Source organism: Gracilinanus agilis, chromosome 3, assembly GCF_016433145.1.
Source record: "Gracilinanus agilis isolate LMUSP501 chromosome 3, AgileGrace, whole genome shotgun sequence".
Classification (NCBI taxonomy): Eukaryota; Metazoa; Chordata; class Mammalia; order Didelphimorphia; family Didelphidae; genus Gracilinanus; species Gracilinanus agilis.
In genome coordinates, this window is record NC_058132.1 from 146,965,514 (window position 1) to 147,037,602 (window position 72,089).

Sequence of the window (72,089 nt, forward strand, 5' to 3'; positions counted from 1 at the left end):
CACTGATCCTCCCTTCTGTCTCTTAGCCAATACCATATCTTTTTGATGACCACTACGTTATAGTATAGTATAATATCTGTTACTGCTAGACCAACTTCCTTCACATTTTTTTTCATTATTTCCCTTGATATTCTTGATCTTTTGTTCTTCCAAATGAAATTCATTATACTTTTTTCTAATTCTATAAAAAAGTTTCTTGGTAGTTTGATAGCTATGGCACTAAATAAGTAAATTAATTTGGGTAGAATAGTCATTTTTATTATGTTAGCTTCTCCTACCCATGAGCAATCAATGTTTTCCTAATTGTTTAGATCTAGTTTTAATTGTTTGGAAAGTGTTTTGTAGTTGTGTTCATATAATTCCTGTGTTTGTTTTGGTAGATAGACAGTTGTTGATTATTTCCACTAGCTTTTTAGTTGATTCTCTAGGATTTTTTAAGTAGATCATCATATCATCTGCAAAGAGTGATAGCCTGGTCTCCTCATTACCTCTTTTAATGCCTTTGATTTCTTTTTCTTCTCTAATCACTACTGCTAGTGTTTCTAGTACAATGTTAAATAGTAGAGGTGATAATGGGCATCCTTGTTTCACACCTGATCATATTGGGAAGGCTTCTAATTTATCCCCATTGCATGTGATGCTTGTTGATGGGTTTAGATATATAATGTTTATTATTTTTAGGCTAAAACCTCAAGAGAAAAAAAGAGAGGGGACAAAAAGGAGTGTTTTCACTGAGCTGTCCAGCAGTAGAGTTCCCCTGCTCTGTCCTGATGTTAGATCTGGTTTTCTTTCCTGTCAAAGCGCTTTGTTCGCTATCTCGGTGTGGAGAAGTGCATAGATCTGAGGTTTTGTTCTGTCTAAGCCACCATCTTCCCAGTGTTTTTGCTGTGTTTCTCTGCCTTTTCTCCTCTAGCCATTGCATCTGTGTCCAACTCCTTGAGTCTGGTGCCAGCAAGGCCCTCTCTTCAAGCTGATGTGTTTGCCCATCCAGAGATTTCAGGGTCCACTGGAGAATCCACACAGCCCGTGGGGGAGGGGTCCTGAGATTCCCCTTCTATAGCCTCAGACCCAACAGTTCAAGAATTCAAGCATTTTCCCTGGTGTACCTCTTGAGCTGTCCAGCAGTAGAATCCCCACACTCTGTCCTGTTGTTGGATTTGGTTTTCTTTCTTCTAGAAGAGCTTTGTTTTCTATCTCAGTGTTAAAAGGGTGTGGAGGTCTTTAGATTTGCTCTGTCTATGCCACCATCTTTCCAGAATCCTCTCTTCATTTTTTAAAGGAGGAAACTGAGGCCTAGGAAAATTAAGTTACATTCCTAAGATACTACAAATATTGACAGGCAAAAAGTGATATTGATATAACCGATCTATACTTCCAAATTGAAGCATCTCTTGTTTCAGAAGGTATTTCTCTCTCTCTCTCTCTCTCTCTCTCTCTCTCTCTCTCTCTCTCTCTCTCTCTCTCTCTCTCTCTGTGTGTGTGTGTGTGTGTGTGTGTGTGTGTTTGTGTGTCTGTTTATATATATATATATACATAAATCTCTCTCTTCATCTCTCTGTCTCTGTTTCTCTCTCTTTCTCTATCTCTCTCTCTGTCTCTGTGTATATGTATCTGTTTCTCTCTGTGTGTCTCTCTGTCTCTCTCTGTCCCCCCCACACACACACACATCTCCATACAGTATGTATATTCACACTCACAGTTCTGTATTTAAATAGTGACTCAAGTACACTCTTAAAATAGTAGATCTAGAGTTAATGACATATAAAAGATTTGAAATATAATCTTTGACATATAAAATTAATGCTTCCCACATAATTATATAACTGGAGGAGAAATCTTAAGCAAATAAAATATCAGATAATACAAGAGAAAATTGACAGTTACAAATGAATAAAATTAAAGACTCTGTACATAAAAACAAAATCAATGAAACCAAAACAATAATAAAAACTGTTAGTTGGAGGGAGCATTTCCACAACTGATAAAAGTCTGATGTCTAAAACATGAGGAAATTATACAAATTGACAAGAAAAAAAGTCATACCCTAGTAGATACTTAGTCAAAGGATATGAATAGATTGTTTTCAAAATTATAAATGCAAATTACCAAGAGCCATGTGGAATAATTCTCCAAATCATTAATGATAAAAGCAATGCAAATCTAAACAATTTTGAGGTTTCGTTTCACATCTAAAAGATTGGCCAAGATTACAAATGGCAAAAATGTTTCATGTTTATAGATCTATTAGAAGATAGTCCCATAAATCCACTATTTGTAGAGCTATATATTGATCTTACAGCCATGGAAAATAGTACTAAAAAGTAACATACATATATATATTACACACACACACACACACACACACACACACACACACACACACACACTCTTGTCTTATCCAAAATGCCACTAGATTTATCCCACATAAGGTCAAAGACAGAGGGAAATTTCACATATATCCAAAGATGTTTATAGCAATCCTTTTTATGGTCACAAATAATTAAAAACAAAGAGAGTGCCTATCAACTAAAGAATGGCTAAATAGATTTAGGTACATGATATCATGGAATATCACTGGATAGTCCACAAGAAACAACAAATGTAAAGAATTCAAAAGAAACAGGAAACTTTGCATGAAACAGTACAGAGCAAAGGGAACAGGAGAATCATTTAAACTGAAATGACTTGCTGGAGAGAGTGCTGGTCCTGGAGTCAGGAAGACCCTTCCTGACTTCAAATTCAGTCTCACGCTTACTGGCTATGTTACCCAAGACAAGTCACTTAATCCTGTTTGCCTCAGTTCTTCATCTATAAAATGAACTAGACAAGGAAATAGCCAACCACTCAAGAATCTTTATCAAGAAAATTCTACACCAGGTCATGAAGAGTCAGACGTGACTGAAAAACAACTGAACAACAAATAATGTAGAGGAAAAAACTACTCTGAAAGACATCATATATGTATATATGTATATATATATATGTATGTATATAGATGCATGTGTGTTTATTTATACACATGCATATGTGTTTATACACATGTGTATGTTTGTATATGTTTATATTTATGTGTGTATTTGTATGTATATATAGTATATATATGGGGGGTATGAGTATGTGTGTATGTGTTTTCACTGGAATGTAACATAAAAAATATTTATATCTCTAGCACATAGGAGAATGTCTAACATATACTTAATTCATGTTTGTTGATTCATATGAATTGATGTTTTAAAAAGAACTAAATATTTTTTTATTTTTAAAACTTTAGACAGTTTGAATCTAAAAAATGAGGCAGGGGTTGTGTGGCATATTGGACTACATTTACATCAATGTTTCATTCTGTATTACTTTCATATCTGGTTTGGGCAAAATTCTCTACCATCACCAAATGAAGTACTTTGCTAAACCAAGGCATCTGGTTGTCTTTGGAGTCAAATCATGGATGATAAGAAAAGGTGAACTAGCTAAAAATCAAGAATGACAGACAACATATGGAAAGCAAAAACAATAAATATATATGTGTGATATTCCCACAATTTAAAAAGAAAAAGAGTTACTCCAGTCCATTAGATTGATATTCTTTGGAAGATTTTTGGGAAAGCATAGATAAGAGACAATAGCATGAGAAAGTATGTCTGGGTTGCATCTTCTCCAGTGAAAGAAGTACCCACACCATTGAAATCAAAGCTCTACTGAATTATCAAAGTTGGGTCAAATTGCATGACAAGTGGCATACACTATATCATTCTCACTATGACATGAAAGATTGACAAACCAGATGTTATTCTCACCCTCTGATATTACCATGCTAAAGCAATCTTTTATACCTTGGAAATACATTACATTTTAAACTCAGATTGCATTATTCTAAGAATGATAATGAAAATTTCCATTCATTTTAGCAGATTATCACATGCTTAGATTTACTTACTTGCTCCAAATAATACTGAAATTGTAAGGTCTTTGTATTTTGAAAATAGCAGTAATTCTTTGAGCTATGTTATTTCAAAAAATTCCTTCTGCAACACCAGAAACCAGAAACACAGAAATTACAAGTTGGAAAGGACATTAGGAACCATACATGAAGGAATCCTGGCTGTAACAGAGAAAAAAAGCAATCATCTATCCTTTGCTTGAACACTTCCAACAAAGCTGAATCCATTGCTTCCTGAACCAAACCATTCTGTTTTGTGAAGGCTCTGTTAGGAAGTTTTTCCTGAAGCCAATCCCAAATTTCCCTTTTTGCAACTTCTATTCTTCGTTCTTGATTTCTGCCAAAGAAAACTTTAATCCTTCTTCCCTTCAAATTCTTGGAGGTAGATATCATGTCTCTCCTTAGTCTTCTCTTCTCCAGGCTAAAAATGCTCAGATTCTTTTATTGGCTTCATATTTAATAGACTCAAGATTCTTCACCATAATAGTTGCCTTCCTCTGCATATTTGTAGGTGGTCAATGCCCTTCTTAAAATATGGTTCCTAAAACTGAAAAAAAATTCCCCAGATGAGGCTAAGTGCAGTACCATTTTTGTCATTCAAATATTTTTCAGTCTCTTCTGACCCCATTTGGGGTTTTCTTGGCAAAAATAATGAAGCAGTTGTCATTTCTTTCCCCGGGACAGTTTATACATGAGGAACTGAGGTAAACAAGTAAAACTAAGATAAGATATTGCAGAGAACCATATCTTTGAACAGCAATGAAAACATGAGGAACTGAGGTGGAAAGTGTCTTAAGCCAGAGTCACACCACTGGTAAGTGTCTGATGCCACATTGAACTCAAGAAAGTAAGTCTCCCCAACTCCAAGACTGGTGCTTTATCCACTGTGACTCCTAATAGTGCTAGCAACTGTTCTTTTTTTATGGAAGTTATGCTTTCTAATGAAGTACATTACATTAACTTTTTTGGCTGCTACGTCACATTTCTTAGTCATATTAACCTTGAAATCACTAAAATGTCCCAGCTCATTCTCACAACTGCTGTGTATCCATGCCTTCCCATCTTATATTTGTAGAGTCAATTTTTTGTATCCAAGTTCCATAACTTTGCATTCAGCCCTTTCGCATTTCATCCTGTGAGATTCAGTCCAATGCTCTATGTTGTTGATATCCTTTTTTATCCTAATTCTATCATCTAGTGTGTTATTGTCCCTTCCCTATTCACATCATCTGTAAATCTGATGAGCATTTCAATTTATAACTTTATCAAAATAATTGCTTTTAAAATGTTAAACAACACAGGACAAAATACAGGTCCCTGGGCACTTCCACTGGAGACCTCCTGCTTTGTTGCTATTGAACCATTAATAATCACTCTGAGTCTGGCTGTACAACCTATTCTTAATCAATTGGTTTGCATTATAATCTAATCCCTTTTCTCCATCATCTGCCTTAGAAAAATCTCTAAGGATGAAACAGAAAATACCCAAGCAAATTATTTTTAAAAATCAATCCTTTAACTGAAAATTTTATTTTTATGAACTATTAGTATGAAAATGTTTCACTGAGCCTGGGTAGAGAGTTATTTGGGAAATTCTTGATCTAATAGTAGGAAAAGCCTGAGAAAAGGATAAGGCTATCAGAACACTCTGGATTAGCCTGACAGCATTATGTCATGTAGCATCACAAGATATGTAACTGATGATAGGATGTGGCATAGAACCATATTTCTTTGAATAGCAATAAAAAAATCTAATGATCAACCAGTGCCTTTCTTCAGGGCCAGTTTAATATTCAGTTGTTAATGGGTGAAATTTAAAAATCATACAATATTAGCAAGGAAAAGACCTTAGATGCCATATTTTCTAGTGCTTTCTGCCTCAGTTTCCAGAGATAGGGCTTAAACAGGTTAAATGACTTCCACAAAGTGAGACAGAAAACTAATGGCAAGAATAGTTGGGTTCCAAATGTGAATAAACTGCTTGTGAAAACCTCTTCCTTACTGATACAAAACAGTATGTCTTCCAGGAAAGATGATTTTTTACAGTTTAGAGAACTGCAACAACTATGAACTTTTCAAATTCCATTCCTCATGATGGGATCGGAATGGACCTTTAGAAATTTATTACAAATACCAAAGACAGAAAGGGTGAGCTACATATCTCAGAAGGGGAAAAAAGATCTGCTGAGAATAAGCTACAATCAACACATCATTTAAGATAAATTAGTATCTGTACTCCTTAAAACACAGACAGTACTTTTTTTTATTTTGTTTTGGGGTATTTTTTGATTTATAGACAGTCAAGAATTTGTTGCTAAGTTCTCCTTTAGTAATAAAATATTTGGATATTGTTATTTTGAATTGTTTTAGACAGTCCATCACTGAAAGTTCTCACCTCTTCTAAAAGACATTTAGCTATTTCCCATTTCATGCATGTCAGAAGCAATCATCTCCAGAAGACTTTTGAACTATAAACAATGAGAGTTTTAAACCTTTAACATCAGGAAAAACATCAGTATGCAACACACCCTAAAAGATATCCATTTAAACTTTCATGTGCCTTCCATAATTCTCCCTGCTACTGCTGGCCTGGTTATCTAGGGTAAGTGTAGTGTTTAAACAAGGGTGTGAGGTACTGGGTCAAGGAGAGTCAGGATGGGTTAATGTTTGTAAAACACTTTGAACCAGACAAGAACTACACTGGTTCTATTGTGCTAACATAAAAAGTGTTTTATTTATGAGTAGGAGGTCAAAGAATAATAAATTAAATTTGAATGCTGAGTATATGCTGTGGGGAGGGAGAGGGTGAAAAGGAGGAGAAGAGAAGAGGAAATTAAGGGAAAGAGCCTCATTAATTATAATTTTAATTATTTAAAATTTAAAAAGAAAATAAATAAAACTGATATACAGTACCCTTCTGATGTTAAAGGGCTCAGATCAGTACCAAGGTCTTATTGACCCATCATCTTCTATATTAGCTAAACGCCAAGTTGGGAATGCTGAAAATCAAAGGAGAATTGATGAAATTGAAAGCAAAAAAACCATTGAATGAATAAATAAAATGGGAGCTGTTTTATGAGAAAACTTATTTGATCACTCTATGTCAATATCATTTGCTGTATCCATATCATATACCCTGAACTATTAGTATCCCTTGATACTCTGTCCTTAGCCTCCTCCCTCCTCTGTCCATGTACTCTCCTTTGGTGACATCATCATCAACTTCCATTGGTTTAACTCTCATGTCTATGCATATGACTCACAGATCTCTATATCCATCCTGAGTCTTTCTCTTTTGTGCTCCAATGCCATATTACCAACTGTCTTCTTTGCATTTCAAATTGAATTCTTGAAGATATCTCAAATTTAACATGTCTAAAACTTAATGAACTCATTATCTTCCTGACAAATACAAGCTTCTTCCAAACATTCCTATTCACAACAAATTCTTCCAAATTCCAGTGTTTATAACCTCTGTGTTATCATGAATTTCTCACTTACCTTCATCCTCCATATTTGTCAATGGCCAAATCTTACCATTTCTGCCTCCACATCTCTTACATCAATATATTTTTACTTACATAGCTACCATCTTAGTTCAGGTCTTTATCTCTAATAACAGGGCTATAGAAATGGTCTCCTAATTGGCCTCTCTCCTACAAGTCTTTGCAAACCGTCCTCCATATAGCAATTGGTTTCTCCCCTTCAGTACAGATCTGACTGTCACTCTCCTGCTCCATAAATTCCAGTGGCTCCCCATGTCTTCCAAGATTAAATATAAACCCCTCTGTTTGGCTTTTCAAGCCCTTTACAACTTGACTTCAACCTTTTTTTTAAGATTCATTATACATTCCTTCCCACTCTCCACAGTCCAGCCAAACAGAACTTCTTTTTGTTTCTTATTCATGGAACTACATGTCTTATCTCCTTTCCTTTTAACTGGCCATCTCCCCCGCCCTTTCTTGGAATATTTTCTTTCATCAACTTCACATCATAGAATCCCTCTCTTATTTCAAGAAGCAGTTCAAGCATCATCTTTTACAGACTGTCTTTCTTGATCCCCCTGACTGCTAGTGAGGAGAAGAATCTCCCTAATTACTTTACATTTTCATACTTTTCATGCGTTTTGTATTTATTCTTTCTGTACATACTTTGGGTATGGATATATTGTCTCCCTCAATAGAATGTAAGGTCCTTGAGAGCAGGTGCTATTTCATTTTTTAAAAAATTCTTTTTATTCCCAGAATTTGGCACATGTAAGACTCAGTAAATGCCTTTAAGTTCATTCATTCATACATTCATTCCCTAATCTACTGTACTAGTACAGCCATCCTACTACAAAAAGGAAACAAAGCAGTTTAACTTGACCTACATTTAATGAAGTCAGGCTGGCTTTTTTTGTAATGACTTCTGCCTTTCCTAAATAGTTACAAACATTTGGAAGATTGTTGGGTCTGTTTTTTACCTATGGGATCTTGAATAGACCACTCAACTTCTCTTGGCCACATGTCAGGCTCAGTGTCTCTTCTGATTTTCAACCCAATAGTCTGTCAATAAATACTTAATTTTATCAGTGTAGACACTCCTTCACCCTGTGGAGATTGCAATGCCCCATATTTCTCCTTCTTCTTCATGTCTTTCCTTCCACAGAAGATTCACACAACATGCTAGAGGTCTGCCCCTGGTTCTTTTCATATTTTATAGGTACCAATGTAGTGTTCAGGCTGTCCATGTGTTATCTCTCTTTCCTGATATATGACTGGTCTACCTCCTTTCCCAGGCATACATTCTGTATATTGTTGTCTTTCATGACACATAGTTGGATAGGCCACCCATTCAGTTAGTTCATCAGTGCATTTATCTGGGACAGGCACTACAGATAAACAAAGAATTGGGCCCAGAATTGAATAGGAAAGGAAACCAGGTCATTTTACTTAGGGAATTGTATTTTTCCATGATACCAAGGTAATTGGGGCAAAAAATAAATATCTTTGTATTACCAAGTTTCTCCTGATAATGCTAGATGACTATAATACATGAAAATTACAAGAAAATGTTAATAATGCAGATTAAACTTAAATATGTGTTGTGCATACATTTTTTAAAGCTGGTTGTTAGATATTTACCAATATATCTCTGGGCCAAGGGATTTGAGATTACTGTAAAAGTGAAGAACAGAGTTAGGGCTAGTAAGGCAGAAAGAAAGATAAATGGATAAAAAGTTTTATTGGCCAAAAATTTGGATCCAAAGAGATTATTGGTCTGAAAGTTCCAAAGTTTGATCTTTTTAAACACTGTTCACACAAAGATTCCAGCTGTTTCTCTTTTTTTTAAAGAACAATTATTTTCTCCATTACTTTCTTAAGTTTAGGCAATCAGTAAAACAATAAATCAATCCCTGATTTGTACTATTTGCCAACTTCTGAGACGCATGTGCTCATACCAAAAATTTAATTATCAACTCTTGCAAGCCAATATGAAGAAGCACACCTCTGTTTCTACTCCTCAGTCCTCTCCAAGGTGATTACCTCTATAACGACTATACTTTCCTCATATTTCTAACTTGACCCCTTAGAGAATAAGTTCACTCCCCACTCTGGGGTATACTAATATATTATAAATGTAGATTGGGTGATGATTATAAATGTAGATTGGGTGATGATGGTAGTTGTTTTTCATACTCAAAGAGAACCAAAATGGTATCTCACTCTGACTTGGTCAATGTATGGTATATACAACTGTGGTTCATCAGACCAATAAAAGCTCAGAAGGTTCTACCACAGGTCAGAAACAAATAATCCATATGAACATTTGGGATGAAGATGTCTTTAAAGTTGTATGTCTCATGTTTCTTTTGAGCTAATGCAATTCTATTTTGCTGATACAGCACAGCACCTTTCTTTCATGTGAGCATGCCATGCAGGACTATCCTGTGTCAATGTCCCCTGTGTCTCAAAATTGATTCAAAAGTTCTTCAGAGAGACCTTTAATCTTCCCTTGTTTCACTTCTTCTAATATACATATGAGTACTTTCCCTGTGTGAGTCTTCTGTAAAATTGTCTTTTAGGTAAACTTGCATTTCGGCATTCAAACAAGATGGCCAACCCATTGGAGTTGTACTCCCTTTAGTAGAGTTTGAATGCTTGGCAATTCAGCTTGAGAGAGGATCTCCTTGTCTAGTACCTTATCTTGCCAGGTGATATTCAGAATCTTCCTAAGACAGTTCAAATGGAAGCAATTCAATATCCTGGCATCATGTTGGCATATTGTCCATCACAGGAATATAATAATGAGATCACCACAATAGCATAACAACAGTTTGGTAGGCAGCCTAATATCTCTTCTCTTCCACACTTTCCTTCAGAACCTCCTAAACAGTGGACTAGCACTGGAAATGTATGTGTCAGCATCTTGATCTATGTGTACATCCCTGGAAAAGTATACTGCCAAAGTAACTGAACTTATCCACAGCATTCAAAATTTCTCCATTGGCTGCAATGCTTTCACATATGGATGATGTGTTGATAGTTTGTGAAAAAAAGCTCTTTTCTTGGTATTAATTGTCAGAACAAAATTAGGACATATGAAGGTATCTCCCACAGAATAGACAGACAGACAGACAGACAGACAGACAGACAGATAGATAGATATATAGATAGAAAGATAGATGGATGGATAGATGATAGACAGACAGATAGATAGATAGATAGATAGATAGATAGATAGATAGATAGATAGATAGATAGATAGATAGATAGATAGATAAACCTCCCTCACTACATATATATATATACATATATACATATATTTAAAAGCCTTACTTTCCACCTTAAAATTGATACTAAGTACCAGTTCCAAGGAAGAAGAGTAGCAAGAGCTAAGCAATTGAGGTTAAGTGATTTATCCAGGTAAAATAGCTAGGAAGTGCCTGAGACCAAATTTGATCCTGTGACCTTCTATTTCTAGGCCTGGTTCTAAATCTCCTGAGCCATCTAGCTGCCTCTACACCATACATATCTTGTATGTACTTAGTTGTTTCCATGTTGTTTTCCCCTCTCCTAATTAGAATGTGAGCTTCTTGAAGTCTTGGAGTATTTGTGCTTTCTTTCAATCTCCAGAGCATTGCTCAGTGTCTGGCATATAAATAGATACTCAATAAGTGATTGTTAATGATAATGATGATAAAAAATCAATCTCTAGAAAACTAAATTTGAGGAAATTAAAGGGTTATAGGTTTGTTTTTCTTTGTTATGTTGTCAGAAAACAAGTAAACCCTAATATTTATGACTTTCTGCTAACATAGTGTTGTGTGCAGATGCAAAGCATGGAATCCCTGCAAAGGTACAGGGATAGCCTCACCCTTTGGGATTCCATGCTTTGCATCTGCACACAACAATAGTGACATGTCTACTAATCTTCACTTGTCTCTGGTGCTCTTATATAGAATCATGACCCTGATCTGAGAGGGGAAAATGACATACAATAATACTACTTCAACTTCATTAATATTAGTCCATCCATAAAATCATAGAACAATGAGAAACTGGTTGTGACCTTAGAGATCATCTATTCCAATTCCTTCCTGTGACAGATGAGGAAATTAAGGCCCATGGCATCTAAGTGAATATGTCCAAGGTCATGTAGCTAACTAATGGCAGTGCTAGAACTAGATCCCAGCTCTTCCATATCTAGTCCATTGGTCATATTTTAAAGCACAATGCTTTCTTCATAATGCAGATTATTTTGGTGTCCTTCACCACATCTGAAGTTTGATAAGTGAGTACAAAAGTTGACAATCATAAAATTATTTTGAAATGAAGCTTTTATAAATCATAGAATTTAAATATATTTTTACCCTCTAGCAACTGGTATCAGTTATTGTGCTTCCAAATGGTCCTATTATTTAAACTCTGGGAAACAGAAAGTAGAGTATTTGGGGTAAAAAAAATAAATTAAACTAAAGACCTACATTCTGGAATTCCTTGTCTTCTCTGGCCTACAAAGCCCTATGAATGGCTCCACATAATGTAGAGCCCTTATTTTTGAAGGACCCAAAATGATTTGGCAATGTAAAAAAAAACATGGTTTTGTGTTATCTATTTTAATATGTTTGCTAGATGAATACCATCATCGTCAATTGTTTAAAACATTTTAAATAATGTTATACAATACTGTTTTTGAGCATAGGATGAATTGAGATGAGTTGAGATTGAATAAACTCTCCACCTTTCAGTTCAACAAACATTAGGTTTGCTGCCATATGCACAGCAATATATTACACCTGGGTATGAAAGCTGGGTGTTGGCAGGGGGTTGGTGGGGGAGAGGGGGAAGAAGATGCAGTTACATAAGATATATTATAAAACTATGAATTAGTATTATAGCACTGTGTGTCAGTAATATCCTTGTGTGATATAGCTTTCTAATTAAACAAACAATTTGGGACACTAAAGCAAAGTATATGGTTACTTTTAGACATGGTGGCTATGCAAGGGAAAGCCCCAATCCTCAGAGAGCTTTTATTCAAATGAAATTTAACATTAGACACATAAGTTTTTACTTTGCATCTGGAATGCCTACCATATGTAATATAGCCAGACTCCACATTTGACTTATGGGCACATCTATTTACATCCCCAATATTTAAATATTTTCTGGACCTACCAAGTATTCTATGTTCTCAGTGTAGGTTACTTTCATTTTTACTCATCTGAAACTAAGAAAGTTTGACTCTGAAAGTACATTTCTCTTCTTATAGAATAGAAAATCAGAGATTTACTTCAGAGTTGGGACCAACCATCAGGGACTTGAGAAAAGAATCACTGGTTAGAAAGGTTTTGTTCAAAGTGGCAATGCTATACTATACTCAAACTTAAGAGTAAATGAACAGGATTTAAATAAATGCACTCTGACATATATTTAGCATGACAAGACAGTTTGTTCAGTCATGGAGATGAATTGTTGGCCTGTCAACATGCTAGAACCCACCTCTAGTTCTTTCTTTATTCCTTTGCCTAATAAGTCTTTTGTTTCTTGTGGAATGGTCCAGAGTGCAATGAATGGAGAACTCACTAATATAATAAGTCAGTAAGTCAATAAGTATTTCTTACCTCTCTACTATGTGTCAGATACTGTGTTAAGCACTAGGGTTATAAAATGATTGAAATGACAATCCTTGACCTCAAAAAGATCACAATATAATGGGGAGCACATTCAGTCCTGTGGTATAGCCAAGCCAATCTCTTCCCTGTCCACTGAATATTTGTTATATATAACCTCAATTCCAAGGCTTTTCTTGCAATAATCCCTACTTATCCATCTTTTCCAAATCCACTTGTCCAAATAATATCCATTCTTCATTTTTAGAACATCCTTAAGTTTTCATCCCCAGAATATGCTCAGAAAACATTTCTACATTAGTACATTAAAATCCCACATTTATATGCTCACAATTTGTATTTTTTCAGACTAATACAGTCAGTTCTAAGAGCAATTCTCCCAAAAATATGATGACAGGGAAAGATTGAGTGAAGAAATTTGTTTAAACTGAGCTGAACAGGAAGGGAGAGGAGAAAATGATGCCCTACTAGTAGAGACTGGCAGTCCCCTTTCCCACCTACTTGGACAAGACTGAATGGCCCAAGTTGTGTTCTATGAAGAAAACTTCCACTTCATACTTGTATAGTTCAAAATATCAATTGCCAATCAATTATACCTATGCAGTATCAAGGATTTGAGATAAGTCAGAAGAGTCTGCCATTAAAAAATTTCATTTAGGGGCCTCTAGTGACTATGGCACAGAAAATCAACAGAGTAAAATAATATTCCATAGTAGTTGGCACCAAGAACTCTAAGTGTCCTCAGCAGTTATAGAAAGCAAAAGAAATATTCCTATGATACATCAGAGTCCTTTATGTTTCTTTCAGACAATTGATAACTGCATATTAAAAAATTTAGATTGGTGTCTCATGTAGATAAAATAACTATAAGAATGATTCTATACTCCCTACCTTATCAAAAATAATGAAGTGTTCTTTGATAATATTAAGAAATGCTTCAAGAAGATAAAAAATAAGGGGGAAAAGATCCTAAGGGGAAAAATCCAAATTAATGTCAACCAATGGCCTCCCAGAGTATGTTAGTACATGCATAACAACAGAATCTCAAAAAGTGTATGCATGGCCACTTTTAAGTTTAATATAAATTATTAACATTTTCTCCTCTTTCCTTAATCTAGAAAATTGACAAAAGAATAAATCAAGCTCTGACTTGTATCATTTGTTGATTCCCAAAGCGAAATCCCCCCACTGAATTTTTAATAATCAGCTCTCACAAGCTTGTATGAGCAGATTCCAATAAATATCTGTGTATCTCCCCAAAAGAGGAGAAGGATCAGCTATGTAAGCATTAGCCTTTTGAAAATAAAGCATATTCCATCATCCATGAAACAATGAGGAGGATTCATAAATAGTATCAGGAACAAAGGAACCTATTACTGGCCACAGAAAGAAGTAATCAGAATAGCAGAATCTTGGATTTGAAAGAGACCTAAGAAGATATTTCATTTAATCTATACTTAAATTTTAAAAACTCTTCTATAACATACCTTGCAAGTGTCCATCAGACCTTTCTTGATGACTTCAAGTAAGAGGGAACTCACTTCCTCCCAAGACAACCCATTCCACTTATAGATAGCTTATAGAAAATTAAAGAAATGGAAAATATTGAGTTTAGAGAAAAGAAGATTGGGAGAAAGATAGGACAAAGTCATTTCCTTCAAGATTTTAAAAGTGGTATGTAATTAAGTCACAAATGGATCCCTTTTTAAGACGCTGATGTGTTGGATTATCATGAGATCAAGCTGTTGATCAGCTCTTAGACTTAAAACTATAGGAAAGAAAACAAAAAAAAGAAAGAAAAAGAGAAAGGTAAAACTGAATAGAGAAACTCTGTTTTTCAGCAAAAAAAAGTTCTATAGGAGAAAGAAGTACCTTATGCTGCTTAGATGGTAGAATTGGTAGTAATGTTTATACAAAAGCATATTTAGGCTTTATGGAAGATATAACAGAGATTCCTAGGACTGTCCAAACTTATTATAAGTAACTTCCTCTGATGCATTACTTCTCAATAAATAATACCGCCATGCAGAAATTAGGAAGCAGTGCTAGAAATAAATTCTCAGCAGGAAACTGAAGATATTATGGTTACTGATAGTGTTTTCATAAATGCTCTGTTTGAAAGTACACACCTTAGAAACAAAATGAGAATATGACAAATGAACAAATATCTAAGAAGATGATGCTTAAGAACAAAATGTAGAGCTGGACAATGGCTTTAAGATATTGGAAAGAGTGTTTCTTTGCTAGAGAGAGAATCTATAAGGAGAGCCAAGAATAATATATTTGCCAGGGACTTAGAAATCTTATCAAGGGAACTTCAAATTATATATGGGGGTGGGGGGTGAGAATTCTAATTATATTACTAGTCTGCTGTGTGCCCTAGAGGGTAGCATGTAAAAAGTAGGAAGAATTACAGGAGGCACAACAGGCAATAAGCAGGAAATAATAGCCAGGAAAAGACTTAGAAAATATATTCATAACCTTAGGGGTCCTTACACTACTGTATTTTTAGGTAATAAGCAAAAATAATGTAGAGATCTTAATGTAAAGAGATAGCTATAACTTCATAAGCATCTCTGAGTCTTGGGATCTTGATGATGACTAAGCTAGGGAAGAATATCGCCAATTCAAAAGGAATGGATTGATAAGAGGTGATGGGGTAACATTAGAGAGGAATAAGATCTATTCCTCTGTAGAAATCCATGAAATTGAGGGAAAGTAATCATGGAAGGCATACAAATAAGGAGTAAAGAATGGAAAAAGAGAAGTGACATTAAGGTGGGAGGCAGCATATAGTTGTCAAGGGTAACTTTAATTATTCAGGCATCTGCTGGAAACCTCAGACCTCTGCCACAAGTAGATCAGCTGATTAGTCCCTGACTTCTTTTGATGATAAGACTAGGTCCCAGAAGATAAAAAGATAAAATGAGCAGAATTCAGGATCCAAACTCATTTTTTCCATTAAGGAGAACCTGGTTGCTGAAGCAGATGTGGTGATAACCTATAGAGTTAGTGACCGAATCATCTAGTCCATGACAGATTTGGAATTCACTTATCAGTAGTAATGTATCTCCTAGCCTTTGGAAGCATTTATTTCAGACAGCTTAGCAAACAATAAATAAGATATCAGCATATATTTTAAAAGAAATGCTGAATTTACAGAATGAAAGTCTGATTACTCAAAAACAAAAATTCTAATGAAAATATTTCTGTTATTAAATAAGGAATACCTCGTTTTCAAAGACATTCAGAGATGGCAATAAGGACAGGTGATTTGTGAGAGAGAAAAATTTTTTTAATTTTTATAGTAGTAGAAAAAGTATCAGAAAATAATAAAATCCACAATTATTGTATTTTATAATGATAAATAACTGTTAAAGTTTTTTAAAAGCTAAGTTGGGGATAAACAGAAAATCAAGAAAAGGGTACAACTCTTGTTCTAGTTGCATAATGATTAACATGATAGAAACATTAATAATGAATATTGAAATAACTTTAAATTATTAAAAGTACTACAGATACCGATGTATTCATTTGAGTTTCCTAATACTATTTTGAAGTGGATATTGAAGGCATTATTTTTTCCACTTTACAGAGAAGTAAATTGAGGTTCAAAGAGATTGATTAAGTAACCTGTCTGGAGTTGTATAGATAATGTCAAAGGCAAGATTTTAACCCAGTCCTTAGTATTCAATCAATTATGAAACATTTTCTCAGGTATACACAAACCTTATTTGTGTTTCTGCCTTTTCTACCAAAGAATATAATCTTAAAACAAAACATTGGATAAAAAATAGTTAACATGGAATTAAAAAAAATCCAAAACAAGCAAGCAAAAGGCTTTTAAGAATACACCAAGCTACCTTGAAAGAGTTAGTCACCATCCCAAACCAAACTACATATTCCAATGCAATGAAAGGACTTTCAAGCTTTATTAATGAGTCACTTTCTTTCAATGATCTTGGAAAACCCATTCCAAAATACACTATGGAAATAAAAGAGAACAAAAAAATGGAGAATCATTCACTTCTCACAATTGGCTGCCCCATTGTAATATAAATCTCAATATTACCTGAATTAATTGATTGAGTGCTCTGCCAATCAAACAACTAAGGGGTTACTTTAAGACTTAAAGATAACAATAAGAAAATTCATTTAGAGGAACAGAAAGTCTAGAATATCAAGGGAAATAATAAAGAAAAGTATGAATAAATGGAAGTCAGGCATATCAGGCTTCAAATTAAAGTAATTAAAAGTAGTCATGAAAATGATTTCAAATGAGTTCAAAACAATACAGAAAGAAATAAATGAGTTAAAAACAATACAGAAAGAAATAAAACAGCAAAATAAACTAAATAAGCAAGAAATAGAAGCAAGTGAAAATGGTCACCATATACCTCGGGTTGAAGTCCATTACTCTCTAGCCAAAATTCTAACTGAAGAACAGATTTTGAATGCCATTAGGCTGCTCTCATGTGGCAAAGTGCCTGGTGCTGACTCCATCCCAGAAAAGATGTATAAAGCAGGAAGTCTACTGTTCATATAAAACCTGACTGAAATCTTCTAGGTTATATGGTAAATGGAGGTTATCTTCCTAGAGATCAAGGATGCCTTCATTGTCTATCTCTATAAAAGAAAAGGAAATGGGTTGTCCTGTGACAATCCTAGGGGAAGAATCTCTCTCTTAGACACTACTGGCAAGACTCTTCCCAGAGTCCTCATTAATAAGCTGATCCTTCAGGAGGCAGCTGGGTGGCTCAGTGGATTGAGAGCCAGGCCTAGAGACGGGAGGTCCTGGGTTCAAATCTGGCCTCAGACATTTCCTAGCTGCATGACCCTGGGCAAGTCACTTAACCCCTATTTCCTAGCCCTTACCACTCTTCGGCCTTGGAGCCAATACTCCAAGACAGAAGGTAAGGGTTTAAAAAAAATAAGCTGATCCTTCACCTGAAAGATGGTTATCTGCCAGAGAGTCAGTGTGGCTTCTGAAAGAGCCAAAAAAAATCTATACAGTGTTTGCTGCCTAACAACTCCAGAAGAAATGGCAGAAGCTGAACAGAGGTCTGTATACAGTGTCCATCAATCCGATGAAGGCCTTTGATGCTGTCAGTCATGAGAGCTTGGGGAGGATCATGGCAAAATTTGGTTGTGCTGGGCAAGTCATTTAACCTTTCAAAGCCCCAGGTTCTTCATCTATAAAAAGGTTTCAAAATTAGAACCAGTTCATAGGATGTTGTAAGAATAAAATAAAATAATTTGTATGGAAAGCTCTTTGTGAACATTAAAGTGCGATGTAAATGTTATTTATCATTATTATCAATTTGGAAAAAATTGAAGAATTTGTGCCTCTTGAATGAATGAAATATTACTGTATTATAAAAAAAATGGATACAAAAAACCTTAAAGACGTGTAGGAAGGTACATAAATTCAGGGTAAATAAATAAATAATAGCTAAAAGTAATATATACTACAACAGGGTACTACCATATGTATATATAATATCTGATACTACTATATATAAAATATATACTACAACAGTGACTACAACTGTGTAAATGGAAATAACAAGAACAAAAAATTTTAACTATACAGTTATATAGTATAAATTTAGTCTTGAAAAAGGAGAGAAAATTCTTTGAAAAATTGGATAACTATATTTCTATAACACTGAATATGATGACAGACTCAGATGATGTGTCCATTGGTTTTACCATACTACTGTTTTATATCTTTCTTTTAAATACTTTGTCACAAAAAATAATGCACTAAGTAGGAAAGTTGTAGGGATGTATTCAGAAATGGAATAATGTCAAAGCAAAAGGTATCTATAGCTCTTTTCAAAGAAAAGAAAAGAAAACTATTTCAGAAGAAAGAGGACACAAGTAATTTGGTGTCCTAGGTCAGGCTTCCTGTGGCAAGTAGAAATGAAATTGAACTATGAATTTTTGAAAAGAGGATAATAAGCTAGAAAGTATCCAGAACACAATAGTCAGGATGGTAAACTCTTTAATCCAGGCCATATGAGGATCATTTTATGAAAATGGGGGTCTTTTGCCAGAAGAAGGAAAATTCAAGAATATAATAGCTTTCTTCAAATATTTGAAATGCTTGTATGTGGAGAGGCAAAGCATTTAGTCTTAATGTCATGATTAGGACTCAATGATTAGAACTCACCAAAATGGAAACAACTCTTTGAAGATGAAGGAAATTCTCAATCACTGGAAGTCTTCAAAGGGTAGGTAACAACCTATTGAATCTATTGCATCAGGGATTCTTTGAAGCTATGAGTTGGACTTGGTGGCCTGTGATGGTTCTTCCCACTCTCAAATGCTATTCTTCTGTGAAGAAATCCAGAGAACTTAAGAGGAGGAATGGAAAAGAGAGGCATGGGGGAAGGGGAATACTATGCAATAGCAAAGAGATCAAAGAGAAAATTCCATGTTCAAGAAAAAATAAGGGGATTGGTTAAGTTGAAATGTAAAATGTATATTAATACAGAAGAAGCAACATTAGAAGCATATTGTGTGGAATTAAGTTAAAGATAGTCTTGAAAGTAAAGGAAAGATACAGTTGGAAAAAGTTATTAACAAGTTTCTCTGATAAGAGTGTCATTTGCAATATATATATATATATATATTAAAGGGAAATAAGGAACCAATTCAATTTTATAAGAACAAGAAGAAATTTGCAATAGGGGAAAGGACAAAATAGGAACATGTAGTTTTCAAAGAAAGAAATTCAAGCTCATATGAAAAAAATTCTTCAAATTACCAATAATTAGAGAAATGCAAATTAAAGCAACTGGATTTTCCTCTCAAAACCATCAAATTATCAATAATGAACAAAAAAGAAACATGACAAGTATTGATAGTACTATAAGTATAAGTTCACACGTACCATTGGAGAAACTGCAAATTGGTCCACTCATTCTGGAAAGAAATTGAGAACTATGTCCAAAATGGTACCAAATTTTGCATACTCTGTGACTCAGTAATATCATTCCTAGATCCATACCTCAAAGGCATCAAAGAAAGAGGAAAGGAAACTCCTAAGTCCAAAATTATTCATAGCACTTCTTTTTGATATAGTTGAGAACCAGAAACCAAGAAACTGCCAATAAATTTGACAACTGATGAATAAAGGTATATTAATGTAATGAATCATTGTGTCACTGTAAAAATGGCAAAAAGGATATTTTTAGAAAAAAGGTAGATAGACTTGAATGAACTAATGCAAATTAAAGTGAACAGAACCAGAAGAACAATTTATACATAGCCAACATAGTCAATATGGACTTTTGCTTTACCATTGATGCTAATTATAAAAGTTTGTTTTTACTTTTTTTCCAAGGGAGTGACACATTCTAGAAGGGAAAATCATGAAAATGAAAAGAACAAAAGAAGACCACTGATTTTTTATAAATGTCCAGAAAAGTATAGAATTAAGATCAGAAAAAAAAACAGTACAGCATTAAAAATCATATACTGAATTTATATTTTAACTTTTTAAAACTATACATGATAGAGATTCATGGTATCATATATAATCGACTTTTCTGTTCTATTATGTCAGGAAAAATACTCATTTTTACTTGGTTTTTATTAAGTTCAATTTTTAAATAACAGGAAATCATTCATTTATTATTTACCTCCACCATGATTTCAGGAAAAATGTTTGTAATTAAATCAAAATATATTATTTAAAATGTATTTCACATCTATGTAAGCTGTTTTCTACAGATTTCTATGTTTTCAATATTTGTTTAAACAACAAAAAAAGAAAACATATAACAAAATGTTAATTTTTATGAGCTTTAAATAGACTTTGATCTTTCAAAGAGATTTTTTATCTGTGTGCTTTAAGGGGATTCTTTGCTTGCCAATCACCAAAGATGTAAGGGGAATTTTAAGAGATTGCTTGTTAAAATGTGGTCATCAAAACAATATGGTACTGGCTAAGAGACAGAAGGGAGGATCAGTGGAATAGACTTGGGGTAAGTGGTGTCAGCAAGACAGTGTATGATAAACCCAAAGAGCCCAACTTTTGGGACAAAAATCCTCTATTTGACAAAAACTGCTGGGAAAATTGGAAAACAATATGGGAGAGATTAGGTTTAGATCAACATCTCATTCCCTACACCCACATAAATTCAGAATGGGTGAATGACTTGAATATAAAGAAGGAAATTATAAACAAATTAAGTGAACATAGAATAGTATACTTCTCAGATCTCTGGGAAAGGAAAGATTTTAAAACCAAGCAAAAGTTAGAAAAAATTACAAAATATAAAATAAATAATTTTGATTATATTAAATTAGAAAGTTTTTTTACAAAAACAGTGCAACCAAAATCAGAAGGGAAACAACAAACTGGGAAAAAATCTTTATAACCAAAAACTCTGACAAAGGCCTAATTATTCAAATATACAAGGAGTTAAATCAATTGTACAAAAAATCAAGCCATTCCCCAATCTATAAATGGGCAACAAACATGAATAAGCAATTTTCAGATAAAGAAACCAAAACTATCAATAAGCACATTAGAAAGAGTTTTAAATCTCTAATAATTAGAGAAATGCAAATCAAAACAACTCTGAGGTATCACCTCACACCTAGCAGATTGGCTAAAATGACAGCAGGGTAGAGTAATCAATGTTGGAGGGAATGTGGCAAAATTGGGATATTAATGCATTGCTGGTGGAGTTGTGAATTGATCCAAACATTCTGGATGGCAATTTGGAACTATGCCCAAAGAGCACTAAAAGATTGGCTGCCCCTTGATCCAGCCATAGCATTGCTGAGTTTGTGCCCCAAAGAGATCTTAGGGGGAAAGACTTGTACAAAAGTATTTATAGCTGGGCTCTTTGTGGTGGCAAAAAAAACTGGAAAACAAGGGTATGCCCTTCAATTGGGGAATGACTGAACAAATTGTGGTATCTGTTGGTGATGGAATACTATTGTGCTCAAAGGAATAAAGAACTGGAGGAATTCCATGTGCACTACAATGACCTCCAGGAATTGATGCAAAGTGTAATCAGCAGAACAAGGAGAACAGTGTACACAGAGACTGATACACTGTGATACAATTGAATGTAATGGACTTCTGTAGTAGCAGTAATGCAATGACCCAGGACAATTCTGAGGGATTTATGGAAAAGAACACTACCCACATTCAGAGGAAGAACTGCAGGAGTGGAAACACAGAAGAAAATCAACTGCTTGAAAACATGGGTTGATGCAGATGTGATTTGGATGTAGACTCTTAATGATCTCCCTAGTATAACTATCAATAATATGGAAATAAGTCTTGATCAATAACACATGTTAAATCAGGGGAAATGTGCATCGGCTATGGGGGGGGAGGGAGGAGATTGGGGGGTGAAGGGGAAAGTAAGAACATGAATCATGTAACCATGATAACTTTTCTAAAAAATAAAAATTATTTTAAAAAAAGAATCATAAAATATCAATTATGGCCAGGAACTAAGAGTTTATCAAGTCCAACCTACACCTGAACATTCATCCAATCCATGACATTCATGAAAAGTGCTGTTGCCTAGCCTCTATTTGGAGGTCTCTGCTGAAAAGAATCCCACTCCCTCTAAAAACAGTGCATTTCATTTTTGGATAGCTTCACTCTTAGAATAGTTTTTTTTCCCTTATATCAAACTGAAATCTGACTCTGTAGCTTCATCTCCTTACTGATAGTTTTTTTCCCTTTATCCTAGAGTCTGACAGAACAAAACTAATCTCTCTCCTATATGACAACATTTCAAATAAGTGGGGGAAAAAAACAATGGGTCCCTCATAAAACCTTTATTCAGAGATAATTATCACTAATATTCCTTTATCCCAATCTCAAGTTTCTTCTCCATCCTAACTAAGCTCCTCAGATGCTCTCAAATTTTTAAATATCCTTCCTGAAAGGTGCAGCCATATTCCTAAAATACACTAGATATGTTCCAATCATAACATAGTAGAGTAGATGAGACTATCACTTTTCTAGTTATGGACATTGTGCCTCTCTGTGTATAGCCCAAGATCACACTAGCTTTCTTGGCTGCCATATTATACTTTAAGATCACATTGAGTTTGTCATCCATTAAAATCTCCAAATCTTTTTCACATAAACCTTTACTTAGTCATCCTTCCCCCATATTATGCTTATAGAATTGATTGTTTGAACTTATGCATACATTTATTCCCCTTATATTCCATATGGTTAATATTAGCCTTGTATCAGCTCTCTGGATCACTAACCCCACACAGATTAGCTGAAAACTTCTGTAGTCATCAACCACTCTTATAATAGAACACAGGATAAAAAAATGAAGTTCTATTTACAATTAAGAGAAACAGATAGAACTAGCATCTGACTTGGTAGGGTAAAAATAACCCACAATGAGTTGTTTTACACCTAAGAGACCCATAGAGTCTCTATGCTTTATAATTGTACCCTTGGTAGAGCTCTATCCAGAAGTAATTGAGGTTTATTTCTCTAGTTGGCTTCTCCTTTTCATAGCTACTCTGTGCTAAGTTCTATGTTTTCTATAGTTATCACCTCCCATTATCGGAATTACTGCCACCGCTCCCTGTAGTTATTTCTGGTTGCCTTCTCCTTCCACAAATACGCTATGGTTCCCTCATTGTATAGCCAGTAAAAGTCCTCTCCTAGCCAGAAGCACCAGTTTCCTACTACTCAATTGCCATCATCGCTCTTCTGCCACTAGTTCTCCTTACTACCCACCTTGGCTAGGGGGTTCCTCTGTTCTCTGGCAGATGACACTGAACACACTTCAGCCTTCAGTCCTCTTTCTGTTCACTTATCTGCAATTTGGCAGGTCATCAGTTTTCCTGTAGATGTCACTCATCACTTTTTTTTAAAAAACCCTTGTACTTCGGTGTATTGTCTCATAGGTGGAAGAGTGGTAAGGGTGGGCAATGGGGGTCAAGTGACTTGCCCAGGGTCACACAGCTGGGAANTGGCAGGTCATCAGTTTTCCTGTAGATGTCACTCATCACTTTTTTTTTAAAAACCCTTGTACTTCGGTGTATTGTCTCATAGGTGGAAGAGTGGTAAGGGTGGGCAATGGGGGTCAAGTGACTTGCCCAGGGTCACACAGCTGGGAAGTGGCTGAGGCCGGGTTTGAACCTAGGACCTCCTGTCTCTAGGCCTGACTCTCACTCCACTGAGCTACCCAGCTGCCCCCACTCATCACTTTTTCTAGGGGATCAGTTCTTTAACACAATTCTTTGGAGACAAATTTCTAAGAATGTTTTTACACTTCAAAAAAATTCTCCATTATTTTTAAGCTTTCTTTTATATTCATTTCTAATAGCTCCAATGCCATTTCTTCTTGAACTCCACAAGTATCTGTTTACAATCCCATTCAGCTTATTTTGTCCACTCATGCTCTCTCTCTCTATCAATCTCTCTCTCTCTATCAATCTCTCTCTCTATCAATCTCTCTCTCTATCAATCTCTCTCTTTCTCTCTCTCTCTCTCTCTCTCTCTCAATCTATCTATCTCTCTCCCCCCCCATAGAATCGAGGCATTGCATTTTCCACTTATATCTGCATTTCCCAGTGGGCCCAAAGATCAGGAGAACAAATTCACTCTTTTTCTAATTGCTTTCATGTTTCCCAAGAGATTTGGGCCAAGTTATTCAAGTTACCTAGAACTCATTACTGAAATATCAAGGAGAGGGAAGAACAGTATCAGGACATCCTAGAATGGATAGCCAGATCTTGGGGGAAAAGAAATGATTTATAGTACCTGCCACACACTATTTGGTCCTTTATTCTATCATGTCAATAGACTGTCATTTTAGCCTTTCAAGAAATATCAAGAAATTGATGATTAATAACTAATATTGATCAAGGAATGTCATGGAAACAAGATATAGAGCAATGTAAATTTCAACTATTCTGATATTTTGAAATCTCATTCTACTAAAAGCAACACCTGATACTTTTTATATAACTTGCTAACAATTACATCTTTTAAATGGTAAAAGAAATAGAAAAGTAAAATTTTCCCTGGTAAGCACCTGTGCTTTCATTGTATAGGGGCTACCAATGAGACTACTTCCTCTACCAGTACAGATCAGCATGTGCTCAGCAAACTATAGTCTTAGAGAGTAACATGGTGCAATGATAGATTTTATGACTTCTCCAGGGTTGAATATAGTATTGCTTATACAAGAAACTAAAAAATGAAATCAAGTCATCCTGACTTTAAGGTTAACTCTCCCCTATATTGTCCTGCCTCTAGACCAACTTAATTCTGAATACAAAGGTACTAAATGTGTAAGTGGGGGGGGGGGGAGAAGTATTAGGAGAAAATTGCTGTCATCCATGGGATAACCAAATTTAGGAATGTTGGGTGCAGGCATGACACTGTAGGATTATAGGAATTAGAACTACAATGAATCTTCTGGATCATTTATTCTAATCCTTTCCTTCTGAAGCTCTGAAAACTCAATTTAGTTTAAATGACTTGCCCAAAGTCACACCAACAATAAATAGCAAAACTGACACTGACACTAAGCCTGAATCCAATGTCAAACTGTTGGATGTTAGTCAAACCAGTACACTGGTCTCAGGAAATAAGATTTCAAACCCCTTATAGAAAGGCAAATATGATCCTGTAGCAAAAACTGTAAATAGTAAAACTATTTGTAAAATGTAAGAAGATTTCAGAAATAAAATGTAGATGTGACAGTCATGAATGATTCCAATGAAAAAGAAAAGTGAAGGCATATAAGGAAGTTATCTTAGCATTCTAATGAGTACAGACTTAAAAGGGACATTTATCAAAGATTGAATTAGGGTAACATAACCAAGGAAGCATGTATGATAGTGATATTGACTTATAAGACTATTCCATGATGACAAGGCTTACGGAAATCATCTTAAAGTAAATCTTCAAAATTGTTTTAAAACTATATTCAAGGAATAAGAAGAATAAGGTCTAAATGGGCCGCATGCTAGGAACAGCTAGGGCAGTATTAGAGAAGAACAGATAAAGTGTAAAATTATTCAACTTTATTCTGTTTCCATCTTCTTGGTCAATAACAATGACTACCAGACAAGAAAAAGTAGCATAAGCTTGATGAAGGTGACATTTCAGCTAAAAATAGGTAAAGAAATATTGTTAACAAATGAGTTTGAATTTTCAGGATAGGTAAGGTATGCTTCACAGTCATAATATTTTTAATAATAATAATTCACATATGCATAGGACTTTACTATTTATTGTTGAGCTCAAAACAATCTTTTCAAGTAGGTAGGACAAGTAATATCACCCCAATTTAAAATGAGGAACCTGAGAATCAGTGAGTTGAAATAATTTTCGGACTATTGCACAGGTACACTGAATCATGTCTCAAACCCAGGTTTTTTGAAATCAAGTCCTGGTCTCAGGGCACAACTGCTTCTTCACAATACAGAATGACACCATGTTTATCACTTCTCTCTGAAAAGTCATTGAGAATGATTGAATTACAAAATACCAGAAGCAAGTTAGATTTTTTTAAGGGGGCAGGAAGTAGATTAAACAAGCTTACAAATAATTTGCAGATTTTACATTTTTTCTACAGGTTTACGAATTAGTGAGAACTGACATCAATTCCTGGTAAGATTCTCAGACAGATTTTTTTAATGATTTGTGAGTATCTAGAAAAAGAAACATCAAATACAAGGAAGTGAAATGGACCTCCTAAGTATGTCATACCAGAGTAATTTTTTTCTTTACTAGAGTGATAAGTTAGGAGAAAACTTATAAACTTATTTTATCAAAATTTCATCAAGGTAGTTGATGAAGACTTCATATGATCCTTGTGGGCAACAGGAAGAAATGTGGGCTGTATGGTAGTCAACTTCAAAATGAGTTAAACAATTCTGTCCAGTGTTGAGTAATGAATCAGTTATCAACTAGGGGAACCTTTTGTCTTTATTCTGCAACAATGGTAAAATTATTGACTTCTATGAAGCAAATAAGATAATAAGGCAAATTGAAAATAAGGCAGACTGATTAAATATGGAGATGATAAAATGGTACGTTATAATAACTAACAATGGATGAGAATCAAGATCCAAAAAGATCTGAACAGGTTGGAATTTGGGGCTGAATCTAATATGATTTAACTTAATAGGGGAAATGTAAAGTACTATACTTATGATCTAAATATCAAATGCAAAGGATAGAGGACACATAGTTTGATAGTCATTCATAAGAAAAGGATATAGTGTTTTTTCATTGGCTGCAAATGCAATATGAATAAACAATGTTAAGTAAATGAAAAAAAAGCATTTTAAGGCTATATTAAATCAAGACCAAGAAAATTATTACCTCTTCACTGAACTGACCACATATGGGTATTAGGTTAAGTTCTAAGGAACAAATTTTAAGAAAGATTTTGCCCAGAGACGGATGGCCAGGATGGTGAAGGAATTCAAATCTTTATTAAATATAATAAATAAAAGAAGTAGGAATATTTATACTTGAGATAAGTCTTGCTTAGAAAATATATGGGAAGAACTAAAACTACCTCCAATTATTTGAAGAGCTATCATTAGGGAAAGGAATTTAATTTGATCTCTACAGCTCTTATTGGCAGAATTAAGATCAGATATACAAGGAAACACATTTTACAAAAAAAAAAGACTAATTAGCACTTAAGTGTAATATATATGTACCATATGTGTGTATATATATACATATATATCCATGTGTATGTTTCTTTCTCTTTCTTTTTCTCTCCATATGTATATATATATATATATATATATATATATATATATACCTATTGATCGATCAATAGATAGATAGATAGATAGATAGATAGATAGATACATAGATAGATACATAGATAGATACATAGATAGATACATAGATAGATAGATAGATAGATAGATAGATAGATAGATAGATAGATAGATAGATAGATAGATAGATAGATCTACTTAGATAAATATGGTATCTCATACGTATTTGGTCTATTCTCTTCAACAAGATTATAATCTCCTTAAAGGAAGGAAATATCCTACATTTCTTTTGGGTGCCTATAGCACCTTGTACTGGGCATATAATATGTACTTAATAAATCTTTTAAACTGATTTCATCCGAGTTTATTACTTAATAGTAACCAAAGACACTAAAACCAAGCCATATTTACCAGGGTTTTTTGAAGTTTCTCATTCATATACTTTCTCTGAACAGTGAGACAAGTCACTTCTCTCTCGTCCTCAGTTTCCTCGCCTGTAAAATGAGGAAATTGGACTGAATGCAAGATCATTTCCAGCTCTAAATTCATGCTCCAATGATCTTATGTTATGAAGGTATAAAATGGGTGTCCTTGAGATTTAAGGACTTATCTTGAAAGTGAAAAATGAGTCCTTGGTTTATGGATGTAAAACTTCAGGTAGTTTTTTTTTCCACTAAATTCCTGTGGGACATTAAAGGTTTGGAGGTTGTCCAGTTTAAGCATAGGCTAACATCTATCACATATTACCCAAGTTCACTTCCACTATTATGCTAATATAAAATGTTCCTCAATTATCTTGGCTGATTTAGATTTATTGCTACATTTAATTCAAAAGAAAATAATCAAATGGAAGAATGCCTTTTCTTCTCTCTTAGGAGAACACTGGCATCCTTGAAATAGAGGTATTAATGATGAAGAAATCCTCCCTTAACAGAGAGAAGAGAGCTGTCCTCAGGACAGATAGGATTTTTCAAAATTTAGTTTCTTTTCAGATGTAAAGACAGAGTGAAACTATAAAGCCCACATTATCTAATCATATGGAAGTGGAAATCTGGGGCTTCTTTTCATATATTAGTATTCATGTTTTAGACTCAGCATTTGGTCAGAAATGGAGATGGTTCTTTGTAACAGTATTATATGGGTTTCATTTGGCTGATCCTTGTTAGTTATTCATGGGCAATCAAAACTTCATTTAAACTGCAAATTAATAATAGCAAAACTCAATAAACATGTATATTTTTAAATAAAACTGCTTGCCCAAAGGTAAAATTAGATGTTGCCCCAAGCCAGAATGATTTTCCTAGTCTTTTCCCAACCTAAGTATAAAAATGATCCTAATTAATGTGAAGATATTGGGCACAGTGAAAGTTTCACATAAAATGCTATAGTGTCTCATAGTTCATGTTCTCAATTATGTTCCCCTCCTCAAGAGTCTTCTGACCCTAACAATTTAGAAATCCATCAGTCATCTTTTGAATGTCATTACAAACCACATGTTATTTTCAGTCAAGGTGTCAAGGTGCTACACAGGGCACAAGTGTTTTCTGGGCACTGTTGATAGTAAGTGACAGTGTCCAGCTTCTTCTCTAAATCCTGACAACTATGCAACAAGAAATAAAAAACATACCAATGATTTACCGATTCAGTTCTATCATGTTGGGCTCTGTGTTTCTTTAAGAAAGGTGCAAGTATATGTGTGAGAGTCTTGAAATACTGCCGTTACCATGGCAATTATCTCTGTTTAGAGAGTGGTATGGAGTAAAGTCCCATGTAAATAAGTGGCTGTAAAAGAGTGGAAGTTAAGCATGCCCCTTCACTGGATAAAATCATGAGTGTGCTCAGTTTAGCAACTCCCCCCAAAAAACTATGTAAAACAATATGAATAATTAAAATGTTTACATAGAATATTCCTAAGTACTATAATGTTTGTAAAGAGGGGTTAATTTTTTTCTATTTTTTTTCCTCCTCCTACCAGTTAAAAATACATCTCAAGGTTGAAGTGGAGATTTAATTATTCTGTCCTCTGAGAAAGAGGAATTTCTAATGAGAGGCCATGGCCCAAAGCCTTATTTGGTGTCTTCATGTTCTTCTGCCAAGTCATTTTTTGATTCCTATTCAAAATCTCTTGTGATTAACTTTATATCTTTTTAAAAAGTACGAAAGGATGGCTCCATGATCTCCGAGTGCATATAAACCAGAGATTCTTGAACTTTTTGAATCCTGGGCCCTTTTGGTAGTCTAGTGATGAATAAAGGACCCCTTCACAGAATTATGTTTTGAAAAAATATTCAATTTCAGGTAGAGGTTTGTTAAAATAAAGTAGTCAATTTTCTTATCCAAGTTCAAAGACCTCCAGGAAAACCTTCTATAATATCTCCAATAACTTAAACTTCCATTTGAAAATCTTCAATATAATATGCAATTCCTTAGCTCCTGAGGCAATCCATTCTACTTTGGATCTACTCTGATTCTTGAGAAATTCTGCCTTCCGTCCAACTAAAATTCTCCTGTCTGTAATATCACCAAATTGTTACTAGTTCTTCCCTTTAAAAAGCATTATCTTTCTTCTACCAGCTAGCTTTTCTGATGCTTTACATCAATTATCATGTCCCCTTATGCCTTCTCTTCTCCAGACAAAATATCCCCAGTTCCTTCTACCAGTCCTCATGGTATCACCACCAGTTACCTCATCATCTTGGTTAACTTCCTTGTCATAGTCTCTAGACTAAAAATGTGCATCTAGACTCTAAAATGTAATGCCCACAATTGAACGCAATACTTGATGTGGAAGCTAACCAGAGAAGCTTTTCATTAACACTTTCACTTCCCTCATTCTAGCTACTATCCTTTCATCTGGAGAGCCAATAAACTAACCAACCAATTACTATAATATCACACAATAATGGCTTGTCCTTAGGAGACTCTCCTCTATGTATGGAGAAGTACAGGGGTAGAAGTTCCTTCCACCAATACAGAATGAACAATGTGTAATGTGTATTCTAAAAGAGTCCTCTGGAGGCACTGAGAGATTTAAAAACTTGCCTGTGGTCACACAGCTAATATATATCAGAAAAAAAGAATTTGAACCCCAAGACTTTCTGAATTTAACTCTACCTGATAGAGTGAGCACTCTACCAACAAGTCTTTCTCCTCCCCACTATCCTATTCTCAGCTGTCAAAATGATCTTCATCAAGCAGAGATCTGACCATATCACCCTCCCCACCACTCAATAAACTCCAGTGACTCCCTTTCAGCTAGGTGGCACAGTGGATAGAGTGCAGCGACTAGAGTCAGGAAGACTAATCTATTGTCCTCCGACATGTATACTATCTGTGTGATCCTGGGCAAGCCACTTAACCTAACTTGCCTTGGATTCCTCATTTGTAAAATGAACTGAAGAAGGAAATGGCAAACTATTTCAACATCTTTGCCAAGAAAATCCCAAGTGGGTCATAAAGAGTTGGATACAACTAAAACAACAATAACAGTTCCCTTTCTCCTCCTGGATCAAATAATATCCTGTTTGGAATTCAAAGCCCTTCCAAACCTTCACACACATACACATATACACACACATTCTAGTTTTCTTATACTTACTTACATACACCTTCCTTCCACATTGTGATACACTAGCGCCAGTGTCCTTGCTGTTATTCTAAGATACTCTATATCAACTCCAGGTACTTTCTTTGGCTGCCCTCAATGCCTGGAATATCCTCCCTCCTCAACTCTGCCTTTTGATTCCCTGACTTCCTTCAGGTTTCAATTAAAAACTCACCTTCTATAGGAAGCCCTTCTTGATTCTTCTTAATGATAGTGCCTTCTTTCTATTGCTTCTCACTGATTTCTCCTGTCTACATCCTGTTTATACATTGCTGTTTGCATGTTGTCTTTGAGGGCATGGACCGTTTGTTGCCTTTTGTTGTAGTAGCCCCAGCACTTAGTATTGTGCCTAGCAGAGTAAGTCCTTAATATATGTATATTAATGATTGACTGACACTTTGTAGATGTTCATAAGTACATTTTAGGTTGACTGGATGACCCAAACCATCATATGGCTGTTCACAGGTTTGAGAAACATTAAAAGATACAGAAATATCAGAACTGTGGAAAACGTTATAAGCAGATTACTAATTTAATAATGCAACTGAGCAGCCTGACACAATTAGAGTTGGTCTTGCTATGCCATAACTAAGTTTTACCATATTATGGCAACAGAAATCCTCTTCATTCCCATTATTATTCCTCAAAGCAAAAACTCAACTAACCAGCATTCACCAATCAATACTTCCTGGGTTTTTCAAACCCAATTGCCAGTTAAAACCAAGTACTTCAAGTAGATGCCCTGGAGTAAACTGAGGAATAATTTTTTTCTATTTCTAATCTCTCTTCATAAAATGTAATCATATCTCTTCCCCAATATTTTTGTATGAGGTAGTACTGACTTACACAAATAGTTTGGAGAGTCATTCATAAATATTTTTCTGTTTGAAATAGCAAAAATTCAATAGACACTGAACATTGAACTCCTCCAAAAAAAGAAGTGGAAAAGAACTACAAAAAATGACCCTTTTCAACCAGGAAAGCAAATTCTGATTCATGTGGCTTGGGGTGAAGAGAAATCAGAGTTGACCCTAATGAGAATCAAGTGATGAACTTAAAGGAAATTAAATGTACTTCGCTTGTGACTGGTCCTAATGAGATACTATCATATATTGTGGAACTCTGACTGTTTTTATAAGCAAACAATTGTGTCTCCTTAGCCTAATATTATGGGAAACACAGAAAGGAGGTGAAGATACCAAGGAGATGCTGGCAGATTTGAGTTGGGTCAATGCCCATTTTGTAAACCATGTGGAATTTTCCTGGGTCTAATTTGGTTTTGGAAAACATAGCAAGGCTAAACTAGTCATATACTCATTATTAGCTTAATAATATGGATCTTTCCCTCTCACCTTTTTTGTAGGTGTCATAAATTTTGTTATGGATTCTACACACATAGATCATATTTTCATGCTTTTAGAAATGTATTTTATGTATTTACTGATTTATGCCATTCACACATTCCAAGCATGTGAATTACAGGACAAGGTTCATTAACTTGGAATGCAGTTTCTGAATCACAGCAATACAATGAGGAAGACTCTGTTCCTCCCTGCCACCCCCCACCCAACACACACACATCATCTACTCACTCACTACAGGCAGATCTAGAGGAGAGCGCTTTTAGATGTAATCAAGGCTCAATTCTGAAGAGTGTTTCTCCTAAAGCACTTAGAAAACCTGGTTTCTTGTAGTTTCACTAAAAAAAGGACAAATTTCCATCTGTCTCATTTTTCAGGCATTTCAGTCATGTCTGATTCTTCATGACCCCATTTGAGGTTTTCATGGCAAAGATACTGGATTGATTTGTCATTTGTTTCTCCAGTTAATTTTAAAGATGAGGAAATTGAGGCAAGAGTGAAGTGACTTGTCCAGAGTCATACCATTAGTGAGCATCTGAGATTGCATTTTAACTCAGATCTTCCTAACTCCAAGCCAATTGCTCTATCTACTGTACCACCGAGATGTCCTCTGTCTCATTAAGTAGAACAATATTCCAGTAAAGATTATATTGATAAATGAGATGAAAACACAAATTGCATGTTTAATAGAAAGACCATGGGATAGAAAGTCAAAAGATACAAGCTGGCATATTGTCTCTGTCATTTACTACCTTCATGACCATAAGGAAATTCTTAGAATCACAAATGTAGATCTAAAATTTTACAGGTAAGGAAACTATGATGGATGGATGTTCGTTGAGTTGCCCCTGATCACAGGCAATAAGTAAACATCAGAGAATGGGATCTGAATCCAGGTACTAAGACTTTCTCACCATACTAAGATAGGGTTCAAGCCCATAACCTTGTAGTTGCCCTCTCATTAATTATCCCTCTCTTTAATGCAATGCCCTATCCATTGCACTACAAAGTCACCTAAAATGTTTTTTAGATTAGCATTTTGCCACTTCATGAAGCCTCCCAGCCCCATGATCACATCAGGCTCTTAAATTCTAAAGCATCCACTTATTGCGATCATTTGTTACAAGCTACTCCCTCCCATAAGACTGCAAGCTCTCTCAATGACAGAAACCTCAGAACAATATGCCTTTGTATCCCACTACCCCACATATGGCAGGAACTCAGTATATTTGGTGGTGATAACAATGATGTTGTTTCTTTACCTCAGTTCCTCATCTTTAAGGAAGATTGACTAGATGATAACTAAGCTTCCTCCTGGCTCCAAAATCCTAGTCTGATTAATTCAATAAAAATTTAAGTGCCTATCACATGCCAGACCATATGTTAATCGTATTAGCTTGCATTTGTATAGCACTTTATTACATATATTATTTCATGTTCTCCTCACGCCAACCCTGTTAGGTAAGTATTCTTATTGTTCCCATTTTACCAGTGTGGGCTAAGAGAAGTTAAGTAATTTGCCTAGGATCATATAATTAGTGGGTGTCTGAAGTAGAAATTCAAATCTTCCTAAATCCAAGTCCAACATTCTCTCCAGTGCATCCAAACATATAAAGACATAAATAGTTCCTGCCTTATAAGGGCTAACAGTTTATGACGTCTTCTATGATGATTTAAAAAAATAATTTAAAGCAATACTTGCATGGCTTTTAGGGACACCAAAGAATCTGAATTTTATCCATAATGTCTAAGCAAGTTTTTCCCCAGAGGACAACATATGAAGCACTCTTGTATAAGTCAAGAATGATGTTCTGAAGGAATGAATTTCCTTTAGTATTTTATTCACTTTGGCTAATTCAGGCTAAGACTCTAACTCTTGATTGTTAGGAATCTCCATCTTAGAGAAACATGTCCTTATATATTAATCAAATATCACTTGTTAAGTTTACATGCCACCAAGGTTCAATACTCTGCTATGGCATCTTTTATAAATATTTATTTTAAGGGTCAAAAAAAATTTTCTAAGCTCATACTACATTTGGTAGTGGTTTTATTTCATTTACTTCAAATAGTCCTGCCAACTGTGGAAGACATCATGGTGCTTTTGTTGTGTTGCTATCTTATAGCATTTCAGAATTAAAGCAGACACATTCATGTAAAGATGAAGGTTTTCTGGTAAATACAATCTCACTAGAATCAAAGCATATGTAAGGCTCAGCCTGAATTGAAGAGAAAGACATTTTTTAAAGTAAAGAAATCATTTTCCTGTTTTCATCTTGGTGAAAGAATAAGATTGCAGCATATGGTACAGAGTGGGTGGCTATGCTAAACAGAGTGTATGCACTCAACCTAAAATGTTTTATTGATTTCTTTATGTGAGATATGAGACCAAGAGCTAAAAACAATGGATAACTTCCTCCTCAATCAGTAGACAGTAAAAGATAAAAGGAAAATCTTCTAGTGCCTTTACTCAAACAAGTGTTTCTGAAAGGTACAAACTCTATTTCTCTAACCCCTGGTCTTCTCTCATACTGTCCCACACACAGTATTTTCTTATGACAAAGATGAAGCACTGCCTTCACGGTGAATTTAGAACACAAGCTCCTTGAGGGCAGGGATCGTATTTTTCCTTTCTTTACATACCTGCTACTTAAATATCTGCCACATATTGTGTGTTGATTGGTTGATCGAGTGATGATTTGATGGATATGACAGTAAAAGCAGTATCTAGGGACCTGGTTTCAAACTCCAGCTCCTCTACCTACTCCCTATGTGATCTGGGGCAAATTATTTAAATTTCGTGATCCTTAGTTTCCTCATTTAGTAAAGGGAGGTAGATGACCTCTAAAGTATGTTTCATGTTCTAAATCCTGTGAAAACATGGCTCATGACTAGATAGAATTTTTATTTCCCCCAATCTATAAAGTAGCATATGGGCTCCATGTGAGTCAGTCGATACTATGTATATGGGACAAGTCGTGCGTGAGTCAGATGGTCCAGATGTTTCTGTTTTCAGTAGGATGAAGTTAGGTATTATAGGAGATGCACTGATCCTTTCAGACCACAAGGGTGAGTAGCACATAATCGCCTGAACGAGTTAGCCCATCAATCAATAGATCAATAAGCCCTTTTTAAGCACAAATGGATGGGTCCTGACTTCAGGTATCTTCTATTCTTGGTCTATATTCTGAGTCACAATATCCTTCTTTACTGCAGAGAAAGAATAAAATCTAGAAAAAAGGAAAGACAAAAAGATTTAAAAGCAGTTCAACTACCCTTTAGCTTTTACTAAGATTCTGCATCATAACTTTTAAGCAGTGGTTTTACATTTTAAAATCAATCTACGTCCAGACATTCTTGTCTTCCTGCAATTAAAATACTAAAGTAATAAGATGCACAAAATCCTGTTTCTAACTAAAAAAAGGAAAAAAGTCATTGTTAAGAATGTTTATGTCAACTGTATTTCCAGATGTTTGATATGGACAAAAATGAGCAATCAGAACAGCCACAAAAAGTATATTTATTGTAAACAAATAGTGAAGAAACAGTCTTGAATTTGACCAAACTGCATAGAGACTATTATCAGGCTTTGGAGAAAAACTACAGCTTCCCAAAGACAGATTTTCCTACAATCAACCAGCCCATTGGAATATAGCAGGAAGGCATCTTAAAGGCCATCAAGTTCATTCTCTTTGTTTTGCAAATTAGGAAACTGAGGCACAAAAAGCTCAAGTGACTAGACCAGGGTCAAACAGCTCATAAAGATCTGAAAAGTCTTCTTGACTCCCACCCAGTTCAGTACCCTATCAACTCTGCCATACTAACCTTTGTCCAATTGGCTGGAACAAAGCCAAAAGTAGTATCTAGTCCACCTTTGTCAGAATGCATTTAAACCTCTGGGATTCATTCTGAATATCACATCTTAAGAAGAATATTGACAAACTGAATTACATATGTGTGTGTGTGTATGTGTGTGTGTGTGTGTGTCTATTTTGTGGAGGAAGCTAGCAGTATGGTGAATAGTCTCTAAACCACATATTAAAAATAATAGAAGGAAATGGAGATAGAAGATAAAGCGTAGTAGGAACATAGATAAGTATTTTTAAATATCTGAAAAAATATTACCTGGAAGATGAACTAGATTTTTCTCCATAGCTTCAAAGCACAAAATTGCAACCAACTGATAGTAGTTATAAGGGTCAGATTCCACATCATTCAAACAAAAACTTTCTAAAAAGTAGATCTGAAAAGAAGTTTTTGAGCAGAACTAGAGCAAGACTTCTGAATGCCACATACCAAGCTCGAAAATAGTACGTATCTTCCATCACTGTTTACCAGAGGATTTGAAACTTGGATGCAACATATTTCAAGTCAACAAGTATTATTAAGTGACTTATATTTCAGGAGCTATTCTAAGTGCTAGAGATACAGATAAAAGCTAAAAGAAAGATAATTCCTGTCTTCAAGGAACTTATACTCTAACAGGGTTAAACAGTACATGAAAGAAAGTGGTGACTTGTATCTTGATTTCTCACAAAATATTTATGTACCAGGAAGAGAGGAAATTTATGATATTAAAATATGTGAATTTATTTTATTACAATATATTAAAGTACCTACTCTGGATCCCAGCTCTGTCTCTATGGTAATGAGTTCCCCATCAGGATAATAGGATTAGAGATATCATAGGAATAGTTCCAACATTGGTGCAAAACAGATATCTGTAAGATTCCTTCCAATTTTAAGTGTCTATGATTCTAATAGGGTTTGATTGTATACAGGCTAATGTTTAGATGTTTCTTCCCCAGATAAGTTTTATTGCAAGGGGAAGAACCTCATGAATTAGTTAGCTGGTGTGTGTACACTTGCCCCATACTATTTTGGCAGCACAGTGGTAACTGGTGGATATGATACAAACAAAAGGTTCACCATTCGAAAAGATTTATACATTGAGGACACAAATACATTTGAGAGTATAAAAATACCATAGTAATGTAAGTATCCTGTTCAGATGGATTTGAATCAAAGATCCACCAGAAAGTATGCATTTGGCTTTAATAACATCAAGGCTTTTTTAATCCCTAGACAAATGGTATTTGGCATGTGAAAATTATGGTGTTTTATTACTTCTGGAACTGCAGGGCTGTAGAGGACTTCGGTCCATCATCTCCTGTGCCCATCTTCTAATTACTGGAGTTCAGTCATTTAAATGGCAAGCTTATGATTGGCCTCTTGTAAGTGAAAGAGGATTCTTGCTTACAATTTTTAAGAAAAAGTTGTTTCTCACTTGAAGACTCTAGTTATGACATTACCTTGAACCACACGTAAAAGATAAGGTTTCTATTCATTCCCCCTGAACACACCCTCTTCTTAGGACATGTTAAGCCTGAGGAAGAATACCATAGTAAACATGATTTTCTGTTTAAACTTGTTCCAAGACTTTTTTTTAAACAATTGTTTTGGGGGATTTTTGTTATTATGAACATGAACAGGAAGATCTCAAATTGTCAGATTACCTCCTCTGCATGTTTGGAGAAATTCAGATCTCCTATGGGTGGTCCAGCATAATGCCACAGATTAATAATTTGAACCAGGAAGCATGGGTAATATCCAGACAAAGAGAGAGACCAAAGCATAAGAGTGAACCCTTATGTGAAGCAGCATGGATGTCACACCCAATTTCACAGAAAAATTGCCAAGTCTCTGATAACTTTTCATGTTCATTTCAACTTCAATAAATAATCATTAAGTGCCTACAAAGTGTAAAGTGCTATGCTAGATGGTATTAAACCTAGGAATTCTTGTGCCTGGGGCAAAAACTACAAACCACACCCTGCTCAAGTGGCTGGGAGCATGGCCTCAGTCCATTGGAGTGGAGAACATTCTTCAGTTGAATGGAATAGCAGGATCATGCTCCCAGTTGAATGGAGTCTGGGTTCCACCAAAGGAATCAGGTGTAGCAAGGGGAAAGAGAGAGAGAGAAAGGAGGCAGATAGAGAGGTGAGTAGAGTGGGGCAGGGAAGTTCAGCCTACCAGTAGGTAGCTTTAAATTTTTACTAATTGTTCTTACTACTTTGGTGCTATTCACTCCTCTTTCTACACTTCATATAGACTAGAAAAGCTTTTAGCACACTCCAAATTTGACACTGGTTACCTACTTTAGTTTCAACTATGGTTCAAGATGCTGAATGAAATGCATAAATCAAGTTATATGCTTTTCTTCTGGTGCTTAAAATTTCTTGGAAACATACCCATTTTGGAGCAAAATATCTAGTTCAGCTCAATCTTCTTTTCCTAGAGTCATTCAGTGACTAGAATTTAGAATAGGAAATATTTAAGAGTCCATTATTCCCATTTTAGCTTCATTCCAACTCATTACTTTATTCCCCACCTAAAAGAATTGCCTAAAGAAAATGTTCAGGTCCCAAGGCCTTTGGAATCTCCTTAGAATACAAGCTTAAATATATAGAAAAAAATATATGACTTGAGTACAACTGGTAAGAGTTTTAATTAAGAGAAATGTAGGGGTTTCAGATTGAAGTGGAATTATAATAAATATTTTTCCTTATAATCACATATTCCAAAGCATTTACTGGTTTCCCGTTTTTAAATGGGAACCTTTAAGAAAGTTTTAAGATTTTAACCAATTTTACAAAATACAAAGCTTTTTTAGTTTTGTAGTTGTTAACTGAAAGTTATTACTAGGGTAATTAGTATGGGGATAATGAATATGATGGATTTGCTTCAAGCAAAATAGACATATGAAAAAGCCTATGAATATTTTTTGAAATATGAAATATTTGAATTCCAAACATTGAAATTTTGAAATGTGAAAACAAGGCCATCTGACTCTTAGTCAAGTCCTAAGAATCTATTGAGGTGCTGGGCAAATAACACAAAGACCCTAAAAATCCTCCTTATTCCAGACCAGCTCTTATACTGCAGTTTAATATTTTTGATACAAATGGTACAGATCATTCTTCCATCATTCACTCTTTATTTCTAGTCCTAATCAGTATCCAAAGAATACCACTATGAGGAGGTTTGCCACCACCAAAGAGAGTCAATGAAGAAACTGGAGGGTTCTCTAGGATCCATCCAATGCAACCTACCCATTCACTTACCACTTTGCAAATGAAAGCATGGTGGATTTGCACATGGCATTTCCTGGGCCAAAGTCACCTCTGCAGTTGCTGGATGCCCTCTGGGCTATACAAACACAAAAGTCACATGTCAGATTCCTGCTCCTAGACTCCAGAGCAAAAGGGGAGTTGAATCCATCATTCCATCTTAGAGGTCCAATAGTCATCAAGTGTTCAAACAAGCCTCCCCAAGGCATTCAAAGTCAGATGGAGGGACTGGCCAAGGACATAGAAAGGAGCATAATGTGCAGCCCCTGAGGTCTCTGGGAGGTTAATTAGCCCACTGAGCCACATGCCTATTGTTCACATTCAGGAGCAAGAACATGATGCAACTGTGAGCCCACTCTGCAAAGCACATACATTCCAGAGTTCTGGGCTCTTGGCCAAAGACACCCAGCCTCAAGTTTCTCCACCCATTGAAATTCAAACCATGGAATCATGAGCCAGAGAGTCTGACTGATATCAGCTGCCTTTGCAATACACAAGAAGTTGATTCCATTCAAGTCAATACAACATGCTTTTATGAAACACTATATTCAAAACATGGTGCTAGGTATTACGGATACAAAGATCAAAATGAAATAGTTTCTACCCTCAAGGAGCTTACATTCTACTGAAGACAATACAACATATACTTAGGTAAGTAAATACACAGTCATTTGAGAAGAGTGAGAACCCTAAAAACAGTAGGGATGAAGCAAGCTCTAATCAACTTAGTCTGAATGGAAATGAAGAAGCTAGAGTGAGGAGAGCACACATTTCAGGCATGGGGGAAATAAATAACCTATCTAAAGTCATAGAGAAAGGAAATAGAATATTCAATTCAAAAAACAACTTGTAGACCAGTTTGGCAGGGACATAGAGTATGTGAAAAAGAATTATTTAAAACAATTCAAGAAGAGTATTTTGTAGCTAAATTATAGAGGGTCTCAAAAAGTCAGTTTAAGAAGTTTTCATTTTATTTTCATGACAACAGTGAGTTACTGAAGACTCTTGACCAGGAGAGTGACATATGGTCCCAGCCATTATTTGGCAGGTGCTTAAAGTATAGGTTTGGGAAGAAAGAAATTGAAAGGAGGAAGAAAAAATAGGATGTTATTGTAGTGTTGCAAATGAGAAGCAATGATGGCCCAAACAAGGATAATTGATGTATTCAAGGGCATTCTAGTAAATGGTTAATAATTAGAGGAATTTTCTGGGGGTCAAGAGGCAGAATGGTTGCAGACACACTTTGAAATTTAATTTGCATTACTTTCTTAGTTAAAAATAAATTGCCTACTTTCTTGGTTCTACAATCAACAAAATAGTAAACCATTTTATTTATGCTGATTTATACTGATTGTCAATTTGAAATCTGTAATGTCACCCCCAAAAGTTTAACAACCAGATATATTATCTTATTTATGTGTGTGCATACATATATATATGAAGAGAGGGGGAAATATAAATGATGTTTAAGTAGAATTGAAAAGACTTGACAACTGATTATGAGGTATTAGACCCAAGGAGTCAGGAAGATCTGAGTTCCAATCAGGTCTCAGACATTTAATCGCTATGGTGATTCTGGGCAAGTCACTTAACCCTGTTTACATCATTTTGCTCATTTGCAAAATAAGATGGAGAAGGAAATTAGAAACCACTCCAAAATCTTTGCCAAGAAAACCCCAAACAGGGTCACAAAGAGTCAAATCTGACTGAAATGATAAAATAACAATAACTGGAAGTTTCAAGGAAGAATAAAGATTGATGCTGCTGAAAATCTTGGTGACTATAAAGGAACTTACCTTGAACATAAATAAGAAAATTTGGGGAAGAAATCAGATGGAGAAGGAGAGTGTTAAAAGAAAAATAGATTTGAAGTATGTTGAATTTGAGAGATGCTAGTGGAACATTGAGTTAGAAACATCCAATCAACAGCTGGTGATGTGAGACTAGAATTCATGACAGGGATTAGAGCTGAATATATACATTTATGAGCCATCTTCACAGGAGAAAATGAGGGAGATAAAAGAAGAAAGCCTAAGACAGAGTCTTGAGTAACTGCTACACTTCATGTGTGAAAGATAAATGATGACATGTAAAGGGCAGTACAGAAGGCAAGGACATAAGAAAAGGGAGGGATACCTAGAAATAAATACATATAAAGATGAAGAGAACCAAGTTGAGGGGATAAGGGAGGACTCAGGCCAAGATAAGGAAGGGAATTTTATAATTAAATATTAAATTAAATTAAATAAGAAATGGAAAGGTAGGGTAGAGTGGATAATGAAGGGACTCTTAGAAAGGTGGATAGAATAAGAACTAAAAGATAGAGGGCAAAGGACAAGAGAAGGACTTTAAGAAAGGCAGACTAATTAAAAACTATGAAGGCAAAAGGAGAAGATAAAGAAAGGGTTCTAAGAAGGAGCATGAATTGGAGAAGTAGTGGATAGAAGGAATTGGGTATTTAAGGAGAAATACAAGAAAAAGAGAGGAAGAAAATAACAGTGAAGAAAAACAGAATAGAGGGAAATGCCCAATGAGTAATTATGACTTTAAATGTGAACTGATTGAATTTATCCATAAAATGAAAACATCAGAATGAATCAAAAACCAAAACCTGACAATAAGTTGTTTATAAGAAGCACACTTAAAAATTTGAGACACCTATAGAGTAAAAATAAAGTGCTGGAACAGAATATACTACGCCTCCAATAATATAAAGAAAACAGGTGACATAATCAAGATGGTGGAGTAGAAGCAGGAAAAGCTTGAACCACTGTGAGAATCCTCTCTAACCAGCCTTAAAATAATGCTTCAAAATGAATACTGGAATAAAAAAAGAAACAAGGGGCCAAAGTGAAGCAACTTTCATGCATAAAATGACTTGAAAGATAGGCAGAGAGGGTTTGGTTCACTGGGGTGAGAGAGGAGCACAGTACACAGAAGACCACATTAAGGAAAATAAGCATGACCCAAGAACAAGTTCCCCTGCTACCAGATATATACCTTTCCAGGTTTTTAACCTGAGCCCAAGCCAAGAGATCATGACACCTTGCCTAAACTAATCACAGTCCAACTCTACACTCTCCCCTTAAATGTCCAAGCCCCAGCCCAAGCTTGAAGTGAGACTCCAAATCCTAGCACAGGGCAATCCATGATGTGCCTGACTGGTGCAGTCCCAGAGAGAGGTGCTGAGCCCCTATCCAAGGCCAAATCGAGGCCACAAGCACCAGTACAAGTCAGAAGGAAGATAAGGCACCCAGTGGGTACAAGCCCAAGGGAATTTCCAGAGCCTTTGTTCAAGCCTGCAGTGAGTTCCTGAACCCTGGTGAAAGACAGTTCACACATTACACCTGACCTAGGTAAACCCAGTACAAGGCTCAGAAGCCCTACCTAAGCTTCAGGTGAAGTTACAAGGCCCAGGACAAGGCAGCCCACTGTGTGCCTAACCTGATCAAGCCCAGAATGAGACCACAAGCTCTTGCCCAAGCCTGAGGCTAGATTCTGAGATCCAGCAGGAGGTAGCTCATAGTGTTCTGATATCTGCAAACCTTCAACAGACCCAGAGGATAATTGGATCAGCAGTGGGAAGTGGCTTTCAGAAATCCTGGCCCACAAGCCATCATACCACCTTGGAAGAACTAAAATTTTCAGAAACCCAGAAACAGAACTAAGGGTAGCAGCAAGGAAAAACTGAAATCTAAGAGAATGCCTCACTACCCTAAGAACAGAGCCCACATTTATGATAAAAGTGAAAGTGAAGAAAAAAGGCTAGGAAAATGAGCAAATATCAAAAAAGCACCTAATCATGGAAAACTTTTATGGAGGCAGGCACAGACATAGAAGACAAGGAAAGCAAAACAAATACATACAACATATAAAAGAAAAATATTAATTGATCTCAGTTTATGGAAGGCTAAAAAAGGATACCAAAAATCAATTAATAGAGGCAGAGTAAAAATGGAGAAGACAAATGAAAGCAATGCAAGAAGAAAAAACAGCTTGAAGAGCAGAACTGACCAAATGGAAATGGAGGTTCAAAAGCTCACAGAAGAAAAACATTTCTTAAAAATTAGAATTGGGCAACTAGAAGGTAATGACTGCATAAGACATTAAGAAACAATAAAACAAAATCAAAAGAATGCCAAAAATAGAAGAAAATATGGACTATCTCATTGAAAAAATAAAACAGACCCAAAAATAGATCCAGGAGAGAGAATTTAAGAATTATTAGACCACCAGAAAACCATAATTGGGAGGTGGAGAAATGGGGGGAGCCTAGACATCATATTAAAAGAAGTTATCAAAGAAAACTGCCCTGATGTTCTTCAATAGGTGACCAAAACAGAAATTGAAAGAATCAATAAATTACCTCAAGAAAAAAATCCCGAAATGACAACGCTCAGGAATATTATAGCTAAAGCCAAGAACCCCCAAGCCAAGGAAAAATTCTGCAAACAGCCATAAAGAAATAATTCAAATACCATGGAGCTACAATCAGGATTACAAAGGACTTAGGAGCCTTCACATTAAAGAATCAGAAGACTTAGAATATGATATTCTTGAGGACAAAAGATGTATGTTTACAACCCAGAATCACCTACCCAATGAAAATGAATATATTCTTTTTTTTGGGGGGGGGGTAGGAAGGAAATGGTCATTTAATAAAATAAAAGATTTCCAAGCATTTTTTATTAAAAGAACAGACCTAAACAGAAAATTTGCTGTCCAAATACAAGACTAACAAGCATAAAAAGATAAAGAAAAAAGAAAAATGTAAGGGATTCAATAAAGTCACACTATTAATGTCCCTATCTGGAAATTCTTAATTCTTAAAATTTCTATCAGCATTAGAGCAGTTAGAAGGAGTATACATAGACAGAGAGGGTATAGAAAAGTAAGCTTATTAGGATAATATGATATGCAAAAAACAAACAAACAAAAAAACCAAGGGGTAAAAAAGAGGATTACACTGAGAGAAAAGGAAAGAGAGAGGTGAAATGAGGTAAATCATCTCATCTAAAGAGTCATGAAAGGAGAGGATGGAGGATGGTGACAGACAATGCAGAAACCTTACTCTCCTCAGAATTGTCTCAGAGAAGAACTTCAACCATATTCATTCAGACATAGAATCCTACCTTACCCTATAAAGAAGTAGGGGGAAAATAAGACAAGGGGGAGGGTATTATAAAAGGAGAGGGAAGTAGGAATTGGTAATTAAAAGTAAAACACTTGTGAGGAGGTACAGGATGAAAGGAGAAAGAGCAGGATCAAAAGGAGAAAATAAGATGGATGGGAATACACAATTGGTAATCATAACTGGGAATGGGAATGGGATGAACTTACCCATAAAACAAAAGCAGATAGAAGAGTTAATTAAAAACAAAAATCCTACAATATGTTGTTTACAAAAAACTCATTTGAACCATGTAGACACATAGAGTATAGGTAAGGGGCTAGAGCAGAATTTATTGTCCATCATCTGAAGTTAAAAAAGAGGAGCAGGAATCATGATCTCAGACAAAGTTAAACCAAAAAATAGATTTAATTTAAAGAGAAGAAGAAGGAAATTGTATCTTGCTAAAATATATTATGGTCAATTAAGTAATATCAGTACTAAAAATATAAGCACCAAACAGTATAGACTCCAAATTTTTAAAAGAGAAATTAAATTAGCTTCAAGAGAAAATAGAAAGTAAAGCTATACTAGTAAGGATCTCAACTTTCCCCTTTCAGATCTAGATAAATTAAAACAAAAATAAGCAAGAAAGAAATGAAGGAAGGGAATGAATTTTAGAAAAGTTAAAACTAATAGATCTCTGGACAAAAAATTAATAGGAATGAAAAGGAATATACCTTCTTTTTAGCAGTACATAGCACCTACATAAAAACTGACCATATATTAGTGCATTTAAAACTTTAGAGCCAAATGCAGAAAAAGAGAAATTATTAATGCATCTTTTTCAGATCATAATGCAATAAAATTATAATAAAAAAGAGTACATAAAAATAAATCAAAAATTAACTGGAAACTAAATAATCTAATGATTAGAAGAGTGTGGTTCCAAGAACAAATTATAGAAACAATCAATAATTTCATTAAAGAGAATGTTAATGAGATGTAAACATATCAAAATTTATGGGATACAATCAATGCTAAGGATAAAAACTATATCTCTAGACATTTACATCAATAAAATGGAGAAAAAGAAGATCAATGAATTGGGCATGCAACTAAAAAACAAAACCTAGAAAAAGATGCAAATGTATTTTTTTCTTAAAATGATCCAAAGCATCTATCTAAAACCATTAGCAAGTACTTTTGTAATGTGAATAAACAACAATCTTCTCAAAATGAGGAGAGAAACAAGGATGCCTATTATCATCAATATTATTTAACATAGTGGTATAAATGCTATCAAAAACAACAAGAGAAGAAAAAGAAATTAGTAATCAAAATGGGCAACGAGGTAATAAAAACTATCTCTCTTTATAGATATTGGTGTATGTGGGAAATCCTAGAGATTCAACTAAAACATTAGTTTAAACTATCAAAAATTTTAGCAAAGTAGCAGGATATAAAGTAAAAACACATGTCATCAGCATTTTTATATATTACTAACAAAGTTCTTCAGGAAGAGTTAGAAAGAACTACTCCATTTAAAATAGTCTCAGAGAGAATAATACCTGCCAAAATAAACCCAAGAACTACATAAACATAATTATAAAACACTTTTTACACAAATAAAATAAGATCTAAATAATTAGAGAAATATTAATTGTTCAAGGATGAACAGAACCAATGTAATTAAAATGACAATTCTAAACTTACTTGCTTATTCAATGCCATCCCAATTAAATTACCAAATTCATTTGGAAGAGTAAGAATAACAAAAGAATTAATTTTAAAATCTAAAGAAAGGAGGCCTAGTAATAAAATTTAAATTGCTTCATAAAGCAGTAATTATCAAAACCTTTTTGTTCTAGCTAAGAAATATAAAGGTAGATCAATGTAACAGGACAGATATGCAACAAGAAGTAGTTAAAGATTATAGTATTATATTTGACAAAAGCATATATCTAGGTTGTGGGGATAATAAATTATTATTTGGTAAAAATTACTAGGACAAATGGAAAGCAGTTTGGCAGAAACTAGGTATAGACCAATACATCAATCAATAAGAGAAGATCAAAATAGATACATGATCTAGACATAAAAAAGATATCATAAAGTAGATTAGAAGAACAAGGAGCATATTAACAATCAGATTTATGAATAGGAAAGGAATTCATAAGACAACAAGAAATTAAGATTATAGAGAAATGTAAAATAGATAATCTCAAGTATATTAAATTGAAAAGATTTTTTACAAATAAAACAAATATTACCAAGATTAGAAGAAAAGCAGAAAATTGAGGGGGGAGATTTTATAGAAAACCTCTCAGATAGAGGCCCAATATCTAAAATATATGGAAAAGTTTGTCAAATTATAAGAGTAAAAGCTATTCCCCAATTGGTAAAATGGCAAAAGCTATGAATAGACAATTTTTGGTTGAAGAAATCAAAACTTTATAACAGTATATGAGAGAATATTCTAAAGCAGGGGTCGGCAACGCATGGCTCTCGAGCCATATCTGGCTCTTTTGAGGGCCAGATATGGCTCTTTCTGCAGGAGCCATAAAGTCAATTTTTTTTCAGGTGCTGTTACAGGAGCACACACTGTTACAGGAGCACGCACTGTGAGCACTTCACAGCTCTCACGAAATTACATTTTTAAAAATGTGATGTTTATGGCTCTCACAGCCAAAAAGGTTGCCAACCCCTGTTCTAAAGCATTACTCATTAGAGAAGTACAAGCCAAAATAGTTCTGAGATATCATCTCACACCCTTCAGATGGACTAAAATGACAAATATTGCAGTGGATGTGGGAGAAAAAGGGAGACACTAATATGCTTTTGGTGGAGCTGTAAATTGATCCTACAATTTTGGAGAGCAATTTGGAATTACAACCCAAAAGTTATAAAATTATATATACCCTTAGATACAGCAATACCATTGCTGGGAGTGGCTGAGTCACTTGTTAATAATAATAATTATATATATATATATGTATATATATGTATATATATAAATGGTTATAAAAAAGAAAATAAATGCTTATTGATGGACTAACAAGAAAGAATGGAAAACAACATAGACTTTTGAGGTGTTGAGTAGGAAAGAAAAGTTAATTCATGGCAGATGGCCTCTATTTTCTCAGTCTAGTAGGTTGAGAAGAGAGATATTGAAGAGATTTTACCAAAAACTTGAATAGAAAAAAAGAGAAGGGCTGGAATAGCCACTGGGTGGAGTGAGCAAAGAATCAATTAGGGAAAAAACAAAAGAAATGCAGTGCATCAGTGAAATCCCCATTGAGATTATAATAATACACACACACACACACAGAGAGAGAGAGAGAGAGAGAGAGAGAGAGAGAGAGAGAGAGAGAGAGAGAGAGAGAGACCTTTAAAAATGCCAAATTTGGTCCCCCACTGTGGGGGACCAAATTTGGCATTTTTAAAGGTCTTTCTCCAGAAGAATTTAACAACATGTAAGAAGGGTCAAGGACAGAAAGTGATGGAGGTAACTCACAGTTAGGATTTGACAATATGAGCAATGATAGAACAAAGGATATCATGTAGGTGAAATGATCAAGAAAAGGGGAAAGAAGTTAAAGGAAGAAAAGTGAGATCAGAAAATTGATAATAAACTAGAAGGGCAAAGTGATTAGACAGCATAGTGAGGATGATTAATTTTTAAGAAGTTTATGAGGAGTGATGAAGAGAACAATATGAAAAGATAAAAGATTACAGTTAGATAAAAATATTTCTAAGTTTGAGAAAATGAAATAAAACAGTAATGTAGGATGGGGCTGGCTGGTCTTATCATTAGGGTTGTAGGAGATTTAGAAGGAGAAAGATGCAAGTCATATGAAGGTGATGATTGATTACCTGGGAAGCCAAGGTATTTGAGGAAATATCATTTGAAGTCCCTCTGTGACTATGAAGTTAGGGGTTGAGGTAGAGAATTTAACAAAGCAGGAACTGAAATTCCCAAAGGAAGAAAAAGAATGATCTGAGGTCTGTGAATGATTACAATAAAGATCTAGACAGGTGATGTGGAAAGATGGAGTGAGAAGACATCGCTAAGTCATTCTGGCAAAGGGACAGTCAACAAGGAGCAGTAAAAAGGAAAGGGTACACTGATTCCTCCTCCTTGCCCAGTGTGTTGAGAGAAATCAGAGAAGGAATAGAGAAAATGGTCAATGGGAAAGTATCTTTCAAAGGAAACTAGGTTTCTGTAAATACAAAAAGTATTGGGAGAACAAGAGATCCAGGATGAAGAGAAGTTTATGGTAACCATATATGGATTCCACATGTATGATTAAAAGGGATATTGGCAAAAGATGGAGAATGAGGAAAAGCAGAGATAAGGTGAGTAAGACTGAGAAAAAATAAATAGTCGTAGAAATGGGGGTTAACTCAAAAACTGGTCATCTTGAATCACAGAGATTAGGAAAAAGAAAAAAGCTTAAATTGACTAACCATCAGATGGAGAAAGTATCAATTCAATGAAGTTCCTATCCTTTAGGGTTCTATGAAGACTGGAATCTCTCAAACACTGAAAGGAGAAAAGGTTTGAGCCAGCAATGAGATTAGGTTAGGAATCTAGGTCAGTAAATACCTTTTAATTGGTGACTTTGACTGAACTGATACTATAAGCTTTTGTCCTACTAAAAGATAGGGGTTGATGCAAGCCCAAGGATGTCATGAATGTAGAGTATGCATTTAGTTCTGTGATATTGGAAATTTGGGGTTCTTAATATTGAGATCCATGATATAAACTTCCTGTGGACATTTAGGGGATCTGAAAACTACATTTCCCATGTTTCCTCTTATGTAATACAGGTGGCAGGAAGTGTGATTATGTAGACAGAGGTATAAAGACTCAGAACTTGACTGGGATGCTCTCTTCCCTATGAATCAGCCAGGGGGAAAGCATGGCAGAACAATTTGAATGAGTTCTTATCAGGCATGTGGCTATAACTATCAAAATGGCTTTAAATAAAACCCTAATATCTTTAATTATATCCTTCTATATTAATTTTATTTGTTACAGTTTTGGTGACCAGAATTTTGGAAACATAATTCTCAATTTTTCAGATAGCCTACCAAGCCATGCAACTCTGAGAGCATTTAGAATCCTCTCCAGAGCTATGGACAGGCTCTTGCAGTTTTTGTGCTATTTTGGGCCACTCTGCTCAGTTCTTCTGAGCAACCTTCTAATAGGGGAAAGTTTTTAGTTTTGTTTTTTCTCTTCTCCCCATTCTCCCCAGCCACACAGCTGCTTTTCAGGGAAAGGGGAAAGTGACTTTGCTCACAAACGTCATGTTTTTGCTGATAGCAGCAGTTTGTTTTTGCCTGTTGATCATTATCCCAATTGCCTCCGAAGCTGCTTCAGCCAGTTTGTGCCCTGTCTGCCTGATACTCCCCTGGGGGAGAAGCCACTTCTGGCTTCTGACCTTCCCCAGTGCTGATCCCAACTCCTGCTAATGCCAGATGCTGCTGCTGCTGCCTCTGCTGCTGATCCTACTAAAATGCTGCTGATGATGATCCAGTCACTGCCCAGAGCTCCTGGGACAACCCCAGTCACCACTTAAGACTTGGGAAGTAAAAACCCCCTTCTTTCTCATTGCACACACCTGGGACTTTCATCCCAGGGATGTTTCCCTGTAGACATTAATGACTTTTAATCTGAAGGGAGCTTCTACTACACTTCCACCCTCCATGTGGTACTTCTAAAACTTAACCTAACCTAGGCACCCCTCAAAAAACCCTTGTATCATTTGGGATTCCCAACATGAGGGTTTTCCAGTCCTTACCCCAAATTGGCTTCCATGTCTGCTTTGGGGGAGGAGACTGAGTTAGCACGTGGACCCTAGCAGACCCAAGTTCTGGGATGTTTTTTCCTTCCTACCATTCCTTGTGATTATCTTGCCTACATATGCTGACCATTTGGGCCTGGTCAAAACTTTGAACTATATACCCTTATGGCATCATCCACACTGTGCTCTCAGTGCAGAGCTCAGTTAAAAGGAACTTAAATTGGACCAGAGGTGGATTTTAAACCTCAGACTGCATGGGCTTTTTTTTTAAGTCTCTGTATCTTATTGTATTTTGCTCATTGTTGTTTTGTTGATTTTTCTGTTATACTGGATAATTTTAAGCTACTGAAGTTTTGTCTGCTAGATTAATGATTTTTTGTAACTCCCAAATAGTGAACAAATCTATTTGAATTGGTAAAAAGGGTTTTTGATTGCATTGATTATAATCTGTTCCTTATATTATTGTATTTCCTGATTTCTTTAAGGTTTCTATTTTTTTTAATTTACCTGTATTAATCTAATTCTGTTATCTGTACCATTCATGAACATCTTAAACACATTTTTTAAGTTGTAAAAACCCATTGCCATGGCTTAAGTTTCTATTCAATTGATAATTGTATACAACCTTGAAGACTATGATGCCTTGAAAATTTAAATTATAATTTTATAAAGGGTCTTTAGAATTGACTTTAGATGCCTAGTGCCCTTCTGTATGAATGATAAGATTTTATATATTTATTATAAAGAATGTTGTCTTAAAGGGGTAGAGGAAACAAATGGTGGTTTCCTGCCTAAGCTTTTGTATATTACACAGGAAGCCAGGAGAGCTCCTGTATGCTTGATGTTTTGTCTTTTTTCTTTTGGCTTGCTTTCCCATCAGAAGGATCTAAAATTCCTGAGGATAACTTAGACCCAGAAGGTTTTTTAATCAGATTTTTTTATGCTCTGCCCCACAATTGCCATGGAGGCAGTAATAGTTTGTTAAGAAAATATCTCAGCTGAGGTTGAATGATTTTCTATACAAGTATACAATTTTTAAACATCATAGCAAGTGGCTATAATAATGGGTTTGTTTGCTATTGTCTTTAAATGTGTTATTGGAAATTATGGTACTATATTTGAATGTGCATTATGAATCTTCTATTTTGTAAAAGCCCTTTACACTCACAGTAGTTCATGACAAAGCTTAAAAGGAAATGGATCTCATTTTTGGGTGAAAAAACTTTCACTAATTCTAAACTATATATTTTTGATTTTTAAAACATTCTTTCATTATTTTTTCTTCCTTGTATGTGTAATACAATATGTGTTCTTTTCTCTCATTTTGTACTTGAGAGCATTGTATTTTTTCCCTGAATTTTTTATTTTTCTTTTATTTATTAATAGAATAATTGAATCTTCTCCCTTTTTTCTCATTTTTGTACTTAAAGTACATATAATCAATATTGATCCCTTTTGATTTTATAGTAATATAAGTTTAATATAAATATATATTTGCTATAAAATTAATGCATACCCAAAAAGCCTTAGACTGTGGTAACCTGCCAATTATTGGTAAATATTATGGGACTGTGATTAATGTCTCTGTCTAATTCCAGGAGAAGGTAGCAAAAGAGCCACAAGGTCATGGAGACCAACTGAGAAGCTGCACAAGTGCCAAGGAGCAAAAGGTCATACAGACCATCCCAATCTAGGTAAGACTGAGAAAGTTCTATGCCAATACTGAAGGGCTTCAAACTAGTGTTTGGGGGTTCAGTGTTGCAGCTTTTCTGACATAAGTAAGAGGCCAGACTTCCCCAGAGATTCACTTCTAGCCAAGCACCTAAGAGTGGCTATCATTATGGCTCATCCATGAGAAGGTACAGGCAAATCAGACCACGGAAAGACACTTCTCTTGCATACATATTTGGTCCTGTTATTTCTCTTATCTATAGAATGGCAATTTTCTGTAGTCCTGGCTCCTGAATGGGTAATTGCAAACTGCTCGAATCACTTTAATCGAACCTTGATTCAAGGACCTATTATGATATTATTTTTCCTTATTTTTTTGCACATAAGACTTTGACATTTTTACATTTCATTCACAAGTTAATTTTTCTCTTTTATTTGGATTTATTTTTCTTTTGCCAATTGATTTCATACAACCCCATAACTCTGCCATGTATCCTTAGCTGACCTGGGGTACCCTCTTCAAGGGAAAATGTGTTATTGATTCTCCTCAGGGGGGGTGTAAGTTTTATAAACAAAATGTCTGTATTATAATCTATAATGTAAAATTTTAACTCTTTTGAGAGTAATTTCAGTGGGGAATGTATAATTCTCCTCAGAAGGGAATGCATGTTTTATAATCTATAATGTTAAGTTTAAATTATTTGAGAGAAATTTTAGGATAAGAAATTTGCCATCTCCCCAGAATCCAGACAAAGAACCTGTTTGGAGAAGGCACCATGAAGATGCCTGAAGAACTTTCACTGGATCATGAAGATCCAAATAAACTTTGGGGTATAGTTGATTGAATTATGGGGAGTTGAATGCATTTGTTTTTGAATGTACACTCTTATGCCAAAAGAGACTGCCCCTATTGGTGCTTTGTCAATGTGACTAGCAATCATTGGATCATTGTTTTTGCCCTCTTTTCTTTTATCCCCAAATTCCTGTAATTTAAAATTTGACTATGTTTATAAGATCCATCGGGAAGACCAGTCTTTCCTCCAGATCTCAGGGGGGAATAAGATATTGGAAATTTGGGGTTCTTAATATTGAGATCCATGATATAAACTTCCTGTGGACGTTTAAGGTATCTGAAAACTACACTTCCCATGATTCCTCTTATGTAATACAGGTGGCAGAAAGTGTGATTATGTAGATAGAGGTATAAAGACTCAGAACTTGATTGGGATGCTCTCTTCCCTATAAATCAGCCAAGGGGAAAGCATGGAAGGGCAATTTGAATGAGCTCTTACCAGACATGTGGCTATAACTATCAAAATGGCTTTAAATAAAACCCTAATATCTTTAATTATATCCTTCTATATTAATTTTATTTACATTATTTATTAATGTTACAGTTCCTAATTACTATTGTGTCTGAAACACCTCTCCTGTTGGCAAGAAACCTGATGTCTGGGCACTTGATGGTTCAAGAGAGGTTAGGAAACGCTGATTATCTTGGGGGACTTGGCAAAGTAAAGCAGAATAACATTTCCATATGTGGCAATGAGTTTCAAGGCAAGAATTAGAAATCCATTCTCTGAAATTTCAGTGATCATTGAACATTAAAATATTGTTTTTTTCAGATAATCCAATAAGCCTGAGCAAAACTTATGTCCCACATTTTACAGTTATTTTCAGTAAAGAAAGTTTCCAAATCTAGCATTTCAGAAAAGTCAGCTGGGGCCTCAACTTCTCTAGTCCAATAATAAAGACAAAAGAAGGAAGTCCTTGCAGTGGCTTTCTCCTCCTTTGTATTCTACAGTGATAAAAGGTTTCAAGGGTAAGGAAATTCTGGGGCAGAAAACTACACATTAGTACTAGCCCACTCCTACTTCAGCAATTGAGGGTGGTAAAGGAAGTCTGTTAACTCTGATTACCTTGGTTTTGTAAATAATATCTTGAATCAGAATTTAATCCCAGAGAGGTGTAGTAGCCACACCTGCTACAAGGATCTCATGGCAAGTATCTCTCTGTCTTGTGTAATCACTTAGAGAATATATCCACCCCCAGATAGGTCATCTGCTTCTCAAACAATATCTCTAAAATGAAATCCATCATCTTTTCTCCAAATTTCCTCCAAATGATGCCACCGTCCTTCCAGTTACCCATATTCAGAATCTCATAATTACCTTCAGTGTTTCCCTCTTGCCATTCCAAACCCATTCAACTGATTAACTAATTGGTTCCAATTGTGAAGTCATTTCATTGATTTATCTCCTCAAAAAAAAACCCTCATTTATTCCTCTATGCCCATTCGTACTGTCTTCCATTATAATATAAGCTCAATTATTCCATGCCTGGATTATTTAATAGGTTCCTAATTAGAATTTCTGCTTCTGCTCCTAGTTCTGATCTTATGACTTTATGGCAGGAAGTTGTTCTCCACACAGATGCCAAAACAACCTTTATAAAGCAAAATTCTGCCCATGTCACTACTCTCTTAAAAATATTCTTGAAGCCTCTCCTGCAATTGCAACAAGCCTGGCTTTAAAGACTCTTTGCAATCTAGGTGTAAATGACTTGTAGGCTCATCTCTTATTATTACTTCCCTTTGCATATCCTAAGTTGTAGCAAAACCAATGGAAGGGTCTTCTCCAAACCCTGCCTCTATTCATTCACTCAAATTGCTATCCTATCTGAAATTCACTCTCTCCTTATTTCTTTCTTTCAGAATTATTTTCCTTCAAGATGTAGCTCAGTTTGACCTCTCCCATGAAACCTTTCCATTTTTTCCTTTTGTTAATGCTTTCTTTCTTCCCAAATTAATTTGTATTCACTTATGTATTGTATCTATTCTCTCTTCAGAGACTTTTGCCTGTAAATGATAAATTGAAGGAATTTTTTCTATGTATCCTTAATGCCTAAGAACATAATATAAATGAGAGATAGCAGGCCTTACAGATGGAAACCTTTTCTTAAGTGTTACCTCCTTGACACTTACCATCTATGTGACCAGGGACAAGTTACCTAATTACTACAGACAGATTGCTAATCTACTTTGGTGGAGGGAATTTTCATCACAAAAATTACTCATACAAATAAAATAACAGCTAGAGGCCCCCAAAAAAATCCCCCAGGCCAAACTTTAGCTTTGTACCAAGTAGATACTTAATAAGTGATTGCCAAAAAGAATGGAATAGAAAAAAGGAACAGAATCTTGAAATTCAAATTTATGTTAGAGATCAACTATTTCAACATTACATCTAGAATCTCTACTAAAACATCCTTGGCCAACAACTATGTAACCTCTGCTTAAATACTCCCAGTGAAGTGGAAGACATTATTTTTGTAAGGCAATTAATTCTTTTACTGAACAGGTCTAGTTCTAATTAATTATTACTAATGATTGCTAGTGTAATTTAAATAGTGTTTTAAGGTTTGTAAAATGGCAGATGTGCATGTATGTGAAGATATGTATTTATGTGTATGTATATATATATATAGTAGATACTCCTAATTTGAGACAACAACCCTAAGAAAGATGCTATTATTATCCTCATTTTGCAGATAAGGAAAATGTGTTTACAAGAAGTTAAGTAACTGGCTGGGTTGGGTAAATGTCTGAGAGAGACTTCAAACTCAGGTGGTTCTGATTCTACATCCAGCAAGCTATATTTTATGCCACCTAACTTGCCCCTCTGTAATCATATAACACCTTTCTGTCTGAGTCATTTTTTCTGATTTGAATTTATTTATTTGTTTGTTAAATTAAAATACCAACTTATCTCCCTCTCTCCCTTCTACCATTAGGAAAGGCATCATTTGACAAAAAGAAGTGTATATATAAGTCTATGGTTTAACTTATTTCTACTTATCAGTTCTTTCGATGGAGGTGGACATACACAAGTCATTCTTCAAACATTATTTCTGATGCTGTATCTAATGTTCTCATGGGTCTTAGCATTTCACTCTTATAATTTCATTTTAATAAGCATAGAATTAAACCTTTCCACCTTCCAGATGTCTGAATTTCAAATTCTTGAGGCAGGTTAACATGAACAATATAAGTTTTCTCCAGTTTGAATATCTCATTACTTCAATAGATCATCATACAATATGATTTCCAGGCTTTTCACCTTTCTCATTATCTTCCTCTGATTTCATTCTATTTGCCAATGCTAATCTTAAAACATACAATTTAGAACAAAATATCCTATTCCAGATGTGCTCTGATCAGCTCAGAGTGCAGTGGGACCTTTAATTCCTTGATCTTTCTACAACACCTCTTAATTCAATCTAAGAATGAATTAGCTTTTTTAGCAGCTGTGTCACACTTTGTCCATTTAGCCCCTAGATCTTTTTTGGATGAATAAATACAGTCAATAGAAGTTTCCCTTATCTTGTACTAGGTGCAACTGGTCTTCTGAATTTGAATGTAGAACTTTAGGTTTACCCAGCTTAGATTTCATCTTGTTTGTTTTGCATTGAGTCTTGGTTCTGATTATTATAAATTTGCCTCCCATATTTATCTTATAAGATTTGATAATCACTGTGGAGAATGCATAACACCATGAAAAGAGCATGGAAAGTGGCTCAGGAGTTACAGAATCTAGATTCAAATTCTACTTCTGATACTCTATGTGTAACCTTGGACAAGCCACTTTAATTCCCTAAACCTCAATTTCCTTAACTGTAATCTTTTTTTAAATATATTTTTATTTTATTGATTAGTTATGAAAAATTTTCTATGGTTACATGATTCATATCCTTTCCCTCCCCTCCTCCCTTCCCACTCCCATAGCCAACATGCAATTCCACTGGGTTTTGCATGTGTCATTGATAAAGACCTACTTTCATATTATTGATATTTGCAGCTGGGTGATCGTTTAGAGTCTACATCCCCAATCATATCCCCATCAACCCATGTGATTAAGCAGTTTTTTTTTTCTGTCCTTAACTGTAATCTAAAGGGGTTGGATTATGTGGGGTTTGAGTTGCCTTCCAGATCCAGAACCATGATTATTTGATGTTGTTGATAGAAATAAATGCCAGGAATGATAGCTTTTGAAATACCTTTCTGATATCCTATCAAATTTTCTCCTGCCACATCCCAATTTGGGCACTTATGACTGTACATCTGGATGATTACATTATTATAAGTCACTTAAATAGCCTCTATTCTCTCCGCCTTCCAGTCCATCCTGTACACAATCACCAGAATACCTTTAAAAAACATACACATGTTTATACCGAAAAAAAATCATTATATAATTTGCTTGCTTAAGAACTTACTCTGGAGTTTTCCTAGTCCTAGATCTAAATCCAAATCCCACCTCTACATTCAAATCATTAATAAGGTCTTAAGGAAATCAACTCATTTTTGAGACCCTAGAGGTCTCGCTTTGGTGTTGTTAAAATAGCTAGTCTTTTTTTCTATTAGATTTAAGTAGCACCTAACTACCATAACCAGCCAAACTATTTTGGGAGAGGAAGGAAGGTTAATCAACTTCTACTTACCAACTGAGTTCATTATGGCATTATTTTTCTAGGTATAAATCCAGTTCTCAGGTCTGAACTATATATAGCCTTCACCCCTGCTGTGACTATTACTTCAGCTCTAGAGAGAGGAAAGAGGATAAGAAGACCAGGAAGGCAGTTAGTCCCTTAATGTTTAAAAAAACTGACCCCTTTCCTAAGTCTCTCATGAGACTTTTTTTCTGTTCACCTTGACTTCTTTGAATCCCAGTGACTCATTGCCTTAACACAGAAGACTCAAATTTGAATCTGGTAGAAAATGCCATGGGCTATGATTTTAATGATAATTAGAAGCCTTGGCAGCAGATAATAAAGGGATGTACCCTTTACTGTGCCATTTCTATACCCCATATTAATTCTAGGGAGCTAAGTAATAACATTCTATTCTTTTCACTATATTTTGGGAATTATGGATAAGCTAGATATCTCAGGAAATCTGGGAATAAAAAAAAAAAAGAAAAAAGAAAAATAGTCCCTGCCCTCAAGGAGATTATATTCTAATAAAGGGAAGACAATACTTTTTTTTTAATAAACTGGGAAAGGAAGGAATAAAAAAAGGGGTCTTCTGGGAATGGGTGGAATGAAGGGGCAGTCCACAGGAGTGGTCTAATGGAAAATAAAGAGATGGATGGTCTGGGCCCCCTTCTAAAAGAGAGGTTCTCAGGGAAGCCCTCCATTCTCCAGTCAGAAAGAGGAGACCCAAAGACAGAGGGTACTTCTAAAGAGGTTCCTGGGGCATAATGGAGAATTCAAAAACAGTGGTGCCTGATGGGGGGAAAAAAGACAATGACTCTTACAGAGTTATTTCTCTTGCAGTATAATCCCACATGCAGAACACTAGCTACGTTAACACATATGTTGGTGTTTTTTATCTCAAATGTTTGCATTATAATCAATTATTTCATAGGATTAAAAGAGAAATATTAGGGGAAAACATGAGGAAATTTGCATTTTGTTACTTTAAGATATTAACTAGAAAGATGATGATGAACTCAGTTTTGTATATTAGTATCATCATTGGAGTTCCACCAGCTGTGCACCCTCATGGAATCAAGATGAAAGAAAGGTGATTTTATGATAATTTGCCTATCTAGATTGCTTTATTCCCCTCACCTCCTCCAGTCAGGAAACAAGAAACTTTAAAAGTTAACCTGGGTCTAGGTGTAGAGTATCACTCCATACAAAAAGACACAGGCAAAAAAAAAACCACATAATATTTAATAAAGGTCAAAATGAAGAGTAAAACAAAAGAAAATAAAACTGGTCACATTCCTAAAAAAAAAAAAAAAAAAAAAAAAAGAACAGTCTAATCTTCTTTGTCCCACAGAGTAGTATAGGAAATGAGCTCCTCCAAGATTCATGGCTCTGATAAGGAAAGCATGCATGCATTTTCTGTCCATAGCTAAGATTAGGGGTTTGGAGCTTTCAAAGAAAACAGCTTTGGTATCTCTCATTGAAAACTGTTCCTACTTGGTGTCAGCACTTGCAGCATCTTTCTTGCTCCAAACTGCTCTGATGCTCTCAGTTTAACTTGCCAGTTTAACACCAACTATCCCTCCAAGGAACAGTTGTCAGCAAGCTGCCCCAAGTCATCTGCCCCTCCCTGCGGTTATGAACTGTAAAGGAGATTTCTGCTACCTTCTTTCATCTTCCCAGAAGTCTCCTTGCCACAACTCCCAGGTACATCATGGGCACGTGGCTTCATGAGAATGGGATTTCTAGTTTTTGTCCTATGAATATGCATGCCCTGAGCCTACACTGATGACTAAAACCATTGAAACCATTCAAAAATCAACAAGCATTAAATAAGCTACTTTTCTGTGCCAGGTCTTATACTAGTCACTGGAGAAAGAGAGTTCTTGCTCTCAAGGGGACAGTTTTATTCACCTGGTCTATGAACATATGGAAATCAACCTCTAAGAATCCCAGTTCCCTTAGTTGTAAGAAACAGTGATGATAATGCTTTCATTCCCCGTCCTTCCTTGCCATGAAGAAAATACTTTGTAAGCCTTAAAGTGTTGTGTATGTGTATTGTATATTATTACTATAATGTTTCTCAATAGGGTTCAAATAGAAACAGTGAAGATGAATCACTATTCTGTTGCTATTTTATATTTTATATTCTGTGGGCTAATGTCACAGATGGACAAAATGACTGCTTTTTTAATGAATGGTTTGAATTATTATCTCACTCATCTCATTATTCCTGTTACCATTATTTAATCCTTAACTTTTATTAAGTCCTATAAGACTGATGTCCAAAAAAGAACATGCTACAGTATTATTTCACAAATACCGTTACTCTACAATCACTGGCGATGGCATTTAAGCACCACAATTAAAGAACTAAAACTGACTTGTTAAAGCTCCCTTGAAAGAGAATTCCAGAGAGATACACATGGAAATTGGTGGGGTCAAATATAACCATTTTCCATTAAACTAGGCCTACATTCCAAAGAAATGGCAGTGTTAATCCAAGTGTCCTAAAAAAGAGCTTACTCCCACTCACATAACTTGCCCTTGCCAGAGTTTGCAAAAGGGATGTTTTTGTACTTCATCTCCATTCCATTGTACTAGTCTTGACTGGGCTATGAGTGTAGGTTATCATTATCATAAGGCCAACACCAAAGTTTACTCCCATCACCAAACCAAGCATCCTTTTTTGGGGCAGGCGACCATAATCTTGTGAAGCACAGGTAACAAGTATGCAGTCTGGGGGCTGCCCACAACACTCCCCTCCTGGAAACAAATTAAACTGTAATTAGTAAATATTTAATAAAATTAAAAATATAATAAAACAGAAAATATGGCATTTTAACATTAAGTGTTAAACGCTTACACTGCCTGCTGGAATCCTTACGTAAAAGTTTAGTGGTTCTTGTTTCTATTTGAGTTTGACACCACAGCTGTAAAATCTCCTATTATCCCACCTCGTACCCTATAAGTCATCTAGCCATCACCTCCAAAAAGCACATGCCATCTGAACCCATCCCATTTATTTCACTTCATGAATCAAGAAAGAAAAATGTGTATTTCCATTCTCAAGTTACAGTTTGTATTGCTAACTATTTTGTAACCTTTGGGAGGCTGGCCCCAGTAATTAAAACACAATGTTATATATCTAAAAGAACGGCTGGACTTAGAGTTGGGAGAGACTTCTTCATGAATATGAGTCACTCACGACCCATGGTACTCAGGAGAAGTTGCTTAATCTTGCTGAGCTTCTAGTCCTCTTCTCTGAAACTGCTATAAAAATACTTAGAGAGGCAGCTTAGATGATGTAATGGATAGAACCCTGAACCTGAAGTGAGGAGGTCCGAGTTCAAATACAACCTCAGACACAGAGTAGCTGTATGATCCCAGGCAAGTTACTTAACCTCTGTCTCAGTTTCCTCAAGGGTAAAATGGAGATAGTAGGATCTTTCTCAGAGTATTGTTGTGAAGATTAAGAGAGATAATATGTAAAGCTCTTAACACACTGCCATTCACATACTAGCATTTAATAAATGTTTTTTGCATCCCATTTCATAGAGCTGCTGAATACTTTGTAAACAACAAAGCATTTCATAAATTCCAGTTGTTAATACTCTCCAAAATAGTGAAAGCTCCTTTTTCTAACGAACTAGAAAGCCTGTAAACAGCATAAAAACAGAACATTTAGTCAATGCTTTATCGTTTCTTTTTTTCAAAACTCTCTAGATATCATGAGTACAGTAATTTATAGATCAAAAGCTATGTGATTATTTAGGAAAACAAGCCTGAGTTTCCAGCAAATAAATCAAGAACTACCGTTCTTCCCTTTTTAAAAAGAATTCCTTCTCTGTGTGTTAGAATAGTATTGTCAAAGTTAAATAGAAATTCATCTCTTTGGCTACATAGTGACTTAAAAAACCACAAATTAATATTTTCTAGGTTGCATTGTATTTTTATTATTTTATTACTCACTTCTTATTTATATTTTAATCTTGATTGGGAATTTTTAGGGCCACTTATGGCTAGTGTGGGCCATGAGTTTTAAAACTCTACCAAAAAAAAAAAAAAACCTCAGACAGAATCTTGGTTCTGACATGAGTTGCGTGAACATGGGAAGTCCCTTTCCTTATCCATAAAATAAGGATACCTGCAAGGAAAGGAAGTTAGGTATGCCTGTCAAGTTCTTAACATGTGATAAAAGTCTATAAAGACCTTAAGGAGGTGTTTAGAAAGTGAGGTGTAAACATCCAAATGGAGTAAAAATAAATAAATAAAATTGAGATTCTCAATCCACATGGAGAGGAAGAAGAATTTTGCTGCAACTTGGATTTACAGTAAATGATGTTTCTGCCAGCATCAAATGAATTATCTACTTTCCAGGGGTTAACTAGCCTCTCTCTAGAAAAGAAGGTGAAAGAAGGTCTTTCCACACTCCAGGCTACTAAGACAATGATGTGTCCTTCAAAAGGGGAGGCAATGAAACTTATAAGGAGGAAAGGGGATTTAAGGGAACAGAAAAGAAATATGGGCTTTTTTTGAAAATTGGAGAGTGAAAGAATGTCACACAAAGAAAAAGAACTGTCTGCTCAGAAATTTAAAGAAAAGAAAGAAAGAAAGAAAGAAAGAAAGAAAGAAAGAAAGAAAGAAAGAAAGAAAGAAAGAAAGATTATATTCTTCCTAAAGAGGGGGTAGATAAGTACACTGAGGATAAAGCATTTTTATGACTCTCAAGAAATAATAAAGAAGAACCAGAGAAACTGTCAGATGAGAGAATATCCAGGAAATATTAGAGGAAGAAGAGAAGTAACTTAATGATCACCTGCTAAGGTATACTGAGACAAATATTTATTGACCTGATAACAATAGAGAGGTCTGTTGCCTTCCTAGAGTACATATCCAAGATATAACATAAAAGATCCTGGTCCTTGTCATAACAAATGACAACTGCCTTTTTCTGGTGATGTGTGTGGATTTAAATGATTCTAGAGAAAAAAAAAAGAAAAGAAAACATTTCCTAGAAAATGTTTCTAAAGACTATGAAGTCTTAACTTGGATAAGAAAGTGAAGGCAATAGTGATTAAGCTTATGTTTTCCTCCCTGCTACTTACAGAAGGTAAGGAAAAAAGAAAATTATATTTGGTAAGTGATGAGATGACAAAGAAGATGAAATCTAAAATATCTGGCTAGACAACAGATTAAAATACAGGAATTAAAAGTTCCTGGGCAGCTATGGAGTGCATCCAATGAAGATGAGACCAAATATATTGCCTACCATCTCAAAACTCCAAAGACTTTAAAATAAAAAAGTTAGTTAAAAAAAAAAACAAAAAAACAAGTAAAAATGTCTTATGCATATCCACCAAGAGAGCTACAATAATGAAGAAAGAACAACAATTTAGAACATCTGGACAAAATCCAAGAAATAAATCAGTAGTAAAATGCAGTAATAAAGTGACTTTAAATGTCAATGGACAAGTCTCAAGTTTATGTAAAAAAACAAGATGAATGAAAAGCACTGTGTTATTCATTCATTCAGTTATTTTTGAATCTTTGTGACCTCATGGAAATGCATGGAAAGGCATGCCAGGCATTTTTATCTTCCGCTATCTCCCAAAGTCTTTCCAAGCTCATGTTCTTTGCTTCCATGACACTATCTATCCATTTCTTACTTTGTCATCCCCTTTTCCTTTTGTCTTCAATATTTTCCAATATTTTCCTTTTCCAAAGAGTTCTGTCTTCTCAATATATGACCAAAGAATTTAGGCTTCAGCTTCAGTATTTGTCTTTCCAATAAGCAATCTGAATTAATTCTTTAAGTATTTACTGATTTGATCTCTTTGCTATTCAAAGGATTATCAAAAAGTCTTCTCCAGTACCATAGTTTTAAAGTCAGTCCTGTGGCACTCAGCTTTCCTTAAAATCCATCCCTCACAGACACACAGTGCTATTTGAAAAACGATAGCTTTATCTATACTGACCTTTGTCAGCAAGGTGATATCTTTGCTTTTTAGTATGCTTTCCAAATTCATCATAGCTTTCCTTCCAAGAAACAAGTGTTTTTAAATGTCATGGATACAGTCACCATCTGCAGTGATCTTTGAGCTCAAAAATATAAAATATGACACTGCTCCCATTTTTCTCCCTCTATTTGCCAGGAAGTGATGGGATTAGTTGCCATGATCTTAGCTTTGTTAAAGTTAATATTAAACATCAAGCTAGCTTTTACACTTTCCTCTTTCACCCTCATCAATAGGATTCTTATTTCTTCTTCACTTTCTGTCATCAGAGTGGTATTATCTGTATAACCAAGACTGTTCATATTTCTCTCAGCAGTCTGGATTTTAATTTGTCCAGTCTGGCATTCTATATGAAATACTCTGCAAAAAAATTATTTTAAAAAGTGACAAAATATACTCTTCTTGTACTACATTCCCAATCTTAAACCAATAAGTTGTTCCAACTTTGATTCTAACTGTTGCTTCTTGACCTGAATACAGATTCCTCAGGAGACAAGTAAGGTAACCTGGTACTCCTCTCTCTTTAAGGACTTGCCACATTTTGTCATAATCCACACATTCAAAGGCTTTGGTGTAGTCAATGAAGTATAAATAAATGGTTTTCTGGCCTACCCTTTCTTTCTCTATAATCCAGTGAAAGTTGGCAATTTGGTCTCTAATTCCTCTCCTCTCCAAAAGCCAGTTTGTACTTCTGGTAATCTTTGATTCACATATTTCTGAAGTCTAGCTTGCAGAATCTTAAGCATAAACTTACTGAAGTGTGAAATGAGCACAATTTTTTGGTAGTGTGAACATTCTTCGGCATTGTCCTTCTTTAGGACTGAGACATAAACTCATCTTTTCCAATCCAGTGGCAACTGTTGAGTTTTACAGATTTGCTGACATATTGAGTGAAGCACTTTGATAGCATCATCTTTTAAGATTGTAAATGGTTTGTCTGGAATTCCACAACTTCTACAAACCTTACTGTTAGCAATACTTCCTAAAGTCCGCTGGACTTCATTCTCCAGAATATATGGCTTTAGACCTATAACCACACCATCATAGTTATTGGTGATATCAAGATCTTTCTTATATGGTTCTTTTGTATATTCTTGCCACTTTTTAATCTCTTCTACTTCTGTTAGATCCCTACCATTTTTGTCTTTCATCATATCTACTTTTGCATGAAACTTTCTCTTGATATCTCTGTTTTTCTTGAAGAGATCTTGTCTTTCCCATTCTATTGCTTTTTTAAATTTCTTTGCATTGCTCACTTAAGAAAACCTTATCTCTCCTTGCTATTCTCCGAAATACTTCACTGATTCAAAGGATCAAATCTGACCTCATAGACAGCATTGACCTATGACTGGAATATTTCTCTCTGAATGAACATTCCCCATTGAAAAAGAAACAGAATAAATAAAAGGGGGTTGTGGTAGTATTACATTTTAAGCAATTATGCTCATGTGAAGACATCCAGAGGTTACAGAGCAGAAGCATGGTAGAGAGCATGACTGACATTACCCACTGAATAGGGAGGAGGCATGGTTTAAGGGAAAAACTTAGAATTTAGGGGAAAGTATAGAAAAGGGGGAAATTTCAAAAATTAGAAATTAGAAGAAATTCAGAGAAAAAGTAGCTTTTATAAAAACTTTAGAGAAGGCAGAGATTCTGGAGAGGAAGTCAAAACATGATACCTCAGCAAGGCTGCTAAACCTAAGCTCTCAGCTGTCCTGGCCATAGTACTAGTTTGTATGGAGAGAGCTTGGTACTCTAAAGCTGAGATTACGCTGAGAGAATGAACTTGTTTGATGGTTTTGTTTTTTCCTATAAGAAAGACTTCATCTAGAATTCCTCTCACCATATTGGAAGGGTTAGCTTAATAATAAATGATACTTATCTAGCACTACAAAGTTTGCCAAGCATTTCACAGCTTAGCCTCAGAAGAACCCCATGATGTTGCCATGACTACCTTCCTTTTACAGATGAGGAAACTGAGCTTCAGAGAAGTAAAATGACTTGCATGGCTAGTAAATGCAAGGAAGGATGGAATCGCTTATAAATGTGCAAACTAAGTTTTCTTGAAGTTCAGAAAGGGTAAATGACTTGTCCTTTATGCCTAGTCCCAGAGGTAGTGTTAATGACAGGATTTGAAACCAGATCTATTACTATAGATCTGTGAGTCATCCTCTATATGACATGGCCCTTTTCAACTCATATCTAGGCATGTAAGTGTGTGTGTGTGTGTGTGTTAAATTGCAGAAGAAAAGAGTAATTATCAAAACAATTTGCTACTATTCAAAAAATAAAGAGACTGATCAGTAGAAAAGATTAGGTATATAATATACACAAGCAAATAAGCACATTATCCCAGTACTAGATAAATTCATCATCCATGATTACTAAGGTAAGAAGTCATTAATTCATCAAAAACTGCTAGGGAAAACTGGAAAAATGTCTGGCAGGAATTAGGTATAGACCAACAGTTCACATCATATGCCAAGATAAGCTCCATTTAGTACATGACTTAGACATCACAAACAAATTAAAGGAACAAGGAAGAAAATACCTCTAATATCAATGAATAGAGAAAGAAATACTAAACAAAGAAGAGAGATAATTAGAGAAGATAAAAACAATTTTAAGTCTATAATATTTAAAAGTTTTTATAAAACAAAATCAATGCAAATGAAATTTAAAAGGAAATCAGTAATTAGGGGAAAATGTACAGTAAGTATTTCCAATTAAGGTCTCACTTCCAAGTTATACAAGGAAACAGATTCAAATTTATAAAATAAAAACCATTCTCCAATTATTAAAAGGATATGCACCAGCAATTTTAAAAAAGAAGAGATCCAAGTTATCAATAACCACATAGAATATTCTAAAACACTTATAATTAAAAAGAAATTCAAATTAAATCAATTCTACTTCAAACCATCAGATTGGTGGAAAATGACAAATGTTGGAGGATCAATGGGGAAAATCAGCATATTAATGAAGTATGAATTGGTTCTACCATTCTGGGAAGTATTTTATAACTATGCCCAAAATATCATGAAAATACTCCTATACTCCTAAGACCTATACTCCTAAACATATCAAAGAAATAGTAAAAGGATTTAGATGTACAAAAAATACTTATGACAGATTTTTTGTGGTGTCAAAGAACTATAAACTAAAAAGGTTCCATCAATGCAGGAATAACTGAACAAAATTATAGTATATGAGTATGCTGAAATATAATTCTGCTAGTAAGAATTTGTGATAAGGGTGGTTACAGAGAAACTTTGGACCTGATGCAAAGTAAAGTGAGTGGAACCAGGAGAGCAAGGTATTTAATAGCAACAATGTAATAAAGAACAAAAACTTTCCAAGACTTAAAAACTGATCAAAATAGTGATAATAACAATTTCAATCAGGATACAGATTAGGTAGAGGGAAACATAGAGACATAGAGAGAAAGAAATTGATAATAGAGATAACAGATTTGGCCATAACCAATGCAGGAATTTGTTTTGCTTGGCTATGCCTATTTATTGGGTAATCCTTGTTTCAAAGGGCCAATTGTCTGAGACTCTCTCTTCACCTGTGGAAAGTGATTACATAATGTCCTGTACTTGCATTACAGGTGAGCAGAGTTGAGGAGAGGTGGAAAGAAGAGAGATCTGGTACTCTACTGGTTTCCAGCTTGAAGAGAGCTCATTCCATTTCAGTCTCTCTTCAGGTACCCATAAAGAAAAAGACCCTGTTATGAAACAATTTTGTAGAGGAGGTAGCAGTCTTCATCACATCCCTAAACCTAACACTACACCAAAGACTTCAGAAAATATCCCTTTGGGTGAGATTTGGGGTTAACTTTTAGTTGAGCTATCCCACTCTCAAAAGGAAAGCTCATTCAGTCTGCATTGTCTGGCAAATGTTCTAATATGTATACTTTCTCTCCTTTCTATTTTGCTATCAACTTGGATAAATGATTTTATATTCTTTTTGTGTTCTTTGTGAAAACTGGCATCAGAAAGCAAAGGATTAGCATCATTCTTTTCCTATCAGATGCCAGTTTCACTAGATATGTATACATAATATAGATATGTACTTTCTAATATTCCTCTCTCATTAAGAAGCATGATCAGAAGTGTTGCTTGAACCTAAAAATTACTTTCTCTAGACTAACAACATTTAAGGAATTAGGTACACATAATTCTAGGCAGGTAGAATTCTAACCTCTGGAGAGAAGATATCAAAAGCGTATAAAAAAAAGTGTGGGGAAAAATCCATGATGAACATGAGTTCTGAAGAAGAAAGGAGCTCCTTTCCAACTATTGAAACTGCATTAAAAAACTGATATCCCCGAGGATGAAATGAGTAACACAGAGCAGGCAAAAAGTATTAACACTATCTTACCATCATTCCATGATTTTTACATTGCAGAGCTACAAATTATTTAGGGAGTCCTAAGGTGAATTACTTGTCTATATTTATACAAAATTCTTGTTTTAATTTTATTTAAGTTCTTTATGGTGAATTATGAGGCTTCATCACATTTTGAAAACTGTGTCAAACTTGGCATCAAGAATACCTGGATATGGGGCAGCAAGAGGGATCATGGGATAGGGTGTCACGCCTGGAGATGGAAAGTCTTGGATTCAAATTTGAGCTCAGATACTTCTTAAGAATGTGACCCCGGGCAAGTCACTTAACTCCAATTATCGAGTCCTTACTGTTCCTCTGCCTTGGAACAGGCATTTGTATTAATTTTAAGATGGAGAGTAAGGATTTTTTAAAAAAAAAGAAAGAAAGAAAAAGAATTCCTGGATTCCAATCTCACCTGTGACACCAGTCATGTGATGCTGGGCAACTCACTTACCATCTCTGAATCTCAGACATACCTCTAACACCATGAGTTATAGATTACCAGCTGTTAGGAGAGGGAATTTCCACACCAACTAAATCATAGGCAATATGGGTAAGTTGGTACAAAATAAGCTATAAAAACATGATGCTTTCCACCCAACTTTCTTCTGACTCTCTAGACTGTTGCCCTCTTACCCTGGAACATCCCTCCACCACACGACCTCCCTCTTTCAATGGTGAGTTTCTTCTGAGGACCCCAAACTGAAGGGTGAGCTCAGACCAGCCACACCATGCTTCATTATCATCCCAGCTGTGCTTCTCATTCTCCAGATTTTGCCATTATCCCCTCATGCAGGTACCTTCTTTCCTGACGCTTTCCCAGTCTCTTTTATGTATTATGTATAGTCTTCCCCCATTAAAATACGTGCTTCTCACAGGCACAGATTTTCTGATTGTTTATCTCTCCCCGTTGCTTAGAAATAGTAAATGCTTCATAAACATTTGTTGTCTGCCTATAATTCTCTTGGTTATGATTGAAGTAAATGGGTAAAATAACCCTACAATGACGATTTTTCATTTAAATGTTCATGTGTTTCTAAAGAGCACATTATCATCATCTCAACAGTCTCAGCCAGAAAATGCTTACCTAGAAACAAGGTCTAGCCTAGTTGTTCCTAACCCAGCATGATTCTACTTAAAAGGACAAGAGCATCTAGTCCATCGCCACATCTTCCCACAGGACGTCAGAGATGTCAAACCAGCATAGAGAGGAGTTAGGGATGAAAGCAATATGACCATTGTTTCTGGAGTGCATACAGAGCTTTGATAGACAACAGCCTCTACTGCAGAGGAGGTCTTGTATAGAAAGACATATGATTCCACTGTCCCATGGACCATAAGCATGCTGTAAAAAATATACCATTCCATGCAAACTCGCCTGGACAGGAGGAAGCTAATTGCCCACAGGAGGACTGGCCACGTGGAATTTGTCTGCACAGCTTGCATTTTATTACTCCCTCAAAGAAAGGTCCAAATAATAACAGATGGGCCTTGTAGCCATCATTCCCCTCCTCCCTCCAATGTAAACTTTCGCCACCTTTTTTAATTAGAAAAATGTTTATTTAATACAGTGGAAGGATGTTTTATAGTTTGTTGTGCAAAAAAATGTGATTATTGAATAAACTGGGGAAAATATTTCCATGAAAAAAAAAACCCAGAGAGATGACCGTGAAAATAAAGTCCAGCCCCTGAGCAGCTGGCATTTCTGTAAAGGAAGGTATTGTTTTATCAGAGAGAACACACACAGAGCCCCATCCCCCATTCTGCTGCGAAGGGTCACAGATTTAGAGCTGGGAAAGACCTTAGGGGTCACCTTTTCCAACCCTATCATCATATAGGGGAAAAAAAAACAAAACTAAGGCCAAGACAGGTTAAGTGACTTACCCAAAGTCACACAAAGTAGTAAGTGGCAGAGACAGGATTGAAATGTAGGATTTGAATGCAGATCTTCTGGTTCCAAAGACAAAGTTCTTTCCTATGTACCACATTGCCTCCATTGTACTGGCTCTTCATATTATTAACAAGGAGAAAATGTCTATCATAAAAACCCTAAACACACATTAGCCAAAATGAAAAATGGTCTTTTCCCTTCATTTGCTGAGAAAACTGAGTGAGGAGGAAGGATGAAAATGGAAGAGAAAAGGTGAAGAGGACTCATGCCAACAGATTTTGAGGCAGGTCTTTAGGATGAGAAGGGAGCAACTCCAATTTTAGCTGATTCATTTTTGATGTGCACATCCCTTTGAAGACGTTTTGTTTAAAGCCCACATTGATATGTACAGAAAAGAGGTTGACAACCACAAAAGCAATTGAATTTCCTTGAAAGGGGGGATTTTCCATCTTTTTGAGTGATTTCTATAGAAACACAATTTGCAATGTATAAATAGCATTCACTGTTTCAAGGAATCCACTTTTCTAGTCTTTGTTTCTCTAAAGATGCTAAAAATATTCACATTAAAAGAAAGTGAGCAAAGACAATTTTAGATACCTTTCAAGAGCCCATTTGAGATATTTTTACTTTCTGTGATGATAATGAATACAGTAAATTCCCATTTATTTCAAATAAAAAGTACTAAAACACTGACTTTTGAATTATCCACACTTGGGTAAGTTCCATGTAGTTAGAAACCATCTATTAAGCTTCTTTGTATCTACAAATAGTACCTATCTAGCAGCATGCTCATAATGAATATTTTCCTAAAAGCCCTGAGATTCAGGACTGTTTTGCTTTTTGTCTTTTATCCCCCCAGGAACAAGAAGAGGAATTTGTAGATAGTAGGTGCTTAATGGATGTTTGTTGAATTACATGTAACCAAATTATGCAGTATATCACTGGATAGCTAAGAAAGGACAGATGTTTCCTACTATACCTTATTTATAGGCTTAGTTTAGCTGTGCAGAGCAATTCAATAAGAAGTTGACTTTTCCCATATGAAGCAAAATACTTTAGTTCCATTAGGTCCTTCAATGACTCTATATTACCCACAGGACAAAATCTAAATTCTTCCCAACTCTGACTTCACCTGCCGCATCACCTTCATACTCATTCCTAATACAAATACAAATGATAGTGGTATCCTTATTGTCCCCGAAAGATGGGCACCGAGGGCACAATATGTTTTGTCCTCATATCTCACTCTTGCTCCTATGATTCTACTCAACTAAAATTCTATTCATTTTCTTTCTGTCCATCCTTCAAAGCCAAACTCAAAAATCCATAGCCTTTCCAAACAACCTGGCCCGCCATGATTCTTCTTTTTCTTGAAAACCTCTATGATTCATCTTGTCATATATATGGCATATATAGTGACTTAAATTTGTATTTGGCTTTTTCAAATTACATTCCATATCTTATTTTTCATCCCTTACTGTGCCTACTAACAATAAAAAGTTAATTTTCATAGTTAGTGTTTGAATAGTGTCTCTGACTAGCTCTATGACCATAGCCAGGGCATTTACTCTTTGTGAGCCTCAGGTTCTTCAACTATAAATTGGATATATTAGCTTTAGAAACATTGCAATATTTTTTGAGGACCAAAGAAGATGAGGACCATCATAAGGTTATATATAGACTTGGAGCTAACTGAGATTGTTGAGTTTCTATAGTACAGACCCTTTGTTATTCACTGAGCTATCCCTGAATTTTTTCTTTAGGTAAGTGTGGTAGAGGTGTAGAT